This window comes from Phalacrocorax carbo, chromosome 3 (assembly GCF_963921805.1).
Source record: "Phalacrocorax carbo chromosome 3, bPhaCar2.1, whole genome shotgun sequence".
Taxonomy (NCBI): domain Eukaryota; kingdom Metazoa; phylum Chordata; class Aves; order Suliformes; family Phalacrocoracidae; genus Phalacrocorax; species Phalacrocorax carbo.
In genome coordinates this window covers 117,956,060-118,028,148 of record NC_087515.1, presented here as the reverse complement: position 1 = coordinate 118,028,148, position 72,089 = coordinate 117,956,060, and the positions used below count along the sequence as shown (strand labels likewise).

At 42.7% G+C, this 72,089-nt stretch overlaps 1 protein-coding gene across 1 annotated transcript; it reads left to right on the top strand.

Annotated features, from left to right (window-relative positions):
- The first annotated feature begins 56,506 nt into the window (after nucleotides 1–56,506).
- Nucleotides 56,507–64,864, top strand: OSR1 (odd-skipped related transcription factor 1). The gene is made up of 3 exons (XM_064448100.1): nucleotides 56,507–56,965; nucleotides 62,401–63,093; nucleotides 63,632–64,864. The coding sequence occupies exons 2-3, from the start codon at nucleotides 62,447–62,449 to the stop codon at nucleotides 63,765–63,767; spliced, it is 783 nt and encodes a 260-aa protein (XP_064304170.1). The 5' UTR covers nucleotides 56,507–56,965; nucleotides 62,401–62,446; the 3' UTR covers nucleotides 63,768–64,864.
- The last annotated feature ends 7,225 nt before the right edge of the window (nucleotides 64,865–72,089 follow it).

Here is a 72,089-nt window from a genome sequence, read left to right as displayed (position 1 = left end):
CTCCATAATACGGTGTTTTGCAGCTTTTGAAGTTCCCAAGTGTTGTGCAGGTGAGTGGAACTCTCAGCTCCAGTTTTGCTGTGTGGGCTTCACGTTGTGATGCACAGAGATACTAGGAGTTTCAGAAACCAGAACACCAAGGAAAAATCTTCCCAGTCTAGAAGTGTTGAGGAGAGGGAGGGAGGGAACAGAGACTGTGGCTTAAGCCCTACCCCTCTGCTGCTCAGAAATGCCTGTAGCCAGATTCAGGACAATGAAGCATCTTCAAGAGGTAAGTAAGCAATCCCTTTCAATTGAAGTACTGTCTTCCTAGAGGATGGAGGAGAAAATTCACTTTTATCTTTTAAATTGGTTGTTGAGAACATAATTTCTGAGTTTAGAGACCCTCATTTAACACCCCCTCCAACATATTTGTGCGTACAATCTTTCCTTGTCTAGGGGAATCGGTGAATTATAATGTATTATTAAGTGCTACTGGCTTTGGTGGAGGCAAAAGGAACCAAACCAAAACAAAAATAATCTATAACCAAATTGCTTCTGAGAAAGTCTCTCTGTTTTGCATACAGTTTTGCACAATTGCCATACTTTTGGTTTGAGACAGGAATAAAAATTTAAGTAGATGAGTCCCTTGGATAGGTTGCACATGCATATGAAAAAATGCTCTGTGACTACATTCCTGAGATAAAATGCATTTAGCTCAGTGCAATTTTGGGGCATGAAAAACAGAACAAAACTAAACTCCTTTACTGCATTATTTCCTGTTTTCTGAGCTGTGAGAGATTTCAGAGTTTCTCTTCAGTGAAATATTTCAGAAAAAATGCATAGCATGGGACAAAGTTCTAGGAAATAATTTGCAGCATCTTCATTTTTGCAGCACTTATTTTACATGGCCAGAAATATTATATCACATGCTCCCTAAAGTTTTATTCCTGATTGGCAAGGAAATAAAGAGTGATTAAAGAATTTCGACATATTTCTGAGGAAGCCTTGTTTGTTATTGCTGGTAAATTTGTAATGAAACATTTTAGTTTCTGAGAAGTATATTAGTTTGTGTGCATCTATACAAACCTTGTATCTTGTATTTATACCTCTACAGATTTTTGCATTATTATGAGAAAAGGATCTTTCATATAAATCACATTGACTATATCTATGCTAGTAAACAAAATGGCCAGAGACCACTGTCAGTTCTGATGCATATATTATGTTGATGTAGTTAAACTCTCTTCACTCCTTTGTCTCAAAACCATCATACTAAGATAAATACCCAACCCACATTAATTCCTGACCATGTCCCAGCTAGAGGGTGCATCAGTGTCAGCCAGTCTGGGTGAAAAATATGTCAAGGTACAATCCTGCCATACGTGGGTTCATGCCCTGGCCCTGGTCTCTGTACTACTTTAGATGTAACCTAATAGCTGAGTGGCTACGGATAAATGATTCCCTGAAACGCCTACAATGAGAAGTAGGAAAAACAATGTCTAAACAGATGAGCAAATAAAGGTTCAGGCTTTAGAATGAAGACTGGGTGGCACAGATGACCCAGACATGCTCTTCTTCATCATTACTTCCCTCTGAGTAAAGGAATTCTTTGGAGGAGGAAAAGGAGGGAAAGGAGTACATGGTCTTTCACTCACATTTGTAACCCCTGAAGCTGCTTCTGTCAAGGTCAAGACCGCAGATGTCTTTGACCTTACTAATGATAACGTAACCAGTTTTTACTGAAAAAGGGGTCAGCAAGAAATTGCTCCTTGTTTTAGTTCCTGGTAAATGCGAGAGCCTGGAAGCTACAATCTGACCTACCCAGAGTACATGGTGACCCAGTTTTGCTTCCTTCCTCCCACTCAGTGGAAGAGGCAAAGGGCAGCACAAAGCTAGCTGGTTTAACACTATGAACATTGAAGTCAAAGCAATTCTGGAGTTTTCTCTGTTTCATTCCAGACCAGGATACTCAGGGACAGAAACAATCAGAAAATCTGCAGGATTTTGATCTCTGTTGCAAAATTAATGCGGTTATTGTACTACTTGTACTTTAGGCACTGAAATAGTGAAGGAATGGATTTAAATGTTCTTAGTAGGGGGAAAAAAAGCAAGCAGGAGGTTTGTTGGGTATTTTTGATGAAAAAAAAAAAAATCAAAACAAAAACACCTGCATAAAAACTGTGCATACAGTGTACGACACATGCAATTTATCATCATTGTGAGTAGGTTAGAGTGAGCTAAGCTTTCCAAACACTGTTCTTGCTGTGGAATGCAGCCATTCTTCATGATAGTCTTCAGGGCATAAGTATTTCTAAACCCAAAGTGTTTCACAGCATATTTTAAATAATCAGTCATCATATTAAATGTTCCCAGTGACTCCAGTGTTTCTGTATATGAGCTACTTCTTATTACAGAAAAATTACACACAACAGTAGAGAAAATAACCATTTCACCCCCAATACTAGCTAATCAAAACCGTATTTTCTCTCTGTTATGTTATTCCAGTGTGGATTTCTGAAAATATATTAATGGGCTGGACATAACAATTACAAATCTTAAAACAGACTTTAACCAGCATTCTCCTTGGAGCTCTAGAACTAGCTAAAAAGTAGCTTTGGGTACCAATATACCTTCTCCTGATAGGGAAAACTGTAAATGGTGATGTTTAGATCTGAAACATCTATGTAATATCATTCATCTCAGGTGAAGTAGTGTAAGCTGGTCATTATGACTCCCTGTAAAGTCAGTGGGAAGGGGAATGAGCAGAGACACACACATGCACAGGACAATTAGTTCCCCATCTTTTAGGCACCTATTTTAGGATGAAATGAATTGGACTCTGCAGCTCTACTTATCCCTCAGTATTGACTCAAGAAAGAGTGTAAATGATGAGTGTATCAAGCAGTGCTTCCATTCCACCTCACACTGTTTTGGAGCAGTGTGCTAGATGCTTGTCAGAAAATATGCACGTCACTGCTTAAATGTTCAACAATAAAATCATGCATATGACAAAGAAGTTACTATTTGGTGTATAAATTTTTAAGATACAGTAAAAAGTATCTTACATTGTAACAGATAATTATGATAAATATAAATAAATATAACCTCTGGGTATGACGCTCTTAAAACACAACAGCTACAGGGACTACATGCACGAGGAAGCAATAAAAAAGGGCGAATGGGTTTTTTTGGTTGATCTGTTTGTTTTTGTTAAATATTCCAGTCTTAGAGAAATAGAGTACTTGTGCTTCTGGAGGGATCTGGAATCAGTCAAACAGATTCTCCTCTCTTCAGCTGGCCCAGTGGATCCAACTCTGAAGCTGATTCTTAGGATTTAACCAAATTATCACCCTGTTCAGTGGAATTTTGGGTTCAGTCTGGACAACACAAATGAGACCAATTGTCACTTAAAATGATGAATGAAGTGTTAAAATGAGGTTTATGGAACCATGAGGAGCATATTCTACGTTTCTCCAATTTACGTAAAATTCACATGATTTCGAGTTTAATAAAAATATTAGAGTTTCTGAGTGAACCTTAAGCACAGTTTTGAGTGAACCTTGGCTGATTTATGCTTTGCATTCTCACATGATTTTGACAAGGAACCAGATAAAATTTGGCAGTTTTGACTGTGGTTCATTTTGAGATTTTGAGTTTATTTGGACCTGAAACACAAGCAAAACTTGTAGCACTGAACCCACCCAGAAAGAAACGAAAGAAAACAGTGACCCAGCCCTCCATAAAATTAAATTATGGATTTTCACATAATTCTGACATGCAGATGTTAAAATTAGGGCAGGTGAATCCCATGATCCAGGAACACCACCATTGCTGACAAGAAGCACCGAAAGAGAGAGCAATAGCTTCCAGCTCTAGCTTACATGGGCACTAGGAGACACATTTCCGTATTCTTCTGTTTCTTCTTCCACACAATCAGTTGAAATGGCAGTGTTTTAACACACTGATAACCCAGCTGTACTCCTACCCCAACCTCCTCACCTGCCTACGACATACCACCAATCGCACTCACCCAAACCCATCTCCTAATCTACTAAAGGTAGATCTGCCTAAGGCATGCTTCCCTTCAGCAAGCATTTACTGCCCAGAGGCCTTCTTCCTCCTGAACCTGCTCCCACATCCTCAGACAGGAGTACAGACCTTGAAAATAGCTGGGTTCTGGCAGAGTTTGGAGAGCCAAGATGTTTCTGCGCTCAAGTACTTAGCTGAAGGATCTGTCTGCAGCTCTACTAAATGCCTCCATCTAGACAGACCTGGCAGCTACTGCTGTTATGTATCACTTTAGCAGTCTGGAAACTTCTGCACCACTCTAAGCAAAGCTGTGTATCAGTACTAGCTTTCCCATCCTGCCAGTAGACTTATGTCATACTAGAGAGGTATGATACTTGGAATAAAGTTTTTAGTTTTGCAATATCACAGGCATACAGGTAATGACAATTAAAGAAAGGATAATTCCCTGCTTGAAGGAAATAGGATTATAAGGCTAAAAGAATTTATATGCTCACATTGATTTTGTGTCTCATTTCAAATCAGTTATGGTTTATGAGTGTATTTTCTTTTATTACAGTGGATCACATCCTTTGTCATCTTAGCTGTAACTGCCAGTGATGATGAACTGAACTGTCAGCGGTGACAGGAGTTCTAGTAATCCATCTATGCCCTGTAACCCACGCTAAACTAACTGTTTTCCTTTACACCTTTTGGAAACCCTTGGCTCTTCATTATTGTTCTCAGAGCTCCATTAAAAAAAAAAGAAAAAAAGAAAAAGAAAAGCTAGAATGGTTTTCCAGAGGAACCTTGCGTTTGTTTCTGATTGTCCTTCTCATTAAATGCAGTTCAGATGCTTGAGATGTTATGGACTTCAGTATCAAAATAGTAACAAATTATACCTCAATTTAAAAAATGCATGGTGAACAAACAATATGCAGTCTGACAGAGATTTTTCTCTAGGAGATTTCTTCTCAAGGAGTTGGATTTGTAAGAGAATTGCCGAGTGCTGGTAAGAAGTAGTCATTCAACAAAACATACCTTTTGCTAATGGTTAGTAGTAGTTTCAGGGAATTAACTGTGTTTTCTGGTATGTATCATTCATATGTAAGATTTGAGGAATGTTCTGTCCAAATTTAACTCTTCAGAGTCTCAAAGCATATCACAAGCTTAAACTTAACAACGCTGCAGGCATCATGAAGAAGCAGATCATAAGCAGGCTTAAAACACCAGTTATATTGACTTAAATGACTTTTAGGTTGAACTGAGGAATAAAAAGGTCAAGAGCTGTCTTAAGGGTTGGGGAGAGAATGAATGACAAGTCGTGTGCTGCATTCTCTCACTGTAATGAACAGTATCGTTTATGAAATGGCATGAAAGGGAAAGCTTTTGCACCTCAAGGAAAGACAGCCCTGACCTCTAGCAGGAAGAGCTCCTATGGCACAAAGAGATTAGTGAACTGTTACTCACATAAAGAAACACACTAGGCTGAATGAGATAAATCAGATGGTCAGCTTCCCAGTGGTGTTAGCTACTTAAAATTGATGGGACACTGGTGTGAAAGAGAACATTTAACTGATGGGGAGAAAATTAAAGAAAAACATACCACCTCCTTTACCCTTTTTCCCCTCCTCTTCCTTCTTTCCTTCTCATTCCATCCTTTAGGACTGAGGGGAGATGACTTAGCTAGGACGTTTGCTTGAAGGCATGAAGAGGAGAAGGGACTGTCCTGGTTTCAGCTGGGATAGAGTTAATTTTCTTCCTAGTAGCTGGTATAGTGCTGTGGTTTGGATTTAGTATGAGAATAATGTTGATAACATACCAATGTTTTAGTTGTTGCTAAGTAGTGTTTACACTAAGTCAAGGACTTTTCAGCTTCCCATGCTCTGCCAGGTGCACAAGCTGGGAGGGAGCACAGCCAGGACAGCTGATCCAAACTGGCTAAAGGGATATTCCATACCATGTAACATCATGCTCAGTATATAAACTGGAGCGAGTTGGCCAGGGGGCAGCGATCGCTCTCTTCCTTTGCTGTCCTATTAAACTGCCTTTACTTCAACCCACAGGTTTTAATTTTTTCTCCGATTCTCTCCCCAATCCCATCGCAGGGGTTGGGGGGAGGGTGAGCGAGTGGCTGTGTGGCAATTGGTTGCCAACTAGGGTTAAACCTTGACAGGCTCATAAATAGTTCTAATGATGGAGACCATGTACAATGGACAATTTAAATTTTAACAGACAACTTATAAAATATTAGGATAATCCCAAAATATTGTCACAGAAAGAAACTATAAATTGAGAAGGAAGGCAGTGTCTTAGGACCGAAACAGGCAGGTATACTGGAAAAAACTCCCAGTAGGAGGGAAAGAACCCACTTCGTACATTTACACTGAATTCCAGTATGCACTGGGCAGAGAGGGAGAGAGAAGGAGCAAACTGTATCTCAACCTACAGTGAAAGAGAAAATGTAAGCTCAGTAAGCTTTCCAAGGTGAGGCCAGGCTTTGAAGAAAGAAGGGGAAATAAGGGAAGAGAGAGGGAGCAGCATTACATTGCCAGACCTTTGCACTCATCGTAGCCAAGATACTGGAACAGCTAAAAAGGAACTTTGGAGTCAGATATATTTTAAGTTTCTGTTTTCATATTTCATATTTTGTTTCCAGTTTTGCAGTCAGGAATTCATCTCACTTCTTGCTAGGACACATTTGTTTCCTTCTTTAGGCTTGTCTTGTGTTAAGAAAAGGCTGCTTTGGCAAGAGACAAGCTATGGAGAAATAACCTGTGATGCTGGATTAACTTATGCTGGACATTGTCCTTTGCCATGTGATGAAGAACAAGGGAATTAGGATGCAGAATGTCTTGTGAAGTTCTTGCTAGACACAGCCTCCACATGGTCTCAAAAAAGAAAGCTTCTCAGAAACATAATTGAGCCAACAAGGAACTGTGTAAACTAAGTATATGAGTGCAAATGAGGCAGAGTGGAAATCAGACATTAAACAAGCCTCTTTTTTTTAACTCTCCCAAACCCTTCCAGATGTTAAAACAAGTAAGCAGCATGTGACAACTGTGTTTTATTATTAATCCTGGTATTAGGATTAACTTTATCCTGCTTTTCTGCCTTGTCTCCTTATTACAATTATTGCTTGAGGTTCCAAATGTGTTAGTTTTAGCTTTCTGTTAAAGGTAAATATGTGCACCAGGTCACTTTTATTATGGAGTAAGATAAATTTCAAATGTAGTCTTGCTCAAATATAGCTGGGAATTTTTATATTTTAACAGAAAAGAGTTTGTTCCCCTTTGTGTTGGCATCAATGGCAGTTCTTATGAGTAATAAAATTTGCACTGGTAGCTGAAGCTCCCCACAGGATCTGATTCAAGACAGATTATAAGAAAAAGCCGGGGTGGGGGGGGGGTGGGGGGTGGGATATGGTTAGAGCAGCAAAAATCTTACTTATTAAGGTTATGTGTTCACGGTGGAGTTACTCAGCTGGTGCCCCCAGTTTGGCAACAACAAAGACCTCCAGACCAACTAGAGTGATGCCTTGATCTAAGCAAGATGAATTTCAGAGCTATAGGTTATTGTCTGTGCTTTAATTATTATTTTTCTTAGTCTGATGAATAGCTCACTTTGCAGAGAGGATTCAGACATCCTTCTCATGTCTTACCACAGTTCCCTCTGCTTCATTCAGTTCATGGGAATACAGTGTTTTCAGAACCATAGGATGTCTCCATAGAAGTCCTGTCTTATATCTGTGACTTAGACCTAGTTATTGTTATTCTGTGCATCATAATACACTATCATATAGCTAAAGTTATTGGTGCAACAAAATATGAAGAGGGTATTTACATTAACAAAGGGAGATTAATCTTTCACTTCAGATATCTATGGTGTGGGGTGTGATCCACTGGGTTTATTTTAGGTGTCTGTGTGACACTGAGATGAAGATAACCTTAAAAACATCTATTCATTGTTTATAAAGAGAGGCTAGTGCTGAGATGTAGACTTTTACATTGGTTAAAATGGTTAAAATGAATCCCATTCCAAGTGACTAATCTCAGCTAGGAAAGAGCTATCGCTTTTTTTACTGCCTTGAGCTCAGATCGTTGCCTGTCAGAGTGCGTGCTGGACTGCAGTGTTAAATCAAACAGATTAGCTGAGGTCAAAAGAGATGCAAAGCAGGGTGGAATGTAAGCACTTACAGAGTCAGAACCAGGTTACCTGCCCTTGCCAGCTGAGCCCGGTCACTGCTGGGGTGGGTGCCCCTTCCTTTCTCTTTTCTGTGTGGTTTACAGCAGTCTGCTCATTAATGAGCATCTGTCACAGCTGAAATGTTGTGGTTGTCTTAAGATTAATGTTTGCCATCAAGGCGGAAGGTTAGACCAGAGCAGTGGAATAAAAGATGAGCACTTGTACGAGCAAGTGCCAGACAGTAGAAAAGATCATCACTTGCAGCTGATACTGGCACAAACAGACCTTTTTGTTCTTTCCCACTACTGTTTAAACTTAACTGACTGAATTCACACTGACTGGGCAACGAGAAAAGCACTTGTACAGGCACGATCTGTCTGAGCCAAGTAGTGGGTTTAGCTAAGAGTTAACAAATGAGACCCCTTCCTGTTGAGCACTGAGGTTTCTGGAGATCCCACAAGCTTCCATATAAGGGAGCTAAAGAGTATCCAGACAGGATTGTTCTCTCACTCGAGGGATCTTGGAAAATTATAAGATTCAATCATTTTGAAAGTTAAGGATGTAACCAAGCTTAGAGGCTGATAAATAGATGGGTGATTGATAAAATGAATTGGAGAGAGAGAAACCATGCAGTGTTATGATACATGTAATCACTGAGCTTTGAAGACATGAATATGTAGGTGTGGGATTACTATTTCAATGTGATTTTGCATTGGGTTTGCTCTGCCTAAAGGCTTCAACAATGCGAAATGGATCTGCCCCGAAATGTTCATCTCATAAACCATAAAGTTTGATTAGCCCTGGAATGAGTCAGTCAGCCAGACAGATGCTCATCAGTTCTTCATTGTGTGCTTCCATTTTCAAGAAAAAAAGAAAATGGAGACGTCGGTCAAGACAGATTTTTCTTAACAGAGTACTGTGGCAAACAGTGGTTGCCATAGCTAACCACGATTGCCCACCTGAACACCAATCTACAGGGACAGAGGAGTGGCCTGTTCCCAGGCAACAGGGGGAATTGAAAAGTTGCTGTCTTGCAGGTTTCATCTGACTGCAGTTCAGGTAACTGCACAGAGTTTAGTTTGTGTTACTTTATTCATATTCTCTATCACATACACGGATGCATAAACTGATGCATTTCAGACACCTGTTCACTGGAGGTAACCAACCACCTTGTTTGTGAAGTTTGTTAACCACATGTCAAGGCATAAACTGTAGCAAAATAACTTCAAAATCCAAGAAACACTAAAGACAAACTCACCATACAACACCTTATCTCACATTTCAGCAGACAAAAGCAAGACTATACCACTTCCCATTTTATGTGTGGGTAGACCCCAGGCCATAAAAATCAAATAAGACTCAACTAGGAAAAAATCTGGGCTAATGAAAAACTTATGTTAGAAATGAAGAAACTCTGTAGGGCCAAGTACACGTTGATTTCATAATCCAAACCTTGTAAACTGCTTTTCCATTAGCTGGCAAAACATTTCTCCAAGCTTTGCCTTGACTAGAAAGTGCTGTTTTTAACATGATGATGAGCTTAGCATCAGTTTTTAAATCCTTATCACAAACAGAATTAGAGCTGAAGTAATCAGAATGTTATAACCAAGATTTACTTGTATCTTCTCTGATCAGCTAGTAATGATCAGCGCAGCGTCAGCTAAATCAGATCTTCTCGTGTGTTCGAAGATTTTGTTATGACATTGCCTGGAAATGACATTGCCTGGAAATCTTCTTTGACAAGCTGGGACATCACATTTCCCCATAGCTCCCCTCGAGGCTGATGAGAGTGATTTAGTCATGAATTCTGTTTGTAGGTTTGCATGCCTTTTCTATGAGTATGATGCATTTCCAAAAAAGCATGATGAGAAGATATATATAGCAACTCTTTTTGTGTTCTTTAAGAATTTGCTTGAGACCTTGTAATTGACATGAAAACCTCTGGGTTCATATGGCTGAAGAATTTTGGACCTTCTTCATTGTGACCCTGGTACTTTTTAATGCTTGTGAAAGTTAATAGTTGATATTTAGTTACTTTTGGACATGTCATTACATGGACATTTGCAGCAACACGTTTTATTAGGCAATGTTTACCAATTCCCTTTACCGTGGTCTATTAACAGTCAAGACAATTCTATTTCCAGGGGATAAAAAATAATATGTCCAGTATAAGAACTAAGTCTGGCATACACTTCATTAATTTCAAAACTGGAGACAGGATCATGATTAATTCTGAGCTTCTCCATCACCAGTGAGCTGTAGATTCTCATCAGTCTATTCACATCAAGTCCCTAGCTTGAGATTGACCTAGAATTGTTTAGGGGTTTTGGTTTGTTTTGGGTTTTGTTTGTTTGTTTGGTCTAGTTTTGTTTAGTTTGGTTTGGTTGGATGTGGGGTTTTTTTAATCTTATGAAAAAAAAAGCAGAATTTCATTGTTTAGCTGGGTAAACTGAGACCTGGAGAGGTCAAGTGGCTTTGTCAAGGCAAGGGACAAGTCAGTGGCAGAACTAGACCAGCATGCAGCCTTGTAATTATGTATCCCATGTCCTCGTTATCCTGGTAGACACTCAGTCAGACATCTCAGTGCTTTAGAAGGTAGGTGACACCAACCTTCTGTGATCAATTCAGAAACCAAACAAATGCACAAGATCTAAGACATAACTGAGGTCATTCAATAGATTAAGGAAACCAGTAAACCAGTTCAATGCAGCAGCATGAACTACTGATAGAGCAGATGATACAATAAACTTTGATTTACTAAATTAAAATTAACTCTTTAGATACAGCTTTGCCTAATGTTCTTCTGGAAACTATGTGTTTTCTAGTGATGGGTTTCTCTTTAGTATGGGCTCCTTTCCCACTCTGAAGGGAGACATTTCTGACACTAAATAAAAACTAGAAGCATGTTATTTATTTTGAGGTTCTCAGTTATTGAATAAGGATTCCAGTGGTACTATACCCGACATTTTTACCATCAGAGCAGATACTCTTTACCTCCTGCAAACCAGAGGCATCACTAGAAATTTTTGTAACCACCTGCTGAAGTGCTGAACTGGGCTTTTGCAACTGAGGAAGGAGCTGGCAAGACAGTAGTGTTCTTAACCAGACCTATTTTCTTAGCAACCTGACCACTGAGGCAGAATATCCTGCCTTCTGCTGTCGGAGGGGGCAATGTTCTAAAGACTGGTCTCAGGGTCCCCACCAATGCTATACACCATCCTGTGCTGTCAGTCCCTGAAACCAGCTTAGAAACAGCCAAGATTAGTCACCTAAGTAAAGATATATGGTGGTGGTAAAGCTGGGTGACTTTTTCAAGACCTGTTCAACAAGTCTTAGAACATGGACTGCATCTGTGTGCGTTCCTACTCCTTCTGCCTTTGCTTTGCCTGGATGTTGGCAGTGCTCCTCATGCTATGGGTCATGACTGTTCTACAGGTCACAGGAGAGTTCAGAGAGGATCAAAAACTGCTAGAAAAAGGAGGTTTTTTAATAAAACAAACTAACAAACAAACAACATGAATAGTAAATTATGTTGATTCAATAGTTGAGAAAAAGCAGCAACCCTTCATTCAAACCCCACAGTCCTTGCCCTTGAAATGCTGTACACTATTCAGGAATTCAGAGGGCTTTCAGGAAGACAGAGGGGTGAAGGGCTCACAGTTTTCAAAAGTGAAAATTTTTATTAGCTCCCCAAATGGGTGTGGGTGTTAGTGTAACAGTGAACTCACAGCAGATACAGAGGACATTTGCAAAAAGGGAAAACCCTGCTCTGAGTGTTATGGTCTTCCAATCAAGGAACAGCCTATGATCCCATGTGATCACATGAGATTTCAGACTAAAATTTTAGGCTCTTCAGCCTCACAGTTTTCCTCATAAAATTGGCCCATAACTTAGTTTTTGATAAAGTGACCAGTAGTGACCTGTATGAGCTGACTTTAGTGATTACAATAAAACTTTATAGATCTAAAACATATGTACTATATAAAAATAAGGTCAAGGAAAAGGTGGGGTGAGATGGATGCCAAGCAGAAACAGAACCTGACAGGTTGCTACTGCTTCTACTGCTTCTTCTGTTGTGCAAGAGGGAGAGCTACATGTCCAGTGTGGTGGAGTGAGCATGATGGTGGGGCAGAAGGGCAAGAGAAACCTGATAAGAAAGGGGCCCAGGACACCAGAATGTCTCTGGTTCTGCATGGAAAGGTGGGACATTGCTTGCTAGCACTCTCATGTGGATGCCTTTGCAAGTTAATTTTGATTGTACATTTAGATTTAATGAAAGGTGAAAGTCTGAGGTTACCAGAACAGTTAGTGAACCTTCTGCCAATTAAAGGTTTTGCCCCAAAGACCACACCTTGTGATGGCTGAATTTCACTGCCACCCCTTCCAGAGTGTTTTCCCTCTGCTACCTTGTTATTGTAGCGATGGTGGCATTGTAAATTATAGTCCCAGCTGGATGAAGAACCCTTCTGAACTGATCCTAGTGCTGTTCCCTATAGTATTGCTAATGATTACACAGCTGCCTACTAGGCATTCTAGAGCATAGGCTCGTGGGTCTCCCTCCTGCACAAGTTGCAATAAAGTTTATTTTCATTCAAAACAAAATATATTGGGATTATTGTCAGAGCAGCCCCAGAGGCTTGCACAGGGGGTCTAGTAAGCATTGGTAAGAAAATTAGAAGCCTTGAGGTTATTAATGTTGCTAGAACAGCAAGCTTAGTGGCCAGCAGAGGTATAATTTACCTACACTAGCATCACACACTGGCGCAAGGCAATCAAGTACGAGGTCAAGGGACTTTAACATAACATAAGATAGATATATAGCCCTGAGCTTTTTAGGCCAGATTCTCAGCTGCTGTAAATCAATGTAGCTTCATGGGAATCAGTGGACCTATGTAGTTTTCAATGTGCTAAGAATCTGGCCTGTACCCTTTATGGAAGTTATCCTGAGATCTGAAATGAATGCAGCAGCAAAACTCAATTTTCATTTTTGCTTTGTTTTAAAGCCAACACATGACATTTTTAGCTCAGCTGTACATCGGTTTGGAGAGCAAGACTGTAGTTTAACGCTTTTGGCAAGCACACATCTCAAAATGGTCATGAAAAAGCTGATGAGATTCCATCAATACACATTAGCTAATAGAGAGAAAACTTAAGTAAATGCAGAAGGAGCAAATATCTATTTTTAACTGATTAGTAACCAAAGTTCAGGTAGTATATAGTCTTTTTGCCTGCAACTGTGGTTTCTAGTCTATAAAAGAGCAGTTCATATTCCATTTTATAAAAATGAGTTAGCATATGCTTGACCAAAAAAGTAATATTGGCTTTTGGTGATTTAAGTGACATGAGAGTGTGCTGTCCGTTCGTGCCAGGGGATAGAGTGAGGAAGCTGACAGAGATAGCATAGAGTGTGAGGAAGACACAGACAAGTAAAATACATGCACTGTTCACTCACAGTTATACAAGGTTCAGTCCTTCTCCTGGGTACATCTAGATATAGATCCAAACCACAATTTTTATTCCTGGATTGCTGTCCAAGTCTATGTCTCAGTGCAGTCCCAAAGCTGATGGAGTTTCAGGGAGCAGGGAGGGGATTGTGTCTAGTGTTTTTGTTCAGAATAATTTGTGGCAACTCATAAATATAAACCCTGCGGTAACACTTGAATCTCTACCAGACACTTTAACCTCCAGTAGTACTGCTTCCTGTTCTCAAGAAATCCTTATATTTACTAATTTATCACAGTTATGCATGGTACCTGTCACAGGAAGAAGCTCTTACTACCTTTCTGCGATGAAAAATATAACATCAAGTACAAAGAGACTCAAGAAGCATAGACGTTTTTCTGAAGAGGGGAGATCAACCTATGAATCAATCAATTTACTTGTCCTACATAACTGTAGGGACTGAGATACTTGAGAGTTTGAGTCCCACTTTTGTTGTGCTCTTTAGTTGTTATTGTCCTTTGTTTAGACAAGGTCCTGGCTCTAATTATCCCGTGAGAGGAAACATAACTTTGTAGTCTGCATTAATGCATCAGTATTTGGAATCTTTGTATTTATTGAAAGTCTGAGTTTCAAAACTGATCTGACATTACAGATGGAGCACACTCATTAACAGTCGTCTTCAATAAATCTGTTCTTTCTTGGCCCTGAAGTTTAATCAAGTCACATTTTCCAGGTCACTAAGGTATTAAAAATTGGAGTATTACTTTACTTTCAGCTAGGACACTTACAAAACTGGATCAGATAGGGATTTCGCAGGTCAGAATTGTTCTGTCCATTTCAAAGCTCCTGGTAAAAAATTTAAAGAAAAGTTTAAGATAAAATAAACTGAAAGGTGATAATGTACCCTGTGCCGAGAACAGACAAGAGAACAAGAGGTGACAGAAGGGAAGTACAGTTTTCTACTCAACATCGTCTTCCTCTCTCCTTTATTTCACCCTCTTGAGTGAACCATTTAGTCCCAGTTGTGCTTCCATACAACCTTTCTGGCCAGCAAGAGCAGGGATCCTCACTCCCACGTGTTCGTTTCTTTTGCTTCCTCTCCATTTGCTCTCAGTAAATAGAATCAAGCAGGACCCTGACGAAGCTTGAGGGAGTTGCATCCCCTTCATTAAGTCAGGCTGGGGTGAACTTAGACCCTCCCTCTCCTACCTGCCCACCTCCAGCACTGCTGGCAGCTGCTCCTTCCCCAGCAGCAGCAGAGCAGCCGGCTGCTCTGCTAGCAGAGTTCACAGATCATCATGCTCATTAACACAAACTGAACTAGACTGTAACTTAAATTGATATACCAGACAGTCAACTGCAGTTGCTGGGGAACCAAACACTCTAACTGTTCGGTTGCCACCACTGCTGCTGGGGAGGAAACCTCCAGGCAGAGACCTGGGGGCAGAGAGCTGAAGAGATGACTTCTTAGGTTACACCAAGCTGGACCACCACAGATTCTTTGGAAGTTCCTTCTGTCACTGTCTGAGTTGCCCTGGAACAGGGTTACAAAGCATGTGTGGGGCCAAGGAAATCTATTTTGCCATGCTCCTTTGCATGGATAACTGAAAACCCACAGCCTCACTCAACCCATCTCCTCAGAGGATTTGTTCTCTCTGGAAGATCTGCCTTCCAGAAGCTGGAATTGGTGACAGGGGACCAGCTGGCATGCTTGTACCCTTTACTTTTATGTGGGCAGCCTGCCAGGCTGATCGGAATCTAACTTTAACTGTACTGCTTCAGGTACTGTGAAAACATTGTGTTTCTGGATCACTAGGGATGCTGGGCAGTGAGCCATCCCGAGGACCAGAAGCCAGAAGGTTGTCTGTTGGCATGTTCTATGGAAAGCGTATAGCTGATTCTTTCTTGGCCATTTATCTCCCATTCTAAACAAGGGGCAGGAGTTTGAAGTGTTAACCCTTCTAGATGTGTACAAGGAGGTGCCACAGGCATTCACTGACTATTTCAGAATAAGCAGGCTGGTCCACTGCTCCTGTGTAAGGATGGAAACTTTGCTGGTCAGGATGCAGTTCTTACCTACATGACATGCAAGGGTTTGTTTTCACTAATCTCAGTGGCTTTTTGCCCATCAATACTTACAGAAAACCTGACCTACAGTCCTCCAGAACTGTGAGTATGGGATCAGATCCCATACACTATGTTAAAAGCATCTCTTGGTGACTCCCAAAGTACTTGCAAACACAAAAGAGGATAAAATATGAGATGAATGGGAAGCTTGAATGAAGTAGGAATTGTAAACCTTCAGGCAGAATTTCTCTCTGGAGATTTCAGAGTCTCCTCTTACTAATAGGTCAGGATCACAAGGCCAGTGAGGATCACAAGCAACGCCACAGCAAGATCAAAACATAAACATGGTTCCTGTGTTATTTTAGCTAAACCAGGAACAGATCTGGCACCATTTGTCTCTGGCCTTTCAGCTCTGTGACAGGGCAGTAACGGTGCTCATGCCAGCTGGCTATCTGCTCTGCAAGAGTCAACAAGTTTCTTGACAAGCGATGCTCTTCTATCTCATTTGTTGTTTGGAGCAGTGAAATATTTATGAACTGCCATTAGTGTCCAGCTTTTGAGTTTTGACCCAGTAAAGGATAAATATGGGACAATTTGCCTTTGGCCTTTCACTTTGGCCAGTGACCAGCTTTCTGTCTGTTTGTGGTTTCAACTGGATGGGGAAACAACTGTCCCCTAGGTAAAACCCTTTCCATATCTATGACTTACTCCAGAAATAAATGATTTTAAAACCAAACACATTGAGTGAGAAACAAATCCCACACAGTTGTCCAATGGCCTTCAACCTCCTGATGGCTTGATGCCATCTGGCTGCCAGCTGGCTACTTCACTACACTAGGAAATAAGTTTCTCACAGACAATGCTCCCTTCCATTTTTAGTCCTACCAGAACAGAAAAAGCAAACACACCTTTCCTATAGCACCCATTCGATCCAGAAAAGGGAGAGATGTGACACAGGTGGCTGTTGAACTTTCAACTCTGAGTGGCAAACTACCAACCAGCTACTGCCGAACTTCACACACACAGCAAAACAAAAACTTGCTCAGGCAAACATTGTTCCTTGCCACCTTAAAAGATTTATTAAAGAATTGAGAGATAATAAGTAAGTAAATAAATAAATCAAATGTAGTGTGAGGTATTTGTACATGGTCAGCAGTGAGTAGAGATGTGTCCTTTTTGGCAGGTATACAATGAGCTAGACTTTATACATGTGCTCTGTGCAAAAGTGTTTCTGCTTTGCACAAAACCAGAAGGGATGTGAAGGATCTTTACTTTGCTGTGGAGATTTTTCACAGCCTGATTCTGCAGCCATTTGCCTAGTTCCTGGAAGCAGAGCAAATGCCTGCTTTCAGGAGTGGGCATGCAACCTTCCTGTCCCTCCCAGCTGCCTACCAAAATCTTCATATTACCAGAACCCATGAGATGCATAGGAATGCCTCAGAGAGCTGAAGGAAGGAGGCCCTGGGAATAGTTCTCAGGCAGGTGATGACAGGGGCTCCCAAGGGCGCTAGCGCGCTACTGCAGGGTGAGGCTGGTCCAGGCATACAGCTGGATTGGAGGGTGACTTGCTGCTGCATCTCATTTCCTTCCACAGGTGGGTGTTGCAATCTGACAGTCCCACATCAACATGCACACTTGCATGAGAAAGGCCCAGCCTGGAAATGCATATATATTGCTCCAAGGCAACTGAACACCTATATATTATTCATACAAGGAGAAGACTTTTTCTTCTATTTCCCCCCCCCCCCCCCCCCACATTGGTGCAGAAAGCCAGGCATGTTTAATCAGCATTAGCTGTTATCATTCAAACAATTTTTTTAACCCCACTGTGATGCTAGGATTTCCCCTTTCTCAAGACTCCATTTCCCTTTGCTATACTTTGACTGCTATAGTACAGGATGTCCACAGACAATGGGTGTCTTCCCTTTCTCTCCACACTTGTCTGCCCATGAAGACTCTAAGGGTTGCAGAAGATGTGATTCTTTAGTTTTCCCATGACAGATTCTCTTCCATCCTGTCATATACATTTACAGCCTGACTCCAAGCCCGTTCATAGCCAGAGAAGTCTTTTCATTGACTTCTGTGGGCTTTGAATCAAGCCTTTATAAACCACACATGTACCCAACAGGTATTTATTAACACGAGCTGGCCACATACTGTATGCCATGAGTGTGGAAAAAACTAACAATAACTTTACAATTACCCACCTAAGCCCTCTAACAGGCTCCAAAGGCATGTCTCTTCGCCAAGCAAGCATTGAATCAAGTTTGACATTTCTAGGGTAAATCATTTTTGTGTTCTAAAAACCAAAAAAGGGTTAGGAAAAAGTCCAAAGAGTGAGAACATCCCCATTTTTGGACAATAATATCATCCAAATGTCCTATCCAAATGGCTTCAAATGTTCCAGAAACAAATGTGCATTCTGGGATAAGACCGCTGACTGCTAGGTAAAATTTCAGGTGGGTCTGCTTGGGGTTGGCAAGATTAAGCAGGGGTTAAAATGGGATTAACTGTGCTTTTTTTTTTTTTTTTTTAATTAGCCATGGAGATATTAATGTTATTCACAATCTTTCCGGAGTGTTGAGACATCTCCGGATAGTAACGTCTTTATACATTGACTTTACATTCTGATATTTCAGTTCTTTCACAAACTTTACCTAAACATATCTTAGTTTTTAGCTGTAGGACATTAAATCAGGTGTTATTTTTTGGTCTCTGCTCAAATTGCATGGGTGGAGCCTGTACCATCAGAGAGGATGGCCCAGTGGACTTGGAAAGCCCTCAATCCACTGTGCGGGTGAGGTGTCACAAAGGACTTTCCACACTTCTATCAGAAAGTAGCTCTAAGCCAAAACGTTTGGATCCAGACCTAGATAAAAAGTGCCTCCAAGGACAAGTCTGATGAGCTCAAGGGCTTCCATACAGGCCAATTTCTAGCTGTGATGTAAGATAAGGATATGTCCCTTAACGTATAAGTTTTGCATCATCCATCTCTCGTGCTTTTACTTTTTCATTTTCTGCAGCAAATCAATCATTATAATACCAGCAAAATTTTAGTTTTGTCTTGTACTTGCTATAGCTCAGTTGGGTTTGGTCCTGGTGTAATATTCATCTCTAAGACAGCGTTTTGGAGACAGGTATCTGCTAGTAAGTAGTTTTATCTTGTTCACAAGTGCCAACATTTTTAAAAGTAGATGTCGAAATTGGAGTTTTCTGAGTCATAAACAAGCATTTACATGAGTATGAGCATCTTGCTTTTTAAAAAAAGCTGTTACCCTGAACCCATTTTTGGCAGTCCCGTTTGAAAGTCATGGCTGAAATAACTCATAGTATTGTCCATAGATCTTGGTCACATTTTCTTCATCGGCTGCCTCCTGAAGACACGGGTACTTTTGTAATTTCTAATCTGTAGTTTCTAATCTTCAGAAACTCTGTAGTTGCAAGGGTTAAACACAGGATTGTACATTCACAGATGCAAAAATACATATTTTTTTGGCAGGGCAAATGCACTAGGCAACTTCTGCGTGTTTGTGCTTTGAGTAAGGAGGCCACCTGCTTCTAATGTTACAGGAATATGTTGGCTAGTGGAAAGGCAGACACCATTTTTTACTAATTAAATAATCTGTGTATCTTATCCAAACACCAGGAGATTGCTTCTATCCCGTGATTAGCTTGGAGTTTTGATGACATATTTTCTTTAAAAAAAATATACATTCCAAAGTCAGTTTCCTGTTTTGTCCAAATAATTTTATTCATAGCACAGAGTGATGGGAAAATGGGTATTGGATGAAAGAAATGGTAAATAGGAAGCAATCGTTTGCTTGGATTACCAAGTCAGTTTCTAGGTAGGGTAACGTTTGGTAGGTAGGCATATTCAACTGTTTGGCACTAGCACATGGAATAGCAAACACATGTAGCAGTTAAAATCAAGCTTGCATTAATGATTTCATTGCCTGAACTAAATTTGTAATGTAAATCATTCGGAGGTGCTCTAAGGCATTTCTATTCTTAGAAGAAAAGTCACAAACTGGAAAGTACGTCACCTTTGCAATCAGCACCCCCTTTAGCCTGTAATGTGGAACACATGGTGGTTGAAGAGGTTACAGTGTTACAGAAATGTCATTACAGAATTTCTCTGTGTTAACATGTATCATCTGTCACATAATTGTTTGTTTTACAACCCATACCTATAATGGGCTAAGTGGGGACTATTTATATCAGTTAACAATGAGTGCCTTTAATTAGTATTTCATGCAACTGGAACATGTTAAAGATTCTGACACAAATCTGGCTTGGGTTGCTAAATTCCATATGAATTTCATTATGAAATTGCTAAGACATTACAGTTGCGCAGGTATTGAGGTTTATAAGTGCACTTCATCCGTTACAAAACTAGAGTAAGTCTAACGCATGTTAAAGAAAAATCTTCAACACAACAGCTTGGTATCTGACACAGTTGAATGAGAGTTTAAAGCAGGAAAGATGAAAACTTTTTACGATTTGAAATGTGCCTGTATTTGCTCTAAAACTGCAAATTTACTAACATCTCTACAGCTGAAGCATTATATAGAATGGAAAAAATATAACAATGGAGAATCATATTGTACACAAAAATGATAGTGAAGCTTTATTAAAAATGGATCAGTCAGCAGAGATACAAGCTGTTGTTAGACTGTAGAATGAAAAGATGGTCTTTTGCTGATGGTTGAGACTGAGTGGTTACAAACGTATGTCCTATGGTTTCTAAGTGAACTTCATAAGCAAAGTATTTAGACTGAGATCCTCATGCCCAGCCCAGACTATTTTCAGTGGCTGAGATGGCCAACAGGACATTTTGGAGCTGCAGCTCACACTGAAGGAGACCCCCAGCCCCTGTGGGAATTCCCTCCATAGGCACTTGTGAATTTGCAGCATGAAGAATGTGCCAGGGAGCAGTGTAATGTGCAGGGAGTGATGTGAGAACAAAATGTGACCGAGGTTACTGTTTTAAAATTTGGGTAGTGTCACGGTCGTTAAGGCTGATCAAAAGAACGTGCTAGAATCAGACTTATGTCAAAATTAGAACAGTTCAGGAGATTAAGAGTGGGAGAGCAAAGGATGACAGGAAATCCCAACAGCTTCATGCCTCCACGTTATTCTTAGATGTACAGGCAGAGGCTCCACCACTCTGTGTGCCTCAGTTCCTGAACCTAACACTATTTTTTTCTTCTATACCTATTAGTAGACTTGTAAATTTACATTGTAATGTCACACTAACTTAACAACTGTCTCTAAAACCTGTCTCAAAGCTTTCTTCAAGATTCTGAGATGCTGAATTAGGGAAGGGAAGAAGCTCAGGATGTCTTTATCAGCTACCTGTATCAGTGTCTATGATTTTCTGTCTAAACCAGTTTCTGACAGGCAACTATGTTATCATGAAATTACTTTACAGATAACTTTAAATCTAACCTTGTGGGTGACATCTGATCTATTAATTAGTATACAGGTTAAAATATTTTAATTTATGGAATGCCAGAAGTTGGTAGGTTATTCTAACTCACTCTAACTTCTTGTGAAATTACTAACTCAGAGTCCTGCAACAAATCTTATAGTATAGCTGTTTATTTATCTTCTATTTTAATAGACAGAAAAACCCTTTTGTCATTGTAGTTTGCCCACACAGAGCATGCTAGCCGTCCTGTCTCACTGAAGTGGACTTGGCAGTACTAAAGGTCTTAACAGTTTCTTACCTTTCTTAAAAGGAAGGATCTCATTTCTGAACGGTGCTGTCAGTATTCCAGATATCAGTAAAGTAGGTCCTGCAATGCCATTGCTGATCTTTATGTATTAACTACTTTCATCGTTCTCTTAAATTGTTTACTAGGAATTTGGTGCTGGAGTTGCATTTGGTTTCTACTGTGAGTTCTAACATTTGAAAAGCTGCTGTTAATTTGCAATTGTATTCTCCTCCTTTTTCTATTCACCTGATTCCTTATGAAATGTTTTGAAGATTTCTGTCACTCTTACTACTAGCAGTAGGGATAGTCAGAAAATGGATTTAACATGAGATCATAAACAATGAAAAAAAAGAGGGATCCCAACATCCTCCTGTGATTGCCTTTGATACGCACTTTTCCTCTGTTAGTCTTGCTTAAACTTATATTTTAGTTAAAGTTAATCCTTAGTTAAACTGCATTTTTCATGAAGAACCATAGTAAGGTGTCTTACCAGAATCCTCAGGCACAGAACATCATAAGATACAGTATCCAGGCTGAGTGTGCAATTATAGAAGTAGATAGGGATTTGAAGAACATCAGCTGTAATAAGAGGACATATCAAAATATCTGAAATAAAATACTCTGAATTCTGTGCATGAGAGATTTTTGCTGGCTATTTTTGCCTATATCCTCTTTTTTTTCTCTCTTCTCTGTCCTCTCCCCTCCCAAGTAATTTTGTCTCAAAACCTGGGTTTTTTGACTGATTGTCTCTTTTACTCTGGAAAACCATACAAACCTTCTAGACATTTATGAAAGGAAAGTCCCTCCTCCAAAGAATTCTGGAGAACGCATCACGATAAAAGACAAATTTTAAGGAAATGGCAGGGCCAACAGACAAGTTTTTTAAAAAGTTTAAAAATATATCTCTACATAAGTGCATAAGTAGTGCTTTTAAAAACGTAAGAATTAATACAAATTAACTGATACTGATTAGCTGATTATTGAATAGTGGAAAAAATATTCCCCATAAATGGTCAATTTGGGTACACTATATTGAAGGAACTATATTGAAGGAAAGAAACTGGAGAGCAATCATGCAGCTGACTTGCAAGAAAAAGTTACAGACCAGCAGCTAGGCTTGCTCCCTCATGGTCTGGTGAAGACTATGAGTGAGGAGGAACAATCTTGTTCAACAGGGATTTCAGTGTAAACCTTGAAGGGAGTCACACTGGCAAAAAATATTTTCTGGACCACTGGGGACTTTTTAGAGTTCCCTGCTGGTCACAGAACAGTATTTGTGCCCCAAAGAAAAGCTTCAAGATGTGACTGACCACTACATGCTATTGTGCTTCACACTGCTGTGAACCCTAGGAAGATCAGTATTTATCCTGGCAAATGAGCTGGAATTGTACAGAGGACTGTCACCCAGTATTAGCTGTGCCCTTGTGAGCAGTGGTGTGCTCATTTGAAATATTATAGCATAAGGCATTTATGTTCTCCAATACCTTTTGCCCTTTCATACTTTTTTTTTTCTCTTTCATGTGTGTGGTTACTTAGGTTTTCATACCTCTGACTTGAACACACACCCTTCCACACATCTCAAAAGCCACTGGAAATATAATGTGCACAGTAGTTTGTAAATTAAATATGCTTAAGTAGCAGAAAACTGCAGTAACTAAGGCTGATATATGGACTTGGAAGACAAAATCTAACTTTGTGGATTCAATTATAATTACAGCTGTATGAGCTGGCGCATTGGCAAGATGAACCTGCCAAGACTGGCTTACTAGAAACCGTAGGAAGGCTGACCACATCATCAAAGAATAGCTCTCTGATGACATAGTACCTGCAGCTCTCCAGCTGATGGCCCACAGGTCCATCTGAAGACACTGGCTGGTTTGGTGGGAGGCAAGCAAAGAGAAAGGATGACAGTTTGCTGCCAGGGTCAAAGGTAAGAGAGATGTTTCCGCTTAGAAAGTTCAGGGAGAAAACCTAAGACTCCAGAACAAAGAAAGGGAAATTACAAAAGTATATTGGATTTTGGAGGAATTTGGAGAGCTGAGGTGTGTCAGAGCCAGGTTACAGTTACTTATTAGGGAGGAAAGGTTCAGAAATGCAGCGCTTAACACCCTCTCCAGCTCTGCTAAACTATTTATGAAGAGCTAACTATAATTAGAAATCCAAATTTAAAAAAATAGTAAACCAAAAATTTACTTTAAAAAGTGGGCAGATGGCCAACTATTTTTACTGGGCAGCACTGGAATGTTAATGTGGAACATACGCAAAGCTGTTATGAAAAAAATGCACATCTTCAATGCTAATACCCAAATTGAATGATAATTGCATTAAGCACCAGTTGGGAGTCAGCACAGGTCCCTGAGAACTGGAAGCCCACTGTATGTTACAGGATAAATAGTTACTGACAGACCTAGTTTGAGATATTTTTTCTGTAGAAAAAAAAAATGTGAAAGGGAGGAGGAAACACAATTTCTCTTGCAGAATGAATGAAACTGTTTTGTCAGTTAGTAACCAGAATAATACCTGTCTAATTTTACCCTTTTTGAAATGCTTTGATCTGAATTGCATGGGGTGTGTATAACCTTATAGTAAATAGTAGAAGTTGTGAATAATCTGCACAATGGCTTTCCCAACCTGGTTCATCCATTTGGTTAAGGTATAAGAAAATAATCACCTGAATCTGCAGCCTGATTTTGTCCCTTAACATATACCCACATGGAATCATGAGGAGAATTTATGGTGGGCGGAATGTAATTCTCTGACCTGGATTTTGCCCAGAACATATGAGGTTAATAATGAAAGGCTTTCCAGGCACATATTTCAATTACCAATCACTATTTCTCTATGGTGGTCTTGATGATGGGTAAGCCAAAATCACTAGGGTGAGAATTAATGCAAAATATTTCAAAATCTGAATGCAAATCTTACTGCCATATTTTGGCAACAGCCACATCAGAGCAGCTATACTGAATCAGGCTTCTCCAGTAGTGGTTTCTCCTGAGCGAAGGGGATCTCATTACAAAGAGTTGTGGCACAAAGCCCAGAGAGAAAAGCTCTGCTGGATTTGTGCTACTTCTTTCCAGAACCAGCCTGAGTGTCCCTGCATCCTGCTTCTAGAAAGGGCAACTAATGCGAATTACTCTGGCTGGAGTCAACCCGGTCCAGCCAATGCTTTTAGCTCTGTCTCAGCACTGATGTTATTAGAGCTAAAAGCAAAGATGGTTATGGCAAGGACAAAGAGAACCTGTGTGCATGGGAGGAAAGGAGAAAATGGAGAGGACGTGCTTCAGATGAGTCAGGAAAATATCAAGTCAAAAGCTAAAGGGAGAGGGCAATCAAACTAAAGTTTATTTAAAATGAACTTGTGACATTCAAGATAAAATATTAATCTTTGGTATGCCACTGAATAAATGCACAGTGCATTCACACCTTGAATTGTATTTAGGTCTGGTCCTGCATCCACCAAAATCCACAGGAAAACTATGGAAAATACAAAGAAAAGCAACATAAGTGATTAGAGATACGGAACAGTAACCGTATGATGAAAAACCAAACCTAGAAAAAGCTCAGACAGGACAAAAAAACGTGTTCTATTTGAAATTTAGGTGTATAAAGTGATATGTGTTGTAGAAGAGGAATAATTTTTAATTGTATTTTACAAATAGAGGTACCAGATGAAACTGTCAAGTAGGTGGTTCAAGACAAATATAATAAAACTTTTTTTCATACAACTCACAATGCAACAGTGGAACTCACTGTCACAGGGTGCTAGACATGCCAAAAGTCAAGCAGGGTTCAAAAACTGGTGAGGCTCATCTACTGAAAAGGATTACCACAAGGGCTATTAATCACAAAGATGTTACCTCTAATTTGGGAAGTTCCTGATTCTCTAATGGTTGGGAGTGGGGAAGGCTTGCTGGGGAAAGAGCACTTTGTGTCCATTCTCTTTTCCCTAGACTTCCTTTACTGTCAGAGGCAGGCTACTGGGCTGAAGATACTTTGGTCCGATTGAAAAATGCCTTGCATAATGTTCTGACTTTGATATTTCAGGGCAACATACACACAGACTGCCTGGGGAGGACAGATATTTCCTAGAAGCACTGGACCTACTGCACTGTTGTAGAGTGACTATGGAGCCATTAAACTGAATGTTTCCCATAAATAAAGGCACAGGCAGCTATTCAGCCCCACGTGTATTTCTGGATATATAGCAGCTGGATTGGAGAAGTCCAGCTAGCTAGAGCTACCAGCCATAGAGAAATCCCAGACAAATGTATGACCACTCCACCTCCCCAGTCTGCCCTGACAAAACTTTCTGGTAGAAGAAGGAAAAAATGTCCAGGAAGCCCAGTCTTAGGGTAGCCCTAAAGGTTATAATGTATTTAAAATGGATTAGTAAGCAAAAGGGAAACAGGTGATGGTCTCTACCCACCTGTTTCCATGCCACATATGAAAATAATCCTATATGCTACTAAATCCATGCCCTTACAGGAAAATCACAATATGTAATAAACAATCTGCAGAGGAAACCGAATGATTGGTTTGTTCCTGATCTATTGCATGCCAGAAGAAAAGTAACCTGCATTATCTTGAAGAACTTTTAATACTTTTACTGGAAACCTCATACTGTCTGTTTAAAACACTCAGAGTTTTTGAAAGTAAGATGTAACAATTCAAAAAACCTTACAGCCAACAAAAATTAATTACCTAGTTCTCATCCTGACAGAAACCAAGCATGCCATTGTAGAGGTGAGATCTAACAATTGCCTTGAAGTAAATATTCATGACTTCTTTCATTTAGGATACGGCTACAGACTGGTGTTTCAGGAGTTAATTTCACAAAGTTGACAAGAATGAGGAATGTAAATCACCTGTAGAAAAAGATCTCTTCAAAGAAGAAGGGATAATCAGGAAGTGTTTAAAATTTTTCTCTCACTAATCCCAGATTCACAACCCTAGAATTATAAGACATTAATTGTGATGAAGTAAAATAATCTAATGGGGGGGGAGAAATGACGGCAAATACAAAAATTAAAATTCATCTAGAAGGAAGAGAAATAGAGTGAAAACCAGCAGCAAAGCAAGAAACAAGTGGCAAAAATTATGAAAGAAACCAAAGTATGCAAGGAGGACCACTTTGCCAAAGCAGAGAAAGGTACTAGCATTGAAGAAAACCTGTGAGTGTCCACATAGTTGGAAATATTCCAGCTGCTACTAATGACACAAAGGAAGCAGTGTTCAATGGGTATTTCTGCTTTTTATTCAGGACAGAGCTGGAGGACACATTCTTATCAAAGGACTGTGCTGAAAATATTTCCTACAGCAAAGCAGGAGGCTGTTAAATCAATAGGTGAGGATTCCCCCATCTGCAAGTGGGAAGAAAGGAAACACATGAGCTCTCTGAAACACTGAAGAAATTGAAGAGGTGTAGACAAAGGCTGCAACTCTGGTAACATTGTGAAAGGTAACTCTAAGGATGTCAGCTTTGGCACTAGCCCCCAGGAAAATAATGTGATATGTCATTTGTAATTTCTTTAATAAAGAATTAAATAACAATATAGTGAATATCAGAATGAAAAGTTAATGAAAACAAATCTTGTCTGTTTTTTTACATCATGTCTGTACTTTCGTATCTTTGATGCAATTAAAGATTTCATTGATAATAATGTGGCTATTGTAGATTTCTGTAGGGTATATGACTTGGCATTTTCTTTCACTTTGACCAAGAAACAGATATGTTGTAGATTCAGAATATTGCTCCATTAAATGAAGCACTGGTTAGGAAACCATATGGAACTGTGAACAACAAATCACTTGTGATGGAGTCCTACAAGCTTTAATTCATGACCAACTGCTACTTAATGTTTTTATTGATTAACTGGAGGAAAACACAGAATCGTTACATATAATATTTAGAGATGACCTAGAAGGAAAGAAGGCTTAATAACAAAGAGAATAAATGAGTTACATTGAATAACTTGGATTCTGTGGTCAGCTGCAGGCAACTGAAATGGTTTTCAGTATAAGCAAACCATATTTACAGACTGGGAAAGAAATACCTCTGTGAATGTTTTGTGAGTTGTAAAGGATAAACAGCTGAACTCAAATTACAAGTATAGCACTGAAACAAAAAGGGTAATACAGTTCTTACATATATGAGCAGAGAAAGCTGGAGGAAGCTAAAGGACGTTATGTTATCTCTGGGAGTGGTGATGGGAATCACTAATGGGATGCTGTTCTCTGAGTTGGACCTTAAATCCTGTACCATATTGTGGAGGTAGAAAGAACTTGGACATGAAATTATAGGACAGTAAAAGATATTTTACAGCTAAGACTTGGGGTCCCCACTCTATCTATGAGCTATGAAGATGATCAGGGGACTGGAGCATCTCCCTTATGAGGAAAGGTTGAGAGACCTGGGTTTGTTCAGCCTGGAGAAGAGAAGACTGAGGGGAGATCTTATCAATTCTTATAAATATCTGGAGGATCGGTGTCAAGAGGATGGAGCCAGACTCTTTTCAGTGGTGCCCAATGACAGGCCAAGGGTCAATGGGCACAAGTTGGAACACAGGAAGTTCCACCTAAACATGAGGAAATACTTCTTCCCTGTGAGGGCGCCAGAGCAGTGGCACAGGCTGCCCAGGGAGGCTGTGGGGTCCCTTCCCTGGAGACATTCAAACCCCGCCTGGATGCGTTCCTGTGCCCCCTGCTCTGGGTGTGTCTGCTCAAGCAGGGGGGTTGGACAAGATGATCTCCAGAGGTCCCTTCCAACCCCCACCGTTCTGTGATTCTGTGATCTGCAATATCTATGAACAGATTGTTGACAAGAGTCAAGTTTGACATGAATATATGAACAGGCACTTAACAGCAAAGGCTTTTCAACTTATCAGAACTGGTGACTAAAAACAAATAAAATTAAATTCAGCCTTGAAACAAAGTATCAATTTTAGTCTTTTGTGAGTTAATTGATCATGGAAATGACTTACAGGATTTGGTTTGTGTTCCTCTGTCCCCGGGAAGCATTACATTTTGATAAGTTTTTTCTAATGGAAATAAAAATAATTTGAGGAAGATTTATTGCATATTTATTGAGTCAGTATAGCTAGTCATACCATATCATCTCATGTTGTAATGTCTAAAAGAAATAGTTCTAGTCTATTAATGTTATTTATTTTCTAAGATATATTCCCAATCATTTGCCCCACGGTACGGATGCACACCCAGTTCTGACTGATTGCATTTAAATGGATATGCACAGCTTTTGGATACAGTTGTGCATTCTTATTTGGGACAGCATTCTGCTCCAGAATGTTTGCAGACAGTGCAAACCCAGAGTGAGAGACACCTAAATGGACAATGAAACAAGTCTGTTCTGAAATGTAAGCCTTCTCGTGAGCACACAGGGTTATTCTGAATAGCCCAATAGCAAATTTAGAGTGACCAGCGCAGTGTACAGCAAAGATGGCATCTTCTGTCACCAAGTTTTCTCCTTGTCTCTAATGGAAACTCTCCACAGGTTCTCCTAGCACTTACCAACAGCAGGGCTGAACTAATATTTGGAATTACCTGTGAGGTGTGTTACCCCTTGTTACTTGAAAGAAAGGCACTAGAGTGAGGTACTTTTGACAGTTCATTATTTTTGATGCAATTCTGAGTTTTTGTAAGACTCTATGAAGTCTGTCTTTTCTGAATACCAAAGGCAAGTCAGGGAAGGAGTCCATACTCCCGTCTGCATGACTGCAGAGAGCAGTCAATGAACAGTCCTCCAAAGCTGCCTGTAGCTCACCTCTCAGTGTTTCCAGGACCTTTCTACATTGTGTCATTCAGAGAGGGAGATCCATCATATAGGTCCTTAGGGAGGGCTCCAAGCTGGTGCAGGCAGGGAAGAAAAGGGAAGAGAGAAGCCTTCTGATGTGTTGGGTATGGAAGGCACTAGTATGGGAAGAGAAAGCAGAAGGAAGCCAGGTGCACTGGAAGCAGGATATAACAGAAGGTGTGAACAAACCAGGCTCAGCTGTCTCTAGGAACCACCAGTATGCAGGGTTTTCTTTTTCTAAGTGCTTCTGGAGGCTACTAGGGCAGCTAAAAGGATTGAATCATCCAGTGTAGCTCCTTAGTCTTTTCAAATCAAGGTCAGCTTTACCCCAAAGGTGTAGCTCTAGTTGCAATTCCTTTAGGCTGTTTTCAGCCTAACCCTTCCTGACTGCAGCAGCTCATCTGGCCCTCTGCTCCCGCTCTGCGCCTGGTGCAAATTCCCTTTGTGCCCGTGCAACTCTTTCTGTGGTAATGCTTTCAACCAGGGAAAGTATTTGGGGTTGGGGGTGGGGGGTGTAGATAAAGAAATGCCTTTTATTTTTCTTGAAAACAAGCTAGTATACAGGCTGAGAACACAGCCACATAAATAGCTTCAATAGCAAAAGTGGGTACCTAATCAAGCCCAGAGGAGCAGAGGCAGTGTGTGAAGGGGAACAAACAGATAGAACAGGAGAGAAATGAAAAGGGATCTTTCACCCTAGCTTTTCCATGAACATCTTCATAATGTGAGCTATTCTGTACTTTGTTTCTCTCTCTCTCTGAGATACAGATACACGTACACACATATCCTTCTAAAAAATATCCAGCAAAGCCTTCCTCCAAGATAGTTCAAATTCCTTAGTGGCCTTGGGTGTGCCTTTGTTTCAGTTTGAATACTGCTATCACATCATAAATGAGCCTGTTTCTACTATCTTAAATGAAGAGTGACGGTCACACCCAGAAGTTCCAACTAGATTTAACCCAGCCTGTAACAGTATTAATCCTAGATCACAACCATAAGCTTCTGCATATGTTTCAAATAAGGGAAACTAGTGTAAACCCAGCACAGTTTTACAAGACGTTGTTCTAGTTCACGAGTGGATAAACTGCAGTTTCAAAAGCTATTTTAGCCTGAACAGGAAACCAAATTATAATAAAAATGACATGCAAATCCTGTTTTCACTACAATGCTTAAAGCAATAAAAGAATAAACTGAGTTTATCAAAGCACCCTGCAGTTAGCCCCCTTGATGGCAATGTCAGCCCCCGTCTACACCAAGATCAGGTACAGAAGTTCAGCAATCCTTCAGCAGTCCAAAAATAGCTTTCTTACAAAGGAGGAGGTTTCTCAGGAGGAGTGGAGGAAATGCATCAGTAGCACCTATACCGGTTCCTTGGATAAACAGATTCTTGGGCAGAGACCTCTGCATCAGCCGCTGCATTTTCCTTTTGGCTAAAATCAGTTAATTGACAGTGTCATTAACTTATTAGGACTTTACGTGATTGTTTTTACAATAGCTTTCCTTGTCAGTGTACTTTGATTAAAACAGAGTAGAGGCTGTGTTTTGCATGTCTGTTTTCCAGAGTATACACTATACAAAACACAGCAGTAAAGACAATAAGGCATAGGCATCAGGATATTTAAACCACATAGGCAAATGGAGTGTATGTTCCTACATCGTGTAGATACCTTAACAAATATTCCCTCTGATGTAGGAATGAGGAAGATCTTTTTTCAATAAGGTTTTGAACAACTTGTATCCCCAAAAATAACTGATACAACCTGAACAAACTGACACAAGCTAAAAAAGTTGCAATGGTTACACAGTGTTTGAGACAGTTTAAATTCATGTTTGGTGGGAATCTATTTATTTTTATGTCCTTATTTAATTAAGATGGATAGAACCCAGTGGAAGCCACTATTAGAATCTGGCACATACGTGAGAATGAGGTGAAGAAGAATTTGCAGGAAACTGTCAGAGTTGGGCAAGATGAAGTGAGGAGTCCGCTGATATCAGGTTTTTACCCTTCTTTAATTCTGACAATCAATAGATTCACAGCTTTGTGATAATCTAGGGTTTAGACATCTCATGATTCTTTAACTAAGATTGTTTGCCGGAGAATCTGAATTTCTCCCACCACTCCAGATCTTTGTTGTTGTGTTAAGGTATTGATTTCTGCTTTCAGGCAGTGCAGAAAATGTTGAAGAAATGTACCAATGCAATGTTGATTTCCAACAAAATCCCCTCACTTAGACTTTTCTGAGGAATACAAGTGACAGTTATCTACATTTTTAACTATTTCATTGGTGACTGATTCAACAGGAATACCTTGTTTGTGCTGTAATGCCACACTTCATACCACCTTTCTCCTGATCTTCAGCAGCCCACATGCATTCTCCCAAACCTCATGTTCCCACTTCAGTGATGAACTTGTGCTTTTAAGAATTCAAAATAGTAAGCACATTCCACATGGAAATTGTAGGAACAGCATAAAATTACATTTAGTATCAGAATAAATAACACAAGGACTATATTACGGGCTACATTGTTCATTTTACATTCAGTCATGAAAAATTCCATTATTCAATTTAAATGAATCTGTCACATAATTTCCAGCTTCCTGCTCCAGAACACTGGAGAATCCAAGCACCTTATTTCAGCTTCTCATCGAGCATTCAGGTCCTGGATCACATAGAAGATCTTGGGCAGTTTGTTGATGCTGTGGTAGCAGATACAGCCAGCCAAGAGGGCTTTTTTCCTTCCTGCTGTGTTTGGCAAGAAGAGTGCAACCTTTCCTGTCACATGTGGTCCCTGCTCAAGTTATCCATACTTTTCTTACCACAAGGTTAGATTACTTTAATGCACTTCGTGTAAGGCTACATCTTGAGGCCATTTGGCAACTGAATCCAGTGTGCACGATTCAACCACCTGTTTATTAAGTGGAGCATCATGCAGAGAGGACATTAAAAAAAAACAGTCTCCAAAATCTGCAATGGCTGCCAATAAATTTCTGGGCTGAGTTCAAGGTGTTGGTTTTAACCTATAAAGACCTAAGTGGTTTGGGAGTTGGTTACCTGAGAGATTGGCTTTCTTTTCCCATGAAGCAGTGCTCTAAAAGTTGATACAAGGGGAGGAATCTGAGTTGGTATCACTCAAGTATAATAAGGGTGCTTGCAGGACTTCTATGTGGAAGGCCCTCTTTAGTGCATCCACCTTATGATAGGTTTTTCTACTGTGAAATGTCTCTGTTCACAGAAGAATTCAGAACTAACATGCCAGTCTGGGTCTGAACCAAGGCTAGAAACACTCATGCTGAAGCCTATTGCTATGTTCTGATTTTCCCCTTATCTAACTACAGTTGCTATTTACATTACTTAACCTTAGAAATGTGATTTGATAATCTAAGTTAAACCTGATGTTAACAGCTGCTAACCCAGCGACGGGTCACACAGTGTTTGGCATCCTGATCTGAGGCACCTGCCTCTCCTGACTGGCTACGTAGGACATTACAGAACCTAAAGAACTGCCAGAAGAGAGCAACATGCTACAGCAACCCACATACTTTTCTTGGTTAATTTGCCAGTGTCCCTGAGTCTGAGTCAAGGTGGATTATTCCTGGCCTTCAGACCTGTGACTACATCTCTACTAGTAAATAAAATGGCGCAGTGCCTGTTCTCCAGCATTTAAGTGTCCTGGTAAAGTTCACATCTCTAAGTCTGAATTCCCAAAACTGACTGGTCTGACACATGCTGTTGAGAGCAGCTTCTGGCTGATTAAATCCCTCACAATGTGCCTGGGCACCGTGTGAGAGAGTGCTCATGAGTGTGGTCCAGAACCAAGCCCAGGATTATGCCAGCAGCTACATTGTGTGTCATGGGAAAAGGCTTGTGTTCAAGCCCTCATGAGTTTAGTTTAATAGTGTGGAAGTAGCCTGTAAATCTTGAAGTCATTGGCCTAAAACAGCTTCCTCTATGACCAAAGAATCAGGTTTGCAAATAATGAAGAATCTCAAAGGCTGATATCCCTAGTACTGTCCTGGCCTGATGAACAACAGGAAGACTGAGTGTACAGGGGAGGTGTTGGGACTTTACTGGACATTTGTCAACAATGGGTCAATCTCTCTGAAGATGTTTCTTCTTACAATTCTTAATGGAACAGGGAGGTACTACTTTCATTACTTTTCTGAGGAAGTAATCACCGCAGAGAGAGGCTTATCTGAAAGTTATATTGAAAAGGGGATGTTGAGCCACCAAAGTTCCAGACTTGGAACATGACCTATATTGATCCTTCCAGTAAAATGCAGGTCACAAAAGAATGGGATGCATCTGTCTTTTTGTACATTAGACAACAAATATGGCAATGCTTACAGTCTTGTGTCAGTGGAAACAAAAAATTAACTGTGTTGGTATTTCTTACCCAGAGAAGGCTGTGAAGTTTCCATTACTGGAAATCTTAGGGGGTACCATAGACAAAGATGACTCTGCTTTGGGCAGAGGTATGCATTAGATGGCTACCTGAGGTGTCTTTGAGCTGTATGAATCTGTAATCTTATTTTGAAGTAATTTCTGTTACTTCAAAATATGACTGAAGCCATATTATTGAATCAGAAGTTGTTTGCACCCTGGGGTGAAGGCTGGTGTATAGTCTCAGTCTTCAGATCCAATAACAGCAGAGTTATTCTGAGGAAAAGAGAGAATTTTCTGGGGAAGTTAACTAGATTGTGGAATTAATGACCTTTATCAGCACCCTTTGATCCAGTTAAACTTTTCCAAAGACAATACCTAATATTAGGCTCATTAAGAATAACAGATACCACCAGTGTGTTTCGCACCTTCTTTGCATAAAGAAAACTTACTATACACTTCTGAAATCTCCTGCAGTTTATTTTCAAGACCCCACCTTCATGACAATGTCTCTTAATCTTGATTAATGTCAAAGATCAAAAGCATCCATATGAGAGCAGACTCAGAATTTTCCACCTTGCGAGCTCTGTTCTGCTGGGAAATGCTGATTTATCAAAATGAAAATGTGTGTCCATAAACATAGCCATTTTAAAGAAACTTTATTTGAAAGCTTTTCATGTTAAGGAGTTTCTTATCCGTAGGAACTTAACTATCTGAAGTAAATAGCTCTCTTGTAAGGAGCTTGAAAGATACGGTGAAATCCATGTTTCACTTGATTCACATAAGAAATTTTAGTCTACTAGAAACTGGGGGAAAATTATGTTAATTACATAAATATTGAAGAGTCTGACTACATCTTGGAGCAGGCAGCAAACTTCCAATATGTTAAAATTTGTCCTTTTTGACAGAAAATTTCCTTTCCTGTTCTATGCCAAACTGATCATTTTTCTGAGGTTTACAGAAGCTTCAGCAACCCTTTTCTTTTTAATCAACTTTTAACCATAATTTAAAATCCAACAAAGATTGCAAACTCTGATAATAACACTTTTATTTACATCATTCAAGGCCCCTTTCTCACCTGCCTCCACTATCCATGCTACTAGACTGTGTAAGTCCTCCTGACTGTAATGCTCAACATCACATGAACTATTGCTGTTTCCCACTATGGTGCTTATGCTGTCTACTATTTGAGCTAGCAAACTGTTGGAATTACTTTGACCCATAACTGTTTCCCTCTTGGGAATGATGAGGTCTTGTGCTAAAAGCCCTTTCAAGCATCATCACTTATCTCATGGTGAGTTCTACCAGCTATATCAGAGAGGTTCATGGCTCATGAAATGGAGATATTTTGACAATAAGGAGACTTACAAGTTCTGCCAGCTGTACCAACAGAAACAGTGATGTCTCTGAGCTAGCCAAACAGGACATTCAAATGCAAAGCACTTTAACCATTAGTGATCCAAAGGATGTACCAGGCCCATCAGTGCTAGCAAGCTTGAATCCTCTGTTAAAGACTTACAAGCTTTAATGGCACGCTTCAAATTCCATTTCTGTGAGCCTACATGAGGCACAGATGGGACTCCAAATGGTCCTCACCACTGCTTGATTGGAAACAATTACAGTAGATTTGGCAGGAAGAAACCCTTCCCTTGCCTTCATAATGTGTACTGTTACAGCTACTTCTATTTTGGTGATGCAATTGGCTTGCAGATGCTGGTTTAATACTTTTATTTCTGCTTTGTGCAGTGAATAATTGGAATTTAATTCATTCAGATTTTAAAAGCTCTGAACAAAGCATGGTACTTAGCTTCAGCCTTGTCTTTCATTTACGTAAGAATTACACCTTTCTTGCTATGTATCACTTAAGGTTTCTGAGCACAGGCAAATTTCAGCTCTCATCAGACAGGCAGTAAGGGGGCAGGAGCTGTACACCCATAGTGAGAACAAGTCTGCTTAAATTCGGTAGTGATTAATGAGCAGTTTGAAGTTGTTTGCCTGTATTCACCTCCTCAATTCCATTTATGCTACTGAGATCTGTAGTTGCAACTGAGACTGTGTCAACAATTGCTTTTCAGGCATTTTGGTTTAAAAATTTTGTTTTTTCATTTTGTCAAAAATCAAAGCCATCAAGCCACAGTGGAATCCTATTCAAACCAAAGATGCCTTTCTTTTTATCTTTGAAATATCTGTACACTCAATCAAAAAAATAAAGTTTGTCAAATTCTAAATATAGTAGGGTTTGGGTTTGGGTTGTTTTGGGGGGTGGATATGCACTAAGAAAAAGTTTAAAGTATTTTTTACTGTTTTGCTAAATGCTTTTTCAGCAGAAACTATTTTGTTTAATTCATATTGGCTTCAGTGAAAATTGTGATCAGTTCTGAGCTGCATTTTTCAATAATTTTAAATAACTATTAAATTTTTAATTTTATTTTTTACATACTAGGCCTCCTTCTGTTCCTCAAGATTTTCTGTTGTGGATCACTGAAGCGTCTGCCCTCATGCAATGTTTTTAACACTTTTTCCTCCAGACTGCCCAAATGTTCCTGACCAATGCAAAGTATATTGTCTGATTCTCTGGTCACATGTATGTCTTTTTTAATTATATGTACTTTTTATTGGTCTGTAAATGACCACACTGACTCTTGAAGCAGAGTAGCTTCTGTCATTTTCCTCTCCAATCAGCTGAGATAGATCAATATAAGACTTCTCCCCAGACAGTGTGAACATTTCTCTTTCACAGACCTTTCTTTCTTCCCTACTCTTCCTTCAGACCTCTGTATAGTTTCCTACTCTGTATTGCTGTACTGTATGTAAATATACTCATTTAGCTACCCATACTCCCTGTGGAGGTTTTGCTACTGAGAAAAAAGACAGCCTTATCACAGGTAACTGCACTAAGCATTTTTAAAGGATTCATCTGGAGTTCATTAGGTGAAAGGAACTTTATTGAGTTATTTTCTTTCTCTCAGAACTGAGCCTGAGTAAAGTTGTTTATTCCCTGATAGCAAGAATAGAGTGCTGATGCTGGTGTCTCAAATGGGAACATTGAGATGACCAGCTGGTCAGGGAGGACTGTCTCTATCCTCAAGAATATGCCAGGAGGTAAAATTTTAAGCTATAGTCCAGACATCATTGAATCCTTCTATTTTTGTGATCAACAACTGAGGTCTAACAATGAGACTCTTTTTTTTTTTTTTATTGAGTTAAATAAAGAACTTTGAAACATCTGTGTACCAGAACAAAGAACAAGTGCATTACAGATAGGAAAAATTAAGGGAGCATATTCAGCAGATGAGGCATTACAGACATTGTGGAGTCCGTTAATGCTATATTGCGTAGGCATCAGGATAAGGTGTTCTGCAAGGTGTGGGGAATTTTAAGAAAAACAAGACTGTCTAGGGGATCTCATAGGTCCCTTCTGGGTCTAAACTTTTTAAATACCAGTCAGAGTGTAATAACTTTGCTCCCACTGTTCAAGGCACAAATCGTTCCTTCCTCTTTAAATGTGGCTGCTGGAGTCAAAGGCACAAAGTCTAGCAGGTAAAAGTGCGACTGAAAGAAAGTAGGTTATTCACTTCAGATAATTAAGCTTTGAGTTGTGTGGAAATTATCTAAGATGAAGCATCAAGAATATAAGGCACTAATCTTCAGTAATGCGCTGCCCAGTAGTCAACGTTCTCTTAGGCTCTTACAAGGTTTGCAGTTTATGAAAAACATTTAAATGTTTCTGTTACACATTCTGGTTGCCATGTTAACTTGGCTTCCATCGGACTGCAACAAACCCAAAACACCTCCTTACATACTTGCTTTATGACATTTCATTAGAATGCCAATATAACAGTTTTATAGTAAATGTAGGATATGGCAGGAGACTAAAATAACACCATATTCTCTGAACACTTTAATCTAGGTTTAATAATTTTAAGGTTTTTAGACATTTGTAACTTAACCTGTGGGCATAATCTAGTAGTAACTGTGCTTGAGAGAAGTTATGAGTACTGCACTCTGAGATTACAGTGGCTCAAATAACATAGTGGTTCCAAGGGAAACTAAATCTTTTTAAAACCCCTCAAACATCAGTTTAAACTGTTAACTTTAATTTTATTTTAAATTCATGTTAGAGTAATTGCATCAAGCTGGGATTATGTGCATTCTCTGATTCTGTCTTACAGCAATTCTGTCTCTTTTAACCATTTCCTCAATGGGTGATTCTTACTTGTTGCTTATTAATGGAGATTTCTCCTTCACATGGTGTATTTGATTAACACAATATCTTACTGAAGAGGGCTTTACTGGAACACTACTGGCAGCATGTGTAGTTTAGACATTATGAAGGAAAGGGTGGAATGCTTAGTGTATGTAAGGATACATCTTTTTGCAGAAGTTGTCAATTAAAAAATAAGTCTTACATATCAGAAGAGTGGAAGATTTCCATTATTATGGAAATGTACATTCCTGTCCCTATACAGGGGAAGATTGCTACTTTTTACTGAGTTGGATACATCTTCTTCTCAAACACTAAGCAAGAATGGCAAAGGCAGGAATTTTCACAAGTTTTGCATGTCAATGTGTGTCCATGTTGTGGTGCTTAGCATGAGACACCTCACAGGAGTCCAAGATGTAGAAATTGTTGGGCAAGCACCTCTGAAAATCACACATCCCCTTTAGCCAAAATATTTGTAGCTTGGGGGAACTAGAATTGTTCTGCGAATTACTATAGACCTCAAAATAATCTTAGGGAGAAAAATACCTAAACTTTATTACCTTTGTTTTACAGCAGACGAAACTAAGAGGCAGAAAGGTTAAAGCCAAAAATGTCACAAAAGGAGTCAACAGAGAATGTGGCTTCTTGCTCAAGCATTTTGAGAAAAACTCCCATTTCAAAGAGGCTGAGGAGCGTACAGGGAGAGAAACAAGGAAGAAGCTTTGTATATGCTCATATATATGCTTTTATCTACTGAGTTTAGTCCTAACTGCCTCCCTGCTTAACAAAGACATTTTCTAAAAGGGCAGAAACTCAAGGCCAAGAAAGACTTCTTTCAACAAATGAATGCTGGGAACCTTATTGGTGTTAGCAGAAGAGGAGATAGCATCACAGAAATTTAAGTCTCTGGAGAAGTAAAATAGGGTAAACAGCAGATACCAGTACCATGGTCCAGCACCAAGGATGCTGTTTGTATAGGAAGTATTTAGTTAAGCTTTTGTCCATTTTTTTCCATCCTGTGTAAACAGTTTTAATTCAACTTGATTTTACTTGGAGAAGAATTAATGTATGAGACATCCTTCAAAAATACAATATAAAATACTGCTAGTGAACAGCTGAGAAGAAAGGTAGGTGTATGGAAGAAATTTTTCAAATATCCCAGTCTGACTTTTAAAGGAACCTGAATATGATCTGGGCTTCCTTCAGTCCCAAATTCATGTACAATTCATGTACATGTTTACAATTCATTTAGTGCCTTGTGCTTAGAAGTTCAGTGCTTTAGATTCCTCATGCCTTACAACTTTTAAGTGTTTTATTCAGCTGTAAGGCTAAGATAATAAAGGATATATCATAAGAACAAATGCATTGATCCTCCATGGATCCTGTGTCTCAGCATTGATGGATTTTTTTATTACTTAGTTTTTTATATTTCCTAAGCAGTATTTCTGCTACTTAATGTTGGATGTCAAGCACTGTACCACTTTAACCATAAGTAATTTGCCTTTCTGTGGAACTCTTAGCCGTAGGAAAAAAATGCCCAGCGTCTCTCTACATAAGTGACTAAGAAAACACTACCTTCTGCATATAATTGCATGGAGTAGTGAAAAAAACAAACAAACAAAAATCAATCAACCAACCCCAAACCTAAGAAGCTGGCTTCTCCTTCCATCCTATCAGAGAGTTATAGCCTCCCTCCATACCACAGCACCAATCTGAGATTTCTCAGCAGCTTGCTCCAAATGAGAGGTGTCATTACATAGTCAAGAATAGGCCTGAGGAAGGGGACTAAGGGAATTGGAAAAAAAAAAAAGAGGGAAAAGAAAAGCCCTGATGGCTGGGCTCTGCCAGAGACAAAGTAGGTAGAGTGAACATTGGGTTTTATCAGTTTCAAGCCGTTGGCTGCTGCCCTGTTCCATCTATAGTGTAAGTCAAACTCTGGCTTTACAACTGAATACTCTCCTGAAGTTGTGTGCCTAGCCCAGATTGTCCCTTTCTCAAAAGGAATAACCCAATGGTATTATGATCAACAGGGCAGAGATTAGATCAGTCATTTGTGTGTGAGAGCCCCATATATCCTCCTCTTCCTGATTTATAACAGTGATCTGAATCAAAGTATTTCACTTCAGGTACCTTTGCTCTATAGCTGAATGTGGGCTGAGGCTTTCTGTCTAGCTTCCTTGATAAAAAGCTCTGTTTTGGGTTGTAGCCTGTATATTAACTTGAAAAAGGTGGGCTGTAGACCCTCCTTCAAAAAATATTTATTAAAGAATGGCTGGGAGCTGTGTACGTGTGCAGAAGACACATTTTACTGACTTTGTATGTATGCAAACATGGACACAATTTACTGACAAAATGCTGGATGTCTCCAGGATTCATCCAAGCAGGCTTGGATGTAACTGCAAACCTTGGAGTTACAGCTGGATTTAAGTGTCTAAAGTGACAGTTAAACACCTAACTGTTTTCTGGATTATTCATTACTTTTTTCCTCCCAATTTCTGTTTGAATTTCCTCTCTTACTGGAAAATCTGTATGTTACAAACAAGCATATCCCCAGCAGCTGGAAGTAAGTTAAAGAATACTAACCCTGCAGTATTTCAGGTCTTAATAAAGCCACTGACCCAAGAAAAAAAAAAACAACCTATAAACTTTAGTGCTAGCAGGTGAAGAGCTTTTCACTGAACCTGTCTTCTTAGATCATGGATATTGGCTATGTTGCATTTATACACTCCTCAGCCATGATACAACGTATGTGTATGAGCCACCCCTTACTCCAGGTCCTGTCCAACCAGGCTACAAGAGAAGAGGATCATAATTTGTCCCCATACCTGTCAGCCATGATGGGTACACTAATTTCTGTGCAAACAGACTAAAACACACCAAAAAAAACGTTTTCTCTAGCACATCCACAGTTGTGTGGGGAGCTACTCCCCTGCCTGATGGGGAGAATTCACCTTCTAAACACTTTTACTGTCAAAACTTGGCTATGGCATCTCTGCACAAACTCCCCCTTTAATTGCCTTTGACTCTGCTCCCATCAGACAGTCTCCTCAACATGTCCACAGTTTCTTCAATGCCTTGGCAGAAATCTTCTGCCCAAGATAGCCCACTGAAGGCAAATGGTGAGAAACAAAATAGCTATTGTGGAATAGTGAGTGTGTCAGTCCAAATAGCAAAAGGTAAAAACAAAAACAAAAAAGAAACAAAGAAAAAGGCTAACAGAAGTCTGAACGGAGGAGGGAAAGGTTTTTCCTCCTTGTTCCTGCAGCAAGTAAAGACTGAGGCTCAGACCGACTGTGTCTGCTTAAGTTGCAGCTAAAGATTCTGGGTTTCAGAGAATGGTCCCAGCTCTGTTAATTACCCAAAGCATGTAAAATCAATGTTTTGTCTTCGGAGTGCTTCTGTAGGTAACTGAGACATACACAGTATCCTAAATAGGACAGCTGAGTGTTGAGTCCAGCTTAAGCACTGTTGACCTATAGACATAATGTCGAGGAAATGAAAGGGGAGACAATCTGAGCATACTTATGCTCAATGCACAGTCACTTTTCTTAAAAAACAGATGGGAACTAGACAAACATCTTTTATTATATTACTTGTAGCTAGGACACTGGTTCAGGCCCACTCCAGCCTGAAGAAGTTTGAACCTTCTGCTCCCACCCTGTGTGACAGTACCCAAAGTATTAGACTGCCAGTGAAAGAAGGCAATGAGTGTTATTCTTTTGTGCATACACACATGAACACACACACAAACCCCCAAGTTCATCTCTGCGCATCCACAAATGGTGCTTGATCATGAAACCACATGTTAGGACTGTTCCCTGAGAACTAGAAATCCCTCTTTTTGGTCCTTTTCTCTAACACTTGTAAAAAATGTTATCCTTCGACCTTAAATGGAACTAAATACAGCCCCTAAATGAATGGCACGGTACCAGGATGGTGACTCATATGCTGAAAGATATGTACACTCAATGCAGGGCTAGTGAAAGTAGTGTAGCCCAAGGCTCAGCTCCAAACCTCAGCCATAGCTAAAACCAGTCCATCCGTTCAGGCTGCTCCCACCTGCCATGAATACAGCAAGAGATTCCACCCTCCTCTGACACCTTGTTTCCTCTCCTGTGGCATGGTGGTGCTAAATCTCATTCCCACTGCTTTGGTAATATGAGAAACACCTAAACCTACAGCAGAGAATAGGAGATAGGGATTAATATCTCATATCAAAAGAGCCTCTAACTCCATCCCTCCAAGAAATCTGTACCTGCTTAAAAGGCAACTGCATAATTAATGAACAGACGGCACAGGAAGGAAATCGGACTTGGACATCTTTTCTTCTTGGCTATGAGAGCTGGTAAAGAAGGTTAGCCAGAGCCATTCGTCCTCCCATCCCCAACACATACCCCTTTCAAGAATGAATTCTGCACGTTCTGCCCTTATACCAATTAGTTCTGTTTTCATGATGAATGAATGGCGATTGTGATCCTTGCCAAGAAGAAAACCCCTTCAAATGATTAATCTTTAATAAAACTTAAAAGGCTCAAGCAAGTTCATGTGTTATTTGGAAAAATATGGTTAACAGAAGTCATCGAGTCATAATGTCACCTTCACTTAACTAAACATGAGATCAACAGATTTGGTGGGTTCAGGCCAAGTCTTACCAGACAGGATTGTGCATTGCAGAGGCTACACCCCACCCACTGGTATTACTTGGCAAGGCTTGCTGGAAGCATCAACAGAGAAACCATAGATCAAATGAAGGGAGTATAGGGCTATCTTTTTTACCACCTTGTATCCTGAAGGCCTGAAGGCCACAAGCAATATGAGAAAGTGATTCTGTGCCAAATATAGCAGGAGTGTATTTGTGTGCAGCAGATGCTAAAGGAATAGGGTCTAAAATAAGTTAGATGAATAGCAGTCTGCAATTGCCTGCTTCTTCCTACTGACTCCAAGGCAGCCTGCTCCAGACGCAAACTTCCACACTGCAGATTTTTAAAACTGAATAAGATGGTGTTCTTTCCTGTTGTTTTTCACACTTCCTCCTCAGAAAACTGAACTATTTCAGTTATAAGTTCTAGTAATTACCAGTGATCACTCTCTCGGTAACTCAAAAAAAAAAACAACACCAAATAAACAAAAAACAACCAAGCAAATTAAACGTAAAAAAAAATCTTTTGGCTAATTTCTCTGTATCATCTGGTTTTTTGGATCATACTAAACTTTGAGCATGTATCAGAGTGGTAAAAACTCACTGTGTATCTGCAGAGTCCATTGCACATGGAGTTTAAGTCCAACGCAGTTCAATGATGACTACCCTTATAAAGTCATAGAAACTGAAGGAAAACTCCATTGCAGAAGAATGCTTTGAAGTGAGCCTTCAGCCTGACAAAGTCAGGCTGTGCATCATTTGCATCATTTGATGCAAAAATAATATCTGAGAAGAAAGTTTCAGCTAAAGATTCCCACTAGTTTTTTGTCCTGTTATTCTGTAAGAATATTTTGGAGAGTGAAATTCTGTTTTCATGGAAATCTGGGGAATGTAGGGGCGCTGTAGAATGACTACAGCTTACATACCCATGCTGAGAGCTCTAACACAATGTATTGAGTCAAAGTAGAACAATAATATATAATCAGAAAGTTATTGGATGTGTGAAAACACAAAACAGTCTCCATTGCAAACAGCTTGCAAGCAATCCATTGTCAGACAAAAGTTTAATAAGCCATCCATCAAATAATTTAAAGTAAAGCCGGATCAGGAGGAGCTTCAATTCAGAATGCATAAGTAAAATGTCATGAAGTGTGACATATAAGAGTTTCATCTCATCTGAAAAGTTAAACTCAGTCAATTATTCCCCAGCACCTCCTCTGTATTTAGCAATACAGTAGTTCAGTTAATTCTAGCAATAGCTGACTTAACCACTGACTTTAGAAGTCTAAAGAATGCAAGTAAGAACAAAAATACAGATTCAGTCTTTATGCAAAAAAAACCCCAAAAAAACCCACAAAAAAACCAAGTAAACCCCAAACCAAAAAACCTTTGCTGCAGAGAAAAGAAATATAATGGGAAGATCTTTGACAATGACAAAAAAGGTGAAAAAGATACTATAGTCCTGTAAGAGAGGAAGCCAGGATTGTATGGTCACTGGAATGCAATACTGTTAGTTCCTGTGAGAAGTAGATGAAAAATATCTAAATTCAACCACAGCTACAAACATCTGGACGCTCAGCTGCCCCATTGGCTAAGAGGAAGCAGGTGCAGTTGTCCTCTTGGTTTAAATTAGCCTTACACTGTTCAAGGTAGACATTACTGTAAGGGGCTAGTGGTCCCCAGATGGAAACATGACCAGTCCCATCACAGCTGACAGGACTGTCTGGATTTCAATGGAAGAAATGGAGCTTGGGTAAGGTCAGCCACAATAAGGATCTTATCTTTGAAGATCATAACCTTTTCCATCCTCTTTTTCTTCAGTAGACCCTCTCCCTTGAGCCAAGCAGAGAGAGGTGAGAGATCTCTATTAAGAGGAAAGTAAGCCAGCTGGCCTGTACAAAGCAAGGCTTCGAGTACTGAGGTATACACTGACAGGATGTATCTGTTCAGAAAGCAGATTTGTAACCAACAACATCATTTAGGTCAACTGAATTGAAAAAAAAAAAAAAGCTAAACTGTATAACTGTCTGGTTTGTCAATAGCACTGTCTTACTCCAAAGGAGACTATATATTAGATAGTATATGTTAATCAAGCCTATTTGTATGCATGAGTATGACTGTACATGCAAACACTGCATACGCTGTCTTGGGTACCAACTATCTTTGGCACTTAAATTGCTGTAGAAGCCACCATTAAGGCCTCACCTGTATCGGTTGCCTTTGTACAAATTCAAAATGAAACAGATGTAGAGAAGGTTGATCAAAAGGAAGCTGGACATGAAGCATCCATGTTTCTGAAGAGGGTTTGTTTACCCTAGGATGCAAAAGCCAAGGGAAAGGAATACCAAGGAAAAGAAACAGTTTAAATTAACACAAGAACACATGGGTATAATAAACTGCTCATGAGATGTAAGATGTTGGATGTTTGAGTCTGAAATAGCTTTCTAACAGGGATAAATAAACAAACAAAACCCCAGAATAATTCTCAGTAGTTTTACAATGATGCATAAGAAATTAATGAGAAGACAATACAAAACTAGATGTCCGGAGAGCAGAGGACCAAACTGCCTTGACTCAGAAAAACCATTCAAGGTCGGTTTCTAGCCTTACTTCATTCCTGTGAATATAGGTCTGCTTTGTACCTTTAAGTTATTTTTCTTCCCTAAGGATTATGCTGAGAGTCATGATTCAAAAGGCAGCCTCTGCAACTTCCAAAGAACATCAAGAAATGTAAACAGAGACATCTCTTGGATAACTATCCACAGGTGAGAAAAGCAGTATTACCTGATTCCCAGCTCTGCCCTTCTTCTTTGGGAGGGGATGATAATTATCACAGGGTAGTAACTAGCCAGAAGAAGTCACGATGTCTGACCAGAGAACAGCTGTTAGTGAAGAGGTAAGGTTCAATTTTGAGGCTTCACTTGTAGCTTTAAGGTGTATGTAATATCTTCAGCTGGTTAAGTGAGGAATTATTTTCCATCAGAGTCAGAAAGAGTAGAGAAAGTTATTTGGGACAGTCACTAGCTTAATTTTGGATATACTCAGCTGAGATATGAGATGCCCTTACTCGGATCTTCCATCTTATTCTGTCAGAATTTATCTAAAGCTTTCTTGACCAACTAATGTCCTAGCACCTATGTTACTGTTTGTTCTTGGATTTCTTTCTCTAGTATTGGACTGTAGATGGGATGAAGATATGGATAGGTTACCTCCAGGACATGAGCTTACAGCAGCTGCTGTTTCTGCCTTGTTGTAGCTGTCCTTCAACATGTTGCTCTCCTTGTGCTCCATGACATATATGGGCATACTGCAAGTAAAAGCATGAAAGTTAGAAATCAAAGTTAAAATTTTTCTATCCAGCAAGTTAAAGCATGCATGTAAGTAATTGCTACAGAGCAACTGGTCAACATAGGACAACACAGCTTGTGCCACAGTAACTGATTTCTGTGTCCTATCTTCCCATCCAAACCTTGATACACTTTAATTCAGGGCTCTGCTGGAGTTTGATCAAATATGGAAGGACATTAGATTCATAGCCAGCTAGCACTGCCAGCGATCCCTGTTCTCTGGGCACCACTGCCACCTGCTCGAAAGACAAATTACAATATTCAGTTTGACATGAGATCTCTGCTTTTCCTAAGCTTTTCTCCCTCATTCATGTACGCTTGAAGTCAGAAATCCATGTCTCTGGTGCTGCCCTAAATTTGCCCAAGAGAGACACTAGCAGTTTAGCAGCTTACCTCTGCTTTACGTGAGCAAGGTTTTCTGAAAACTCGTACAATCTAGGAAGTAATTTTGGCAAACTGACAGTTCCAGACAAATGCTCCCCAAATTGCTTAAAAATTGCATTGTGACTAAACCAGGACAGAATATAACGGTAGCTGAGACAAAGCCAAGTCAAAGAAAATGCAGACTGCTAACAGCTATTTTCCCCTCTGTGAAATATTATATCTAATATTTTTCTTCACATAATCCCTGGCAGTTAGGTGAGCGTTTTTACCTACCTTTTACAGATGGATATACCAGAGCAGAGAACTGATCAACTGACTTCAACAAAGCTATAGACGAGTTCTGTAGAAGCAGTTGACCTAATCTGAGGCCTCTTTTGCCACTTTCTTGGGTAGGGAAGCATGGGTTTAGTGCTCACATTCACCGTTACACCGGTGACACCCACTCCTTAGTTCCTTCAATTGCATTTGTTTATTCTTCTGGTGTTCTCTCATCATCCTTATTACCACAAACTGATCAGAAATTGTTATTTAGGTGTTCATCTTTTTGTCTAACTAAACAGTAGACATGGCAATGTCTACTTTCCCATTATTTTCTAAATGAATTCACAGGAACCTCTTTTAATTCTTTTGGATCTTCTAGCCAATATTTCCATTTTGGCTTCTCAGTATTAAGCTTACATTTTATGATATATACATCCTTTTTTAAATTATCCTACTTTTCCTGCTTCTTACAATTTATTTCTTTTTTAATTTAGTACCTTTGTCAGGTTTGTGATGTAGAGTATTGAATTGAAATTCAAATGTAATGTAAATTGGAAGTAAGGGCTTTTAATACGCTCTCATGTTTCTCTATCACTCTCTTCCATTTTGGAGAACTATGTTCTTCCATGTTTTCCTTTCCTTCTCTGCTTTGCTGGCTGTATTGACAGATAATTCCTATACCTTGCTACATGCTAGCTTCATGCTGAGGGCTGTCCTCTTTCATGGGACACTTGGTCACTGCGTCTGGATGAACCCAGCCTTCATTGCTTCCTCCATTGCTGAGCCCAGATCCTGCTGGTTGTGAATCTTTTTTCTGTGGCTTGTGCATTCACAGCCCTCACCAAGAAACTGCAAACCCAATATTAGCTCTGAAGAATGTACACATTGTGTTTTGGGTTATTGTATAATGGTCTACCCAAAGCGGATTGGAATCAATGGGATCTGTCATCTGGCTTAGATGACTGTAGTGCAGACACTAAGAAAAAAAGTTAGCATTACATACCCGACTTATTTAACTGACAAAAATAATCTCTGTTATCTCTGCTAAAGAGACTAGTGTTGCTTACCAAGAAGTCTACATGAAAAAAGGTAAGTCATAAGATGGTGAGCTTTAGCATTGAGGGGTGTTCCCTTTCCCATTACAGGAATGAGAACTACTTCTAATGAGATGTCAAAATCTCCAGTTACTATTTAGTAACAGTAAATAAAAGTTGTAACAGCAAATAAAAGACTTCGTGGCAACACAAATATCACAAAGGAAACCACAAAGGTTCCTGATACAATCATAAGGGACAGAAAGAGGATATATATTTTTTAAAACAGCATTTAACAAAACTCACCCCTACAGAAACACTTAAGCCTCAAGAGACTATTACTCACGTTGGAATATTTGATTAGTGTTTTCAAACGCCAGTGCAAACCAGTGTCACACAGAGATTGTCAGATGAAAATTATTTTTTTCCTTTAAGGCAGAAGCTCCCCAAACCAATGCTCTGACTGGGAGGAGAGTGAAATGTGGACAATTTCAGCTGCTGTGAACTGATAAATAATGACTTTAGCAAACGCTGCTTAGAAAAGGGCAGCACTGGGAGGGTTTTGGCCAGCAGGTGGCGAGTTTTCTTCAGGATTGCACTTTCAAGAAAGATTTTTATGGTCCCGCCTGTTCAATAATGCCCTGCCTGTATTATTCCTACAGTTTTACGTACAAAAACCTATCTTAAAATAACCTTAGGGTCTGACCCCAAACCACAAATAGCAGGAAGTTCTCGGTTAGGGTTGAAACTCTGTCAATACTTAACCTTCCCCTTGGGCCGAGGTATTACAGCATGTTTGGTATTTAGGATCACCTGATGGCAGAAAGCCCCCCCCATTAGATGACCTTTATCTCTAACACTTCAGCATAGCTGTGTATGATAGAAAATTGTCTTTCTGACTTGACTCTCAACTTCCTTTGCTTTTGTGACTTTTAGCTGATCCCTTGGCTTTATTTCCATGTAGTTTCAGTGGGAATTTATATCCTTTTCAAAAGATAATGCTAAAAATAAAAAAATAAAAAAAAAAAGGAATGCCATTTTTTCTATAGTGCTGGTATATATTTAGAAGCTGCTAAAAACAGGAAAGACATTGTGAGTGATTATACAACTAAAATTCTGATTTCTTATATATTATCCTCAATAAACCCCATTTTAGAGTTGTTCTAAATAAAAAAAAAAAATTCCAGCTCAGTATTTCTATGTACTTTAGCCAGACACTAGTTCTGTATTGGTAACAATAATACTTTGTGTTAAAATAACACCTTTCCACTGAGTACGAGCCAAGAAATGGAATCTGCAGTGACACAGTACTGCACTTGTTAGATATTACTGTCCCTGAAGTCAATTGTAAAAACTCATATAGATTTCTGTGGAAGAAAACTGGAAACCCACAACTGCTTCAAAGTCACACGGTCATGTCAGCAGTGTATATGGCCAGAGAGCAGCTAGCCTCTGGCAATCATCACACTATAGAAGAACGGGAGTGTAGATGGGATTTAGAGGACTGGGGACTGATGTCACTGAATTAAAAATGTCCTTGTCCCCTGTGGAGAGCTGGCCCTTGTGTCTGCCAGCAGCGCTGGTCAATTAGCTGCAGAGCTGCGGCCAACTGACTGGGAAGCGGTGCTGGGGTCACCAGCTATTGACAACACATTTGTGTGCAGCAGGGAAGGTGACCCCAGCGCATGCACTTTTAGTGCTGTAGCGGACTCCACTGTCACTGTACAGGAGCTGAAATAGTGGCAGTCCCAAATAGTCACTGAAATAGTGAATGCTCCAAACCTGTTTTTAAAGTTGACTCCCACTGACTACTGGACCAGCTTTGACCTCCCTTGAAGGCTTTCCAAGGCCCAGAATATTTAAAATACCACCCACATTTCTGAGCTGTAGACTGTGAGTCAATGGATCTGACCCACTGGAGCTGCCCCAGGAGCCCGTCCGAGGATGCAGAGTGGGTTTGCACAGGATCTTCACAACTTTCAAAGCCTCTTGACCCTACTTTCTGTTCTGAACAGGCATGGCAGTTGGTGCATCAAAGACATGGAAATACCTCCGTTTTCACAGCGATGGGAAGAGGGTAGGAGCTCTGTGGCACAAACACTGATCAAATCTCCCCTCATGCAACCGCATGTGGATTGAATGTGCCTTTGGGCTCTGGTGCCCCATCTGTCCCGGTGAGGAAATACGAGTATTGGCAATTGACTGAACTTAGAGCCTTGTTTCATTACTTATCCCAGGATCTATGCAGTGAACAAAGCCAGAACAAGATCCCAAATTATTAGGCTCCTGTTTGTATTTCTGTCTTCAGTTCTGCTAAGCCCAAAGGAGATGCTGAATTGCTGCTACGTAGTGTTGCTATGAGAAGTCCTAGGAAAACTTTTCCAACCACTTCTTGCACAGGAAAGGTTTCAGTTTTCAGTTGTAACAAGAGTCTTTTCATGTAGGTGTATGAACTATCAACTACTGCAGGTACGTACTTTATTAACTACAGGAAAAAAAGAGCCTGATAAAAATGCAGAAATAGAAAAGGCTTACACCCACCCCATTTACCTTCAGGCAATGAATTGAGATGCCTGAAATAGGGACCTTTGGCTCTGTGTGTGCACTGGCATATGGTCAATCAAAAAAAGAAAGGTTTTTATGAAATGTGAGTCAACATGGGTTGGATTTACCTCCACTCTCTGAAGAATCTGGGACCCAACACTCCCAAATTAGGTGCAACGGTTTAATTGGAAGAGTAACACACCTGGACCGAGGTACAGGTATAAGTGAGGTCAGAGAATGAGTTTCCTTTGCTTTTGGGAAGTGCTGGGTCCACTGGAAGTTACTAGCCTGATATCACTATGATTAAATCCCTCAAGGGAAGAAAAATATTGTGGAACCCTGATTCCAGTCCTGTGTTTGACAGACCATGGCAAGAAAATGTTGCCTTCATTCTCTAAAAGTTATGGAATACTACTTTAACTGTTAGCTATAGTAAATATACGCCTTGTCAAATACATGTTATTCCAAAAATTTCAAAAGGAAAAGGTGTTTGACATTCCTTGAATCAATATACTTGTACCCCTGATTCTATCATGCATACTGTAAGGCTGTCTGTCTTAATCCCTTTCTATGTCTACATACAAAGGTAGTTTCCTTTTCTACATGTACATATATATATGTATACATATGTACCTCTAATTCCATACATACTTGGTTTTTTACCAGCTAGAAATAATTCTTTCACCGCTGTGCAATATCATTCTTTGTGGTCCTTTTTCCTAGCCAAACCTGAGTTGGATGAGTTGGAGGATACCCCTACTAAGTTTCCAGCCTAGTAGAATCATATATTTTATAGCAGTGGAGAAAGGACTTCTCTGTAAAACATGTGGCATAGGCATAATCTACAGCAAAATGATGTGATGTCCAGGCTCTGCTGGCATTCCACTTGAGCGTCCCAATTCACACTGGTCTGTGTCTCATAGGCCCATTCTGAGCTCGTGTCACCAAAACCTTGGGTTTCTGTGGGGTCATTAAATCCTTACTCAATTTCCAGCAGATATGGGAATTGTATGTGGGTGAATGCAACGAACACAAATCATTCCAGCCACCCTTGTATTAAATGAACTTTTTTAAGAACCTGGTTTTGACCTGATAGAATATAATGGTTTCAAGGGAACCATATAGCCATTACAATCCATCATATAAATGAATACTTAGGGACACCTAAATCCAAAGATTATTTGACCGTTATACATATACTTGCACAAAGCGAGCTGGAGGATAGACCCCTCAAATCTGCAGCGAAAACATCTGTACTTTTAGGAAATTCTTCTTAAATATGAGCACATACATGAACTTTCTCAGATTTCCAAATGATCAGGTCATTTTAAATCAAACTGAACCCCAGCATCAAATTACATTTTGGATGTATTGCTAGCAAATTATCAGTTTAGAAAAGCGAAGCATTTTAGAATGATAAAGGATATTTTATATGACCAGTTCTGATTGTGGATTCTGGCTTCTCTATAACCTGATGGGTTTTCATGTGTTATTAATTATTGTGTACTGTACTCCTTTAATATCTATGGCAGATACTGTAAAGCTGAGGAAAAGCAAGCAATATAAAATACAAAAAAAGTCCTCCAAACCCTGCTTTCGCTTCCTTTTGTTGCTCTCTTGTAATGTAAAAACAGATAAATGGTTTCCTCTTTCAAATACAACAAAAAGAAATGACTCCTGGGAGGAGCCCTGGGATGCCAAGTTTGAGCCTGGATTGAATTTTTATGACCACTGTAAAAACTCCTGAAAATAGGAAATTATAATGGAAATGCTGACTCTCGCTGCAGCAGTGTGAGCAGCACCACCACGGCATTATTGGTGATCTAAAGGGGCTGGAAGTTAAAGTGGAATCATTTACACAACCGACTTCACACCACTTCGCAAACAAGGGGGGTGTGTATGGGGGGCGGGGGAGCTCTTGCACTTAATTAGTTGCTTGCAAAATCCATTGTGCTTCTTGAAGAAGACAAATCCCCTATCGCTCTATTCCGTGCTCTGGATTTTCTTTTCCAGTCCGCAAGAGCTGCTGGCGGAGGTCTGCCTCGGCCGGCTGAGCAGCCGGCGGAGCGGCCGGGGCGGGGGCCGCGCCATGCCCCGGCCCCTCGGGTCCCGCGGGGCGCCCCGCTGCGGCAGCCGGCTGGCGGGGGGCAGCGGCCTATTGCAGCCTGGGTCACGCCTCAGCTCCGCACTGAGAGTCAAGCAAACGATTTCCCCCTCGCTAACAAAATGGAGATGCTCCAAAGTTTGGCTTTTATTTTCAGGAAGCCCTAGAAGCAGAAGTTTTTTTTTAAAAAAAAAAAAACAGGCAAAAGTGGGCAGAACAACCTTCCATCCATCTCTGCGCCGGCTTTGGTTCGGGGGGATGGGGGCGGGAGCCGCTATCAGAAGAGCATTTACTCGCACCGCGGGAGCGGTTTCCACCCGCGTCGTTTGCCGCTATTCTTCCGTCTCCTGTCATTAGCAGCTATTAAAATAATAGGGCTACGCGGGACCTGAGGGGGGAACGAGGGGCCGGGAGGGAGCGGGGCGGTTTCGGGACAGGGGTGCGGAGCGCCCGCCGCCCCCCGCGCTCCCCCCTGCGCTTCGGGCTCAGCCTCGAGGGGCTCGTTCCCCTTCCTGGCCCTTCCTGGCTCTCCCTTTCCATCTGAGGCCCGGGTTATCTCGGGGGGGGACGACGGTCAGAGCCCGCACACGCTAATCCTTCACCGCGGTCAACACCAAAACGGCGGGAAGAGGAAAAACTGGGCAAAGCGAAGCAATGGGAAAAAAAAAAAAAAAAATATATATATATATATATAGGTAGCCCCCAGGCGCCACTGATAGCCAGGGGGCTGTCTCGGGGACACCTTGCCCGGGGAGGCATGAGGGCCGGGGGGGAGGCTGCAGTGCACTTGTGCCTACTCTTTCCCGCGTCTCTGCCCGGGGCTGGCTCCGTCCCTCCCAGGGAAGCTCCGGGAGCCGAGAGGCTTCGGAAGCGCCGCCGAGCAGAGCCGCCTGCTCTGCCCTGCTCCCCGCTCCCTTCCCCCGGGAGCTTTGGGAACTGCAGGGCTGCCGACCGGAGGCAGCTTTGACCAGCCGTCCCCCACCCACTGCCGCGTTGCGGGGGGCCACATGTTTGCTGGAGTCCGGGCGGCGATGCAGCCCTTGAAATCCGCCGAGCAAACAAACATCTCCACCCTGCCCCGCCGGACCCGCTGCTCCTCGCAACCCCGGCGAGGCGCCTGCGGCTGATGCTTCGCAAGTGGCAGGGTTGTTTCTCCTCAATAAAAGAATTTTCGAGGGACAAACGCCGTTCCCCGGTGGGGAGAGAGTCCCAGGGAAGCAAAAGAGAGTGTTATCCTGCACACGGCTGCGGGATGGGGCCGGCAATCGTTATTCTGCAAAGGTTAAGCGGGTCCCGAAGGGGAAGCCGGGCGCCCCGGCTGAGGGAAGGAGAGGGACAGCAGCCAGCCTGTGCAGCCCCCTCCCTGCAGACGTGTAGGTGCAGCCAGGGCTGCCCGGCATCCACGCGAGTTTAAACCGGCGGGGGAGCCGCCCCCGGTACCTGCGCTGCGCAGGATTAGCCCTTGAACCCAAAACTCGTTGGGGACGAGGTGCCAGGCGCAGCGGGCTCCCTACGGGAGGGAAGGAGAAATGCCCTCAGATGCGCTCCCCAAGTCCGCTCCGCGGGAGGGGCACGAAGCCGCCCCCCCGGGCAGGGGCAGGGGCACCGGCCCCGGCGCGGCGGGGCGAGGCGGCAGCGCTCGGCGGCGGCCCCGGCGCTGCGGGCGCGGAGCGGGGCGGCGGCCCCGGTGTGGCGGGCGGCCGGCGCTGTCCGCGATGCTGCTCCCCGAAAAAAGGGGGCACAGCCCGCGGGGGGGCCTTCGCCTCGCAGATACGTGGGACAGGACGGGGAAGGTTTTGGGAAGGGGATACAGGTGGGAAATAGAGGTGGGGCTCCGACCTCCCCAAGCACCCCGCAGATCTCTCGAAGCGAATTGGGTTTCGCTGTCACGTCTAAATCCTACAAACGTGGCTGGCTTTGGGAGCAGATGCCTTCACTTTTTACGAGTCTCTTGAAGTCGTAACATTCCTAATCGACAGCAGATCTTCGTGGAAAAGCGCAGCGTATTCCCTGCGTGTCAGTGCTAATAGTGGTTTTGTATCCCGTTCCCGGTATTAGGTTCCCCACCGTTACAAGTTGACATAATGCAAATTAGCAAGGGACATCATAAAAATCCGTCTGAGAATAAAGGTTTTGGAACAGCATACCCTTCATAACTTAAAGACCAGATATTTAAACCAAATGCACTTAACAAGACAGTTAACCTGAAACTTCAGTTCAGTCGCCAGTGGGTTGACAAGTCCAAATATTTTTTATTTTTTAACAAATACGTAAATACCAGGCTATACGTTATCCAGGCAGCTTTCAGCTGCAGCTTCCAGTAATACTCTGGGGTGGAATAATACCCCAACGACCCGCTTTGATTATAAACTATTTTCGCGTGGGAATCAGTTTCTCTGTCTCCCTCCCCCCTAGACGCTGAGATCTTTTACTGCCTTTTATTTCGATGTTTAAGTATTTATTCCGGAATGATGGGTTTTGTAATTGGAACTGCAATTTCTTTTTTGTACCCTTGAAGACAGCACGTGCAGGTATCAGTGCCGTTGTTGTGTTTATCATCTCAATTAATCGGCTACTTCTCTAAAGAGAATCGTGATTTTTGGTTTATTAATGCACGCACCCACCCCCAGCTGTACCAAGATTCTTCCTCTGGGAAAAGAGAAATCTCCAGTTAGAAGAGCGTATCTCCAGTCCGTTTCTTGGTTTAGGGACACTTGGGGATCCCACATTCGTGTTCTGACAACAGGACTTGAAAACTATTTTTGCAAATGCAAACTCATTCGAAGGCATCAACTTACAGCATCGAGCTCAGGATCGCACTCTCGACATTTCGACCCCCAGAACAGGAATAAAAGTGCTAGGTTTGGGCTTTAGGAGTTTTGGGTTTTTTTGGTGTGGGTTTTGTTTTTTTTTTTTAGGTAGGGGGAAGTAATAGGAAAGAAAGAGAGAAAGAAAGAAACTAGCAGCACGAAATGAGAGAGAACTGAAGAAGCCGGCATGGGAGAACGTCTTTGCTTCGCCTCTGCCTCATAAAAATGCCACTCGTTTGCAAAAGAAGGGGAAGAAAATCTCCTCGCCTGCCCAGAGCAGTGAGCAGTGCTGGACCCCAGAACTAAGGATGTTTTGGGGATGGAATGGCATCGCTAGGGCTTCCTTCGCCACGCTGCGGTCGTGTCCGCGAACGCTTATTGTGCAGGATGATCACGCAGTGTTTTATTGTTGCTGTTTTGTTGATGTTTTATTTATTTGTTTGTTTGCTTTTCCTTCGGAGGTGGGCAAAAATCAGTGTAACAATGGCAGTGACACGAACAGTAAAAAAAGCACATGCGTGTCCCTGAGGACGGTACCATGTTATCCTGACGGCTCTGTCTTCCCCAGGGTATTGTATTTCCCTGGTTCCTCGGGACGATGTAATACACCCAAGCAATTTTTCCCCCCTTCACGGATCTAAAGGAGTGTGAATGGATGGATGAATAGAAAAACAAATAAGCAAGGAGATTATGGCCTCAGGATTAATTATAAAGCAGTTTTAACCTTTTTCTTTCGAGGGTTGTTTTGCTTTGCCTGCTTCGCCCGGGTAGTTTGCCTCCCGCCGGACCCAAGCAGGGCTTTGAGGCTCCCGACCCGCGGGGGATCCGCGGGGCTCCTCACGCCGCAGAACCCCGCCCGGGGTGCGGGGAGAGACCGTCTCGGGCCGCGAGAGGAGGGACGGGAGGAAGGCACCGAGGTCAGGAGAGCTGGGGCGTAAAGTGGGGACCGGGAGGGATGCTGGGGCGGGAGAGAGAAGCGGCTCTAGGTCGGCAGCGGACCCCTCACAGGTAAGCGGCTCCTGGGATCCTCTCGGAGGATCTTCTCAGGGAGGGAGAACCACTTGCGATCCCCAGATCCTCCCGGAGGGAGCAGATCCCTCCCTCCATCCTCCCCCCACTGTTTTTTTCTGCCTTTCTCCCCCTCCCTCTCTGGGCAGGTCCCGGTGCGCCCTGTCCCGCGGCTCGGCGGGGCCAGCCGGGAGCGGTGCGGTGCGGAGCGATGCGGTGCGGTGCGGTGCGGAGCGGCGGGCCGGCGCAGGCAGCGCGGCCGCGCAGCGCAGCCGGGGGAGCCGCCGCTCCGCCACCGGAGCCGCAGCGGGACACACCCCCCCCACAAGGGCCCCCCACGGGAGGCCGCTCCGCCGCGGGGGGCCGCGCGTAGCGGGCCCCGGGGAGATGCCCCGGGGGAGGCTGCGGGAGCCGGGCGGGGGGGCGAGATCGCACACTTGCGGGCTGCGAGCCCCGGGCTGCTGCGCCTCCAGGAGAAGCGGGTTGAAAAGTTGGTTCTTCCCAGCCAGAAACTTTCTCCCTGCGTGCGCATGCCCGGAGTCTGGTGGGAGGTTGAGGGGGGAGCTGGGAGGGGGGGTTGAAATAAGGAGGAGGCTGGAGGGAAGGGATCGGTTCAGTCTGAGCTCGGCTGCTCCCGGGCGCGTTTGCACTCCGGCTCACGCAGGCGGCGCCGGGAGCAGCAGCAGCAGCAGCAGCAGGAGGAGGAGGAGGAGGAGGAGAGGGCGACGGCAGCAGCAGCAGCAGCAGCAGCAGCAGCAGCAGCAGCAGGGCAGCACCTCTGTCTCCATCAGCCAGAGCACCTGGACACCTGGCCCCGCTGCTCTCTCGGATCTGCCTGTACCCGCTGGAGGAGCAGTGGGGTGGGGTGGGGAGAGCGCTGTGCCCCCCAGGGCCAGCACAGAAACTGACCGAGCCCGACCTCTTTTTTTTTTTCTTTTTTTTTTTTTTTGTTTTTTCCTAGTATTTTGTTTCACCAGCTCCAATTTAGCCCAGGATCTTTTAACTGCTGCCAGCGGTGGAGCACAGATCGGGATTAGGTAAATAAAAAGAACAACTCATTTTGTTTGGTTTTTGTTTTGCCAAGCTTCGGAGGTTGGGGATATCGATCCAAACACCTCCTTTTCTCTCCCTCCTTTCTTTCTTTCCCCCCCATCCCCTCCCACCACCCCCTGGCTGGTGCAGAAGAAGCGGGGAAATAGTGGCTTCCGTGAGGAGGACTGTTCTCCTCGGGGCGGGCGGGGGGCTGGGGGAAGCCTTCACATGGCGCTCGGATATTTTGATGCTATTTAAAGATTTGTCTTCCCCTTTCAAAGTTGTTTATCCCCCCTTGCGGAGAAGCTGTGTTTTTAACCCGAGCTAAAAATGACACATGCGAGCTGCAAAGCAGAAGCCTGAATGTCCTTTATGGACTTGAACGTGCAGCTTCTCTCCTCTCTACTCTTTCTTTTTCTTTCCTTTTCTTTCTTTCTTTCTTCCTTTCTTTCTTTCTTTCTCTCCTACTCTATTTTTAGTGTTCTAGGGTCCGAGAAGCCTTCTCTGTTTCCTCCCAAGGCCGTAACTGAAATCAATCCGGTGTTTATATATTTGTCTGAATGGATCAAAACAAGTTCAGCGTACGGAGAGGCTGAGCTTCTCCCGTGGCCGAGCCTGTGAAGTGTCAGTGCAAAGCCGAGGATTAGGGTGTAGTTGTTGTAGTTGGCTTCTGGGAGGGAAACTGTAAAAATAGAGCGCTTTGGAGACGGCCGTAGTGCTGCGGCAGTTGTCCGGTAACAGGCGAGCGGGGCGGGAGGGCCAGAGCCCTGTCCCGGGCAGGTGCACAGTAGGTCCAGTTCAGTAAGTCCGAAGCCAAGCCCTAGAGCAGCGCCGAGCTCGGGGCCAGGGGAGTGAGAACGCCCTGCGCGGCCCCGCGGCGGAGCTCGGCTGCGGGAGCACGCCCGGGGACGGCGCCGCCGGGGTCGGCCAGGCCCGGGGGCGCGCCTCGGGGCCCCGCGGGGGGGCCGCCCCCAAAGTTTTGCTCCCCACCCTTGGCCGTGCCTGCTGGGGCCGCGGCCGTGGGAGGCGAGGGGTGCGGAGGGAAGGGACCCTGTGCCGCCGGGGAGAGGGAGGGCGGTTATTCGTGCGCGGGGGGAGGCACTGGGGGTTTCTCCAGGGAGGAGAGGATTAATCTTGCGCTGGGGGCCTTTCTACACCCGAGGGGATTAAAAAGAAACCCAAACCCACATAGAAAACCCCCAAACCAGCCTGAATCTTCTGCATGGAGAGGACCGAGGAGCCTGGTCCCTGCGGCCGGCCCGCCGGCACCCACCCGCGCCCGCCTCCCGCGGGGCCGCGCTCCCGCCCGCGGTGCCTCTGTCCCACCAGGATCCGGACCCGGGGACTTTTTTGCTGTTGTTGTTTCGGATAAAGGCTGCCCCGGGCAGCGTAGCGATCGCTGGTGCAGTCTGTTGTTGTTGTCGTTATTATTGCGAGACGAAAATAAATCCGCCGCGTTGACCCGCATTCGCAACGGTGGTCTGGAGAAACTTGTCAGCACTGATTTCGTGATAAAATGTGAATGATGATTTTATAAGGATCGAGCGGAGGTATCCAAGGCACATGCTGACTGAGTCCTTCCAGTCCTCATTAATGTTAGCAATTAACTCTTTCACGCTCAATTAGCCCCGAATAAACCTGCTTTAATAGATTCTGCACACTTCATTAATACTCTGAATAAATCTGTGCTGAACAATGCACTTTATTCCTCAAGAGCACCACGCTCCAATAATACGGAGCGAAAGGGCAATTTTATTCCTTTTCCAGTTAGTTTCCCAAACACAGATAAATTGTAAGCCCTATTTCCTCGCTTAAACTGATAGGAAGGAAAAATCTCGTTCCCTCAAAGGGGACAAAATAAGCAGCCGACCTGGGGCAAAATGTCGCACACCGATGCGATGCGGCCGAAAGAACAGGGCTACCAGACTTTAAAGGACTCAGGCAAGGCAAGGGAACTTATTTTTGACAGATGAACCTGATCGCTGTAGTTCGAGACTATCGCAAGAATGCAGCATTTTATGTCCGCTACTTTATCATGTTTGTAAAAATAAGCAACGTTCTCAGGGTAATTTACCTCCTCCATTCTTCCATGTGGAACTAATTAGCAAACCTCATTATTTATGAGTCAGGTATTTAATGTAACAAATATCCCTTTCAAAGGACACGTCGGAAATTGATAATTCAAAGTAGAAAGGAAAAATACCGACTAGCCACAAGTTTACTTAAAAATCCATTTTATTTCGCCCCTCACTATGATACCAGCAAAAAGCCTGGTGGATTTTTCTTTTTCTCTGTCTTTTTTTTTTTTTTTTTTTTCCACGTATAGGGGAGGTAGAATTTAATCTGGAAGGTTAAGATTACAATGGTCTTAAAACAATGGCAACTGGACAATAGCATTACCGTATCTTCAAGCAGGACAAAGGGTAAGAAAGCTGGAGACAGATGTAGTCTTTCAAGTTTATGATCCTATTTTGCAGGGTAAATTTATCTTGGCATGAGTGGGTTTTGTTTCAGTCAGAACACAAGCGGTTTGTTCTTAATTACTCACCGAGCTAGTTTGTGTTAAAAAAGAAAACCCCGCACAGTTTTATTGTGATGGGGGAATTCAAGCAGAGAACTCGCGGGGTCTTCTTCTGTAAAAAAAAATAAAAATAAAATAAAATAAAAAAGAAGCCCCGATAACGATCTGTTTACATGAAACAGAATTAAAGGTGGAGGTGACACCGAAATCAAAGAAACATTGATCTCTCTGCGGGCAAGCGGGAGAGCGGAGAGTTACTGCGCTGTGAAACGTGTTGGCTTTGATGTCCCGGAGAGAGGGGACATCTTTATGAAATACTCTGCTCTTCATCTATATTTTTGACTATCCCGGTCGCGCAGAGCAGAAGTGTAGCTTACATTTCTGGAGAAGTGCCAACAAACTTGTAGTAACGTGAACACTCCGCTCCCACCTCCGCTTTTCTTTTTTTTTTTTTTTTTTTCTCTTTTTTTCTTTTTCCCTTGTTTTATTTCTTTTCTTTTCTTTTTCTTTTCCAAAAAATAATAGAACTGCTCACAAAAAAAAAAAAAAGGAAAAACAACCAACCCCAAAACAAAAAATTAAAACAAAAACAAAAACCCGCAGTGCAATGGATGCTATTACAACCCGACTATATTTCTCCTTGGTTTCTGCCCTCTCCTTCGTTTGGGAAATCGAAAGAGAATTTTTAAAATGTTGTAGAGCAAGTATTTACCCAAATTGACATAGTAGGTGTTTGCTTATATATTCCATATTAAATGTTTTCTAAGGTTGATAAGAAAGAAAGAGGATAAGCTCAGAAATTAACTCAGTTTGCAAAAACATGTTTCATGCTTGAGAGAACTAGGGATACCTAGACAGGAAAACAGACACGGAGCCATTGTGACAGGCAGAAAGGGTCATTTCAGGTACATGGAAAGGAGTGTTTTCCACGCACTTTGTTCTTGGCGTCATCGATTGAGGCGTTTGTGCTGCGAGGTGGACACACCTGGTGTATGGCCAGCACTGACAAAATAAAAAGCATTTCCCCAGTAGAACAACAAAACAGCCTGGTTGGTTCATCGGCCCTAAATAGTTAAAAAAAGAGGGGAAAAAAAAAAAAGAAGAGAGGGAGGAGAATGCAATGTGTGCATTCCTCAATCAGCCACTATCCAAAATGTGTCCAATTAAAAAAGGCAAAATGACACAATCTCATATTCTGGGTCATTGCGATGGAATTCCTCTAAGGTTTGAGTCTTTCTTCCTGCTGCTGATTTATGTAAAGCGATGTGAAAGGTGGACCCGGTGTATAGAGCTGCTCAGAGCAAGCTTCTCCTTCTCACACCCTCCCAGCCGCAGCTCATCGGTCCAGGCAACAGCCCACATATAAATCAGATTTGTTTCCCTGCTCTCTAGACCTCTTCCGCCACCATTTTCCACCCTCCCAGCCCTCCAGGCCAGAGGGACAATTACTGCTCTGCAGTGCTTGGCTGCCTCCTTTTCCCCAAAGGGGCTTTGCTCTTCACGTGGGGATGGACTGACCCTCCAGGCTGAGAGCTGTGAGGGTCCTGCCCTGACCCTGTGGGGATCTTGTGGGGATCCTATGGTGACTCAGCAGGAACCCCATGGGTTCTTCTGGGCACCTTGTGTGGATCCTGTGGGAACCTGTGGGATCTTATGAGCACCCTGCTGGGACTCTACGGGGACCCTATGGGGATCCTGCAGGAAAGCAGCCTCACCGAGGGCAAACCCCAGAGACTGCTTGTGGGAAGGCAAGTGCAAGCTGTGGGCTGCGGAGTAAGGAGGAGGCTCCCTGGATGCAGGGACATGATGCCTCCAAAAGCTGTGGGTGCTCTCCTGCACCCGCAAAGAGCGGAAGCTGCGTCCCCACCACCAACCCTCGGTGGTCTGCAAATTCAGACCTGACAGCAGTAGGTCTGAATTTGCAGGCAGGGCCAGATGCGTCTTGATGCTGCTGCCTGGCAGTATTTTCCCCTCCACCTTGTGGGGTGAAAAGGGTAGGCATCTGGCCCAGAGAAGAGGCTGGGGGCTTGTCGGGACCCTGAAACACACAGGAAAGTGGTGGCACCCAACCCAGGGAAGGGCTGCGGCCCTGCAGCTGGTGGACTGGCTGTCCTCATGGGAAGGGTCCCTCCAGCCCTCACCTTTTCCCCTTTGGATGGGTTCTAATTAAGTGATTGCCTAAATTAGGATGTGGGCTTGAAGCCAGGCACTTCCCCCTGGGGTGAGCAAGTGGCACGTCAGACTTGTCACCTGGATTGTTTTTGCAGTGCATAAGGGAGGGCTGTGGGCTGTTCCCATCCCTCTCCCCCTGCAGAAAAATGGGGATTTTCTTTTTTTTCAATGAGGGAGGACGTGCAGTTCTGAGCACCCAATGGCCTCCGTCAGCCCAGAGGCAGAGGCTTGTCTGAGGCCAGACCTCAAGGAGGTGAGTGAACCAGGGACAGTGAGCTCTCTGCGCTCCCTCCCCACACCACCTCAAGGGTCGGGGCTAAAGGCAGTTTTTGTGGACAGATGTAGTGGGCAGTATCCCACCATTTTCTAAAGGCTGAGGACGCTCAGGAATGGATTTTAAATTACACAGGAGAAACCTCAGCTTTGTAGGTCAAAATGGCACCTCTTCACTGTCCCTGTGCAGAGGGTCATGGGAGGTCTACCTGGCACAGGAATGCTGTTGTGGGGGTGAATGACTGTGGACAGGGTACAACTGTTGTGTGCGAGGGATGGGGAGAGAAAGAAGCTGGAGACCTGTGGGGATACACTCGCTGCCAGGAGCTGGTCAGGCGTCTCTAAGTCCAAGTCAGTCTCCTCCCATGGCTTTGGAAAAAGGCATTAATGAGGAGTGAGGTGAGAAATTAACTCTGCTTTTATCTATGTATAAATGCACCTTTCCCTCTTCCCCTCTTCATCTTTATTTTCCAGATCTTTTCCTCCCCTATTCCCAAGATCCTCCTCCTGAGTGGCCACCATGGGAAGTAAGACCCTGCCGGCCCCAGTGCCTATCCATCCTTCCCTCCAGCTCACCAACTACTCCTTCCTGCAAGCATTCAACGGGCTGCCTGCCGTGCCCTCTGACCACCTCTCCAACCTCTACGGCTTCAGCGCCCTGCACGCCGTACACCTGCACCAGTGGACTTTGGGGTACCCGGCCATGCATCTGCCCCGCTCCTCCTTCTCCAAGGTGCCCAGCGTGTCAAGCCTGGTGGATGCACGGTTCCAGCTGCCGACATTCCCTCTCTTCCCACATGTCATCCAGCCCAAGCAAGAGGCCACCAATGTGACCTTAAAAGCCAAACCCCGCTTCGACTTTGCCAACTTAGCAGTGGCTGCCACACAAGAGGACCACTCTAAACTGGGACAGGCAGACAGTCAGGGCTCACCCCCAGGGCTGGGGTCTTTGCTTGAGGTGACTAAACTCTCTCCAGAGAAGAAACCGACGCGGGGAAGGTTACCATCCAAAACCAAGAAGGAGTTCGTGTGTAAATTCTGCGGCAGGCACTTCACCAAGTCCTACAACCTTTTGATTCATGAAAGAACCCACACCGATGAACGGCCCTACACGTGTGACATCTGCCACAAGGCCTTCAGAAGACAGGATCACCTGAGGGATCACAGGTAACAATTCTTCTCCTGTCCTTTTTTCCTTGTGTATCTGTAGTCTCCCGATTACACACCTACACTCACGAAGGTGCTTGTAAGAAAAGTCATATCCCTGGCCAGCCAGCAGTGTTCCCTCTAGGTTTTCCTTTTTCTGCTGCTGGTGGATAAGCCCAGATAACTTACTTCAGAAAACAGGCCACAAAAATGACTTGCACAGCCTCCTTCTTAACTTCCACAGACATTTTCGCCCTCTGTTTGCGTCTTCTTGGGTCCTCTGCCTTTGTGATCATTTAGAAGTGCCATGAAGACATACAGCCTGGTGATCTAAAGTCACAGAAGTTGCTCTTTATCCCTAAGAAAGGCACCCTTGTAGCCTCCAACACCCCACCCTCTTCGTGCACACACACATACGGGTGATCGCCCGAGTGCCGCACTCCAGCGCTCTTGGTCTCGGCAGTAGGTGTAAAAAGCTCCAGCGTGCTCTCCATCAGGTAGGTCACTGCTGAGTTCAGGCCGGTTATTTCTGACATCTTGATTGTTTTTCTCTCCCTAGATATATCCATTCTAAAGAAAAGCCTTTTAAGTGTCAAGAATGTGGGAAAGGATTTTGCCAGTCCAGAACGCTAGCTGTCCACAAGACACTGCACACGCAAGTAAAGGAACTGAAACCTGCCAAACTTAAGTGCTGAATCTCCAACTTCTATGAACTTTTCCTCCCCTTCAGACTTTACACCAAAACCAGAGCAGAAACAAAACTTTCAGGATGGGAGCACTGAACTTTGGGTTTTGTTTTTGTTTGTACTTTCAAAAGAGCAAAATCTGCCCCCCCCCCAACAACTAACTTCCTAAGTCGTGGGTGAAAAGATTATTCTGCATTTAAAATATACATGAATGGTGCAGAGAGCGTTAGCTGACTTGTGTGGCTTTGATAAACTTTATGCCAAAAGGTGGTGCTCACGTGTTGGACAGGAATCTCTTTAAAACCAAACAAAAACCCACAAGCCCCCACCCCCCAATCCCAACCAAAAAAACCACCCCCAAATCGTAGCTTCCAAAAGTATTACTTTTTTTTTTTTTAAAAAAAAACCCAACCTCTTATTTTATACTTTTTTTTTTTTTGACTGTATAAAGCTTCTTATTTTTACACTTCAGGAAATACAGAGAATTCTGGAAGATGATTAAGAACTGAAACGGTGGTTTCTCATCACAGCACCATTAGGACAAGGAGAAGGGCAACTTACAACCCTCGTTTGCTAGTTTGTTTTCTTAAAAGGAGAAGAAAATTAATGTTTGGAAATGACCGAAATCTCTCAAGTGAGGAGTCCTATCATGCGCTAAAAATCGCATCCAGATCTTAGACCTGTGGGTCCCTGGTGTTTGGGACAAATCAGTGTTCATGGGACATGGAGACCTTTTTTTGTGCCTTGTGGTCTAGTGCGCTGTGAGGAGGTTTGTAACTTGTGGACTTATTTAAAACAACCCAGAGGAAAGAAAGATGGCAATACGTCAAACTGGCGGTATGCACAACGCGGTTTTAGTGGTACTTTAAAGCCTTCGTGTGTCCTGATGAGGGAGAACAAATCTCAACCTGAGAGCATATTTTTTTAAATGCTGGCTTTCTGAACAGTGTACTCAAATTAAGAGACATTCCAATAAGTTTTGTTTATTAAAAAAAAAAAAGTTGTATGGCTGTTTGGCACTTTATGCTGATTATTGGTAATTGACATTTATCACTGGATTGTGTGTGTTTTTTAAGTATTAAAATAAATCGTTATTTTACAGGCAAGTCTGCATGGACTACATCTGTGTTCATTTGGTTTCTGGTCTCTTCCCTAGCAACCCTTCTCTATCAATATTCAGAATCTTTCTTCTTCCTTTTTTTCTTTTTTCTTTTTTTTTTTTTTTTTTTTGAGTTAGCTTGTTATTTCCTCAGTGCTTGTTGCTACCAGCCTTGGAAAGTCTGGATCTTTCCTTTAAGCATAAGCTTCCACGCTTCCCTCTCCTCATTTTCTTTTTCTCCACTGCCCCATTTTTTTAAAAGGTTTTTTTTTTTTTTTTTTTTTTTACTTTTAAGGCTGACTAAAGTAAACAGATCTGCAAGGAGTCAAATAATTTTGCCGCTAGTGCGGAAAAAAAAAAATCATCTTGGGCAACTAAATCTTGGGTATTAGCTGATAAGATTAGGTGTCAGAAGTGTTACAAAACAAATCAGATGAAGAATGGGGAAAGCGTTGCTGCTTTCCCGGCCCGCGGGCGCTGCGGGGAGGGCCGCTTCGCACACCCTTCCCTTCGCTTGTCAGGAGCGGGCATTTCTCAGCCGCATCTTCGGCCGGTTCAGCGCTGACTGGGGCGGCCTTTGATTCCCGGCAGCTGTCTTAGATCAGAGATGTTTATTCCACTGCGAAGCCGCTTTGGGTCGAGACGGGGAAGAGAGCTCAGAGCTGGGGGATCCGCGTGAGCCTTTGAAGCGCCTCCCGCCGTCCTTTCTCGTCCCCTCGGCAAACCCTAGACCCTCTCCCCCCGGTCACAAGCCAGTGCCCCCCGCGTTACGAAAAGCCTCCCGCGAATTAGCGCGGCGCCACCTCCGAAGCGACGCGGGACCCGGCCCGGCGGCCCCGGCGCTGCCGAAGCGGGGATGCTCCGAGGCCGCGAGCGCTCGGCCCAAAGCGGTTCGTTTCCCCCCTTCCCCGCTTTTAGAAAATATTTCTTTATTTGGTCAAGGAATCCTATCAACGACAGGGGAAAAAGTTGCTGTTGTAACTCATTTAGTGTAAGGGGAGGGGGGGGGTAGAAACTTCTCTCCCCCTCTTTTTTATTGGACGCCGATTCGAGCGCATCGTAACTAATTTAAAGGCACTTGCTGGAGGGTACCTTCAGCCTACCAAGGCCCTTGGGAAGCGCGGGGTGCCGAGACGACGCCTCTGCGTGCATCCAGCTCCGGAGGCTGTGAGAACGGGCAGAGCTTGAAGCCGGCTTGCTTTTGCTTTGCTTCCCACCCGCCACTCGCTTTCCGCTCCGCGTAAAGGCTTTCTGGCTTTGGCTTTAAAGGCATCTGAAAACCAACCGCTCGGTACGAGCAGGGAGTGCGGGGGTGAAATCACCCAAGCCTGCAGGAAACCTGGGCTGGCCCCTCCGCTCTGCCACAGCGCGTAGCCGCCACCGTGGGACGGGCGCGGGGCTCTGCCGGGCTGGGTTGCGCGGCAGGAGCGAGGAGCAGCCCTGCGCTGCGCTGCGCTGCGCTGCGCTGCGCTGGCCTCGCGCGGCCGCGCCGGATCGGGCTGCGTTGTCCCGGGGGAAATTTGCGCTGCCTGTGAAGGTCGTGTGTCCCCCCCCGCCCCCGCCCCGCTCCTCCGTCGGGGTTTAGCCGCCTCGCCCCGCGCGGGTCGCTGCCTGCGGAGCGCTCCTTGGAAAACGCCACCCGGCCCCGGCAGCGCGCCGGGCGGCCCCCGGCTGCCGCCGGCCTGCGCCGCTGCCCGGACGGGGGCACGGCGGCCGGCGCCTCTCCGGGGAGCGACCTGCGGCCCCGAGCGCGGGCACGGCGCGAACTGCCAGCCTGAGGGCTGGGTGGTTCGCAGTGTGTGTCCGTCCGTCCGTCCGTCCCCGCCGCCCCGCGCCCCCCGCCGTGCATTTCTTCAAAAGGGAGTTTCAGAGAGAAAATCCCCGACCAACTTCCCCGGCTCTCTGGTGTCGTTCGTGGCACAGAGTACAGGAACGGTCCTGTCGCGGAGGGTGAAAGCGAAAGGCTCTGTCGCTCGGAGCCAGCCGTTTTTCAGGGGTCGTGACTACGAAGCAGAAATCCGAGTTGGGTCCAAAGGGAGGGAAGAAGGGTTGCAGGGAGGGTCACTCCACTGAGGCTTTCCCACGGCCGCTCCACCATCTCCTTAACACCGGGATACCGAAACACCCGCGGCGAGGTAAGAAACCGTGTCAGTTACTGGTTCCTGGGAACCATTATAATTGCAGGATCGCGAAGGTGGAGAAACCACTCCTCCCAGCTGGGCATGAGAAGCGTTTCATTTGTAAGGCTGAAGCCTGGTGATTTGCCTGCCAAGAATTTCCTTGGACATTTATTTTTATGTGCAATTAAAAAAAAAAAAAATCCCCAGAATTGACATAATCAGAATAACAGATATATTAAAACTACATGGGCGTACCGAGCACAGGATGCACACACAGCATCTTAATGTCAATTGTACTATATGCATACATGTGTGTATTTCCTCTTCCCAGAAGGCTGCTTTCAACCTCCTTCAAACAAAGGCTATCTCTCTGGTCGTGGCTCTCAGCTGCACTGGTGAACAGTTTGCCTGTTCCCTCCAGTGTTTTGAATTTTGTTAGGCAGTATCAGTTCAGTGATTCCAAGGAAAGCAAAGAAGAGATGAAATCACAACAGTCAAAAGAGGTAAGTCGTACTAACCCCCAAAATAAATGAAAGGAATCAGATGCAAAATGTGCCTTTTGAATCAGGATCACAAATAATTTAAATTATTAATTACCTCCCATTTCTTTTTCCTTTTCTCGCTTTGCATGTGTTTTAATCTGACATTCATGCAGTGAATAGAACTTAGGCCTCTGTCTGCCAATCGAGAGCTGATTCTGTTTTCACAGTTGCTTTAAATTTTGCATTTTCATCATAAAAAACATCACTGAATGGGAGTTTGCAAGAGTAAAAACCAGGGCACCTGACTCTATTTGTCTCTTCCTGCAAGATTTAGAAGGGAAACACAGATTTTTTTGGTCTTTTCTTTTTTTTAATTACTTTTTTTTTTAACCATTTCCAGTTACAGGAGAAAATGTCAAGATGTCTTGGCACATCTCTCTCTCTCTTTTTTTCCCCCCTTTGCATTCCAGTCATTCTTTTTCTGCCCATAAACTGTTACTACTCCGTAAGTGCCTGATTCTGCACAGCACACTGAGCCTGGTTTTTTATTGGATGCAGGAAGAAGTCCTGTCAGCTGGGGTCTTCAGTGTACATTTATGAAACAGAGCAAAAGCCTCTCTCAGAATGTGCACTGGAACAGCAAATAGTTACTTTTCAGCTGTGGATTACATGTGCCTCTGAAAAGGGGACCACAAATCATTGGGTTTTTAAAGGTTCCGCATGAGTTGTATATTAATCCCAGTTTCCCTAGGGATGGATTAATCCCAGCTTCCCAGTTGTGTGGCTACAGACAATGTTGATGGGGTTGGGGGCAGGGGAGAAAGGAGATGGGGAAAGGAGAGGGAAATTAAAAAGATATATCACAGGAATACATGGCCTAAGTGGCGAGGAGCCATAAGTACTTAAGTTTCAATACCTCTTCTACCTCTGTCACCACATGTGAGCTGAAGCAAATCACTTCAGCTCCCTGTATTGGTTTCTTCATTTGTAGATTGGGGATAATGCTGCTGATTTTGTCCCCAAGAGGCCTGGCACACTCATGTAGAAACTCCTGCTCAGCCCTCAGTAGTGAAAGGAGATACTCTGATTCGTACCTGGGCAGCTGAAAGCAGTGGCTGATCTGGGAGATCGAATGGAGTGTACAAGACAAATTTATATTCACGTGTAATTCTTTTTCAGCCCTGGCAGTTTTGTTGAGAGATGGAGTCCTAAAGCCCAGCATGCATTTCTTCTCTACATTCCTATCCAATGACTAAACAGGCGGAATGGCATGGGCCAAATTCATCCCTGGTGGGACTGCAATGACATCAGTCATCTTTATAGGAGTTTTTTGAATTAAGTCAATTGGGTTTTATGAGGACTGAGTTTGGCCACATGCATATTTAACTGCTCAGAAAGCTGCAGCAGTGAAGGAAGCTTTCCTTGTCTTAGAAAGAATCACTTCTGAGTCTGGGAGACACAGGCTAAGCCATTGACCTATTTTACACGGTCATGTTTACCTTACTTAAACTCAAGGAGCAGCTGAAGGGTGCTCAGCACCCAGCAGAACTTAAAAAAAACCAAAACCCAACCCAGTTGCCCCAAAATGTTCATAGCTTTTGAAGAAACTGTGTATCTGTCCACACCACCCGGTGCAGCACCGGGTCATGGATACCCAGCAGACACGTTTACATGACACAGGGCAGCACCCTGCAAGAACATCGCAGGTGTGAGGCCTGCAGGAATGGTGGCTCTAGCAGGTGCTGTGCCTCAGCGGTTTGGCTCTGCCCTTTATTAGGCCTAGCAGCTCCAGAATCCCTGTCATGCTCCTAGGTCTCTGCCGCTTCCAGCTCACACCTCCCTTTAGACTGCTCTCTGGGAATCTATTCTGCTGGCAGTAACACCTGATGAGAACATGGTAAATCACTAAAAAGGGGTGTTCCTTCCTCCACATGTGCCTTAGCTGCCGGTGCTGACTCCCCCTACACTTTATGCTTGCGCTTTACTGGAGTCTGATATTGCACCAAACATGAAAATGTTTATACCAGTACTGTAGTTCCTGACACAGTAGCTACTGAAAAATAAAATAATTTGATCAGTGGCAGTGATTATCAAAAGTTTGTCTACAGAGCTTGTCCCCACTAGTCAGTTAAATTGTTTGCAAGGTCTATTGATTCTGCATTCTTATTGTATCTGCTAAGGAACGATTCAACTTGGGCAGTTAGAGGACCCTCTTGCTAAGTTTCAGTAGCAGAATATGTGCTCTGGTCATATGAGGCACCTCAACTATTTTTCAAGGAATGAATGTCATCTCTCTCTTCCTGATTTCTAACTTGCCTTCTGTCTTTACTAGATCTTTGGTGATGGAACTTGCATTTGATTTTTAATATTTTTACATTATACATGTGGAATAATGAAATCTCAGTTTATGGGCTTGTTCATCTCTTTTACAGAAATTTGACTTGGCTGAATCGAGCAGAGCTATTCCAGTTTTACGGCAGAAGTTTTGAGAAGAGAATTAGGCCTACTGATGGTTTTGCTGCAGCCACGAAATCCACATTGCTGAGACGCACTATCACTTTTTGTCTATATTTAATTTTCCTAAGTTTTATTTTACTACTTTGTCTTCTGTCCCTATTTGTCTCTCTTTCATAGCAGGGTAAATTGAGGAGAAAATAAATATGAAACTGTTCCTGGCTTTTCAACAGGTATATCAGCTTTTACCAGAGACCTGATACCCAGTTTTCCTCTTTTTTATTTCTTCAATCCTTATTTCTCAGGCAATGTTCCTCACCCCGCCTGCCCCCACCATGTGTTCATAGTTCCTCCTGTCTTCTTTTTGCTTCCTCAATGTTGCTAGAGTTTTTGCCCTGTCCATCTCAACTCTCAATTTGTATTTCTGCCTCTTACTCAGTTCAATTTTAGTTTGCATGCATGTTGCTGCAACTGTAATTTTATTTGCCACATCACTGGACATGTTGACTCTATTTCAAAATGGCCTTTTTTTTTTGCCTTCTGCATCAACTTCAAGTTAGTGTCTTCCAGAATGAAACTCACCACAAATCTGTCTGCCTCTGAATTCATTCATCTCTTAATCCTCTTGCTTCCTTCACTAGTTTTAAGCAACCACATAATTACCACCTTTTCTCCTTCTGGCTGTTTGGCTTCTAACTGGGGCTGCTCAAATCATATGTTATGGGTGAATGATTAATCTATTTAACAACTTTCTTTTTTTTTTTTTCCATTCAAGGGTTGTCCAGACACAGAATGGCTTTCTCCCAAATGTATGTGAAGATACTTCAGTTTATACATGTCTTGTAAATTCTTTTGAGGCTGTTTCTTTATCTATTTATTCTCCAGAAGTTCAGCACCAGGCTACAGAAAAGTGTCAGGTACATTTTCAGAGAACAGAGGAGAAAGCTTCCAACAGAGAAATATTAAAGTCGGTAAAAGCAGATCTCATCTAAAGTTATATTAGGTCTGTATGCTAAATGCCACGCTTAGGGAATAACTGCATACCGATAAGGGTGTTCATGATCCTGCTGCCCTTCCTCACCTGCTGCAGCCAGTGAGGCTGGTCAGACACATGTCCAGAGGAAGGACTGTACTGCAGTTCAGAGAATGAAGCAGGATGTCAGCGATACACACCTATATAGGGCTGTGGGACTCTTCCTCTGCTCAGGAAAAGTCTCTTTCAGGCTCTTCCATCCCTTATTAGCTGAACTCTCAAACCTCACAAATGAAAACCTCCCGTGTTTCTTCCCAAACTTATACGGCTGCCGAGGCCACTTCAGTGCTCCAGGCACAGCCACCTCTGTCCTGCTTGTTTTCCTCTCTGCTGGTTGTCTCTACTGTGTACAGAGACCACCTGCAGCCTCATGCTGGTGACTCTTCCAGTCTGACACTCAGCTGGTGTCACTGGGATGGGCCCATGGGTTAATGTGGCTGGCCATTCTGCCATAAGGCCTTAAGAAAGGATTTTTTCATGTGGCGTGAGTTTCATTTTAACTGAGCGTGGCTACAGGACAGCTAATTACACACTTTTATTTTTGTTTCAGAATTGTTTGATCTGAACTTACTGAAATTCCTTATTGCACCCAAGATGATATTTTTGCACTTCAGGCAGGAAATTTTGTATTATGAGTAAAACTATTGGCTTACAGGTTCTTCTTCCTATTTCTTTACATGCATGAAACTTGGTTTATGTAAGCGTTCTTGAAAAACACGTGAATTATAGCATGACTTGTGTCAGAAGGAGAAATCACACACCTTCAAGAATGTGCCTCTTTCCATCACTTTCCTTCGAACTGTCAGACAATTTTTTGGTGCCTATTGTGTACTCTCTAGCACTTTACAAACAGCTCTGGCTTTCACCACCCATCAAGTGCATTGCTGGATGTCTACTGAACATCCAGTGAGTTGCTGGATACTGTTGGCATGCCCAATTTAGACTGGTGAAGGCTGCCCTGTACAGCTCTGAGCACAGTGTTGGCTGCTGGTCTTAGCAACCAATAAATAATTAAGAAGCTGGATATTTGATGATCCTTAAAGAAGAATGACTCAGCTAGCCCTCTGCTGTTGATTTCTTCATTAGCACAGGCATAGATCCAGGGCAAGAACTGGTTTTCCCTTATGCATTTATTTGGTGACC

What these genes read in the sequence shown, in the direction of transcription:
- OSR1 (XM_064448100.1), top strand. Translation starts at nt 62,447, where the DNA reads ATGGGAAGTAAGACCCTGCCGGCCCCAGTGCCTATCCATCCTTCCCTC. An exon ending in GATCACCTGAGGGATCACAG is followed by an intron (nt 63,094 to 63,631) that starts GTAACAATTCTT and finishes TTCTCTCCCTAG; the next exon opens with ATATATCCATTCTAAAGAAA.